A 50,770-nucleotide genomic window follows, 5' to 3' on the forward strand; every position below is an offset into this window, starting at 1 on the left:
ATTGATCTGATTTTAGTCATTTGAAAGCACTACTTATTATTGAATATTTTTGTTGCTGACAAACTTCTGCTCAACAGAAAGCTGTTCATCATGTTGTGTCAACTGCTGCACAATAAAATGTGAATTTTCTGCGCTAAGAGGCGACGGACATGATAGTTTCTGCATTAATTGTTCAAGTATTCATCAAGAATACAATGAAAAAGAGTAAATGTGAAATGTGACAATCCATCCATCAGACCGTACTGTGTGCCACCCTATGCCAACAGTTTGCTGCAGTCATGAGCGCAGTGATGTGCTCATGGTCGAGCACATCACTGCCTTCTAGGTTGATATCACTTCACATCTAAATGAGCTCAATTTAAAACTGCAGAGCCAGAATAATTCGGTTGTTGGTTTGATGACTGCTGTTCGCCCTATCCAGAGGAAGCTGGACATTTTCAAAGAAGATGTTGAAGGAGAGTGACTGCAAAAGGGTGGGAGAGATGTTCCTCCTTCAGCTGACGTGGGCTTCAGCCTTGGACAGTGGCTCCTCCTGCAGGATCCTCTCCTGCTCCTTTCTGGCTCCAGACTGAGAGTGATCCCTGGACCAACCAAAGCAGCACTGCACACCTTGACCGGATCGACAAAACTGTAAGTCAGCATTTTCCACCATCAACATTATCAACAACTTTTTTCAATTGTTTAAAATTATTTAAAAAATTTAAATTTCCCAGTTTGGGATCAATAAAGCATATCTTAACAAGTGTGTTCTTGGCTCAACACCTAATTGTCTGCTTGAGAATGGCACTAAGTCCATTCCAACCAACATGTAACACTAGAACTACCAAGGCAGTCATTCTGACTGCTTTCAAAATGTTCAGTGTTATAACATGGTTTAAAAAACCCTATGTACCAATAAAACTGACTTTTCCTCAATGTGTGTATACTTTATTCTGACATTGTTCCATCTTTAAAATTTCAAAACACAAAAGAGCTGAGTATTTAGTGTCTATTTTAACTATATCAGCCTACTATCACTGTGTATTAACTATATCAGCCTACTATCACTGTGTATTAACTATATCAGCCTACTATCTCAATGTGTATTAAAGATATCAGCCTACTATCAATGTGTATTAACTATATTAGCCTACTATCACTGTGTATTAAATATATTAGCCTACTATCACTGTGTATTAAATATATTAGCCTACTATCACTGTGTATTAACTATATTAGCCTACTATCACTGTGTATTAACTATATTAGCCTACTATCAATGTGTATTAAATGTATTAGCCTACTATCACTGTGTATTAAATATATTAGCCTACTATCAGTGTGTATTAACTATATTAGCCTACTATCAGTGTGTATTAACTATATTAGCCTACTATCACTGTGTATTAACTATATTAGCCTACTATCACTGTGTATTAAATATATTAGCCTACTATCAGAGTGTATTAATTATATTAGCCTACTATCAATGTGTATTAACTATATTAGCCTACTATCAGTATATATTAACTATACTAGCCTACTATCACTGTGTATTAAATATATAGAGAAATACCACAGTTACCAATTGATTACCAAGCATTTTGTCTCCTTCATCAAAGCTGTTTTTGGTGAGTATTAGGATCTAATTATTAGGATTAGGAGTATTAGAATCCCTGGATGATAATGATGATAATCAGGTATTCACTCCTGTTTTTGCCCAAATCATCAGGACATTTGGGAGAAAATAACAGTTGGATTCAGCAGCATTGACTATTTAAAGCACACAAGGTTACAGTGAATTGATCAGGTATCAGTGAAAGCAGCCACAACTTCCTAATAAAATCTACATCAAGACGGAGCTGGAATTGGGGCGTATCCTGCTGTTCCAGCATAAACGTAGCAGGACTTGTTGAAGGGTTCAGTTTGCAAGTTTGAGTTTTAAAAAAAAGAGTAAAATTATATATTATTTTTCTCACCATGTTAAAGCCTGGTAGTCATTTAAAAAATCAGTTTTAGAAATAAAGATCTAACACAGATTTTTTTTTTCACTTTTGCTTTTCACTCAGTAGTTTTCTTTGACTTTAATTCATTTATTCTCCAAGCAGTTATCCAACACCGTCTCTCCACTGGACTCACTGACACCAGGGTTACATTGACCAAACAGACTCAGGTTGAACATGGAGTACTTCCCTTTATTGATCAGGTGAACAGCTGCTGTTAGCTTTACCTGCACTGACATCACTGAGCGATGCTCAAACAGTCCAGCCAATCAGATCAGTCCTAATGGCTCCGTTTCCTTGATGCATGACAGATACAAGTCAACACACAGATTACATGAAGGTTAGTCAAGAAGACATTTGGTGTGAAGCTGGAACATTACCACCTAATATTAGAACAAGTATGATCTGATCTGGGGTCAGTTCACATCCCTGAAAACAGTCAGTTCACCAGACAGGAAGCCAGTCGTCTCCTCGCTGTCATGCTGATGGAGCGTTGTTTGGGTGAACTGTCCTTCAAATCTAGAACGCAGCTTTTAATTATTGCACAGAAACTCCCAGCGTCCAGAAGAGTAAAGAGGAGTGAAGGTCATTCTAATTATTATGGATGAGTTTCAGACTCCAGCTGATAGCTGATCGGCTCTCAGTGGAGGATTCCCTTAAAACACATCCTATTTCTAATTACTAGCTGTTTCTCCCTGAGAAAATAAAACTGTGTGAAAGAAAAGTCCAGCTGGTTTGAGAACAAGGCTTCTGTTTACAGCTGGATCACCATTAATATTTATTCATGCTTTTTTATCAGCACTCGAACAAGAACCCCAGAATGTGGGTCCATGTTTAAAATTTCTCTCTCTATATATATACTGTATACACACACACACACACACACACTTAGTATCAGTGCAGATCACACGTCAAACACAATAGTGACGTCCCTGTAGCACCGTTTGATATGTGTTGGTTCACTAATGACGTCTGATCCACCTGATGAGGTCACATGTTGTCCACATGCTCTAAATCTCCTTCAAACCTTTATCGACACAAACACTCACTAAATAATGAATGAGTCTGACGAGCGGCAGCCGGGTGGACTCGACCCCGGGCCCCCACCTCCCTGTGGCCCCCGGCTGGTGTAGATTACTGCTGTGTAAACCAGCCTTAGATTCAGTATCAGCTGCAGCACCTGAGCCGACTGGAGTCCCTCGTGACTCCGACACATGACGGCGTTCACACAACGTGAATAAACCTCCACGGCAGATCATGTGACCGGCTCTAAGACCGCATACACCCCAAAACGTACAGAAACTCTACCTGCCTACTGAGGTGAGAGGATACAATCACTACCTCTAAGCTCCTCCCCTTCCTGTGTGATGTCATTATGAAGCAGTTTTCTGACGCGACGCTCACACAATAACGAGAAACCCTGAAAGACTGAAGTTTAACTTCCTATATATGTATATGTATATATATATATATATATATATATATATATATATATATATACACATATACACACTGTATATACATATATACACATATTTAATATATATTTTATATGTGTGTATATATACTGTATATATGTATACACACAAAATACACACACACACACACACACACACACACACACACACACACACACACACACACACACGTGAGTAATGATTACTAACAAGAGTGGAAAAATAATCTCCTCTATGGGGGGGGGACTAAACAGGGAATCTTTAATCTTTGCTTTTGTGTAAAGCTAGGCTAGCTGTTTGTAGTATCTATGCTATGCTAAGCTAAGCTAAGCGTGCTTTCCCACCTGAATCCTTTGGTTCAGACTATCAGACTGATCCAAACTAGACCGTGAACTATGGAGCAGGAAATGACTGCTGACTTTAAATCTGTGGAACATTTGGATTCTTTCTGGCGTGAAAACGTGTTGCTAATCAGTCACTCACTGGTGACCCGTCAGCGTTAGTTCTGATATTACTCAGTTCAAAACTGGTTTTACATACTGAAATCTCTCGCTGACTTGCGCTTCAAGATGCCTGGCTTCACTACAACGCGGATTTTTAGTAGGTAGTCATGTGATACCGAACTCGCATGCCATTGGCTGACAGCATCCAGAAGTGTGCTGCATTCTGAGACTCGGAGAACGGAGCGCACTTCCATGAGACACCAAAGTGTTTTAAACAGTCTATCAGAGTGTTTTAAAGGAAATACAGATAGAAGGTGGGTTAATGTCAGTGTGGGGGGGTTCAGAAACGTTTAAATTACCGTAAATAATAAAATAAATAGATCATCACCATATTGTGGAATTTTGTCTTTCACAGGTGGTGCTGGAACGCATTAACCACGAGTAACGGGGATCACTGCTCGGTAAACACAAGCAACAACCTGGATAGGCTGGGCTTTGCTAATGATGTTATTATGAGATGACATTAACTTCAGGTGTGAAAGCACTCTGTTGGGTTTCTGATCTGACACGACTTTCTCCAGCTTCTGGCTGGACCACCGGGGGTTTAGGTAGAATCACGCACACCCTGCTGAGGAGCAGGTCCGGGGTCGGAGCCTTCGTCACATGAGCCTCGCTAACCCTGAACTCATGTCTCCTCCACCACCTTCTTGAGGACGTCCACGATGTCCTCTCCGCTGACCCACGGGACAACGTTTGCCTTGACTTTGGGTGCCTGGGCCTGCAGCAGCCGATGCATGGGGAAATCCCTCCTGGGGAAGGCCGTGTCCCGGGGCCCCAGAGCCAGGGACGGACAAACATCGTTGGCCCCGTCGCCAACGTAGAACACCCTGTGGAAGGGCGCGCCGCCACGCTCCTTCTGCTGGCCCGCCACGTACTCCAGCAGGATCGCCTGTTTGCACATGTTGTCAGGGCAACCGGAGCACGAGTGGGAGTGGAAGGGGAGCAGCACTAGCCGCCCAAAGGCGTCGAAGCTTGCCGGGTTTGTAAAAATCTTCTGGAAGAGGTGACGCACGCCGGCGTGTTCCAACCACGTGTGGATGAAGTACATGTTAGCGTCGGACACCACCACCACCTCGAAGTCCTGCTGGTGGCTCTGCAGGAACTCCAGGAGGTTCAGGAGACCGGGCGCCGGCGGGATCTTCTCCACCGCCGAGCGGATGGAGTCCTCGGACACGCCCTGTTCCGCCATGTAGACCATGACCTTCTGCATGTGCTCGTTGTAGTGCCCCTCCCTGTAGCTGTTCTTCAGCCAATCGGGTAGCCGCTGGCTCGGCAGCGCTCGCACCACGGCGTCGTCGCTGCTCTCGTTGATGATGGTCTCGTCAAAGTCGAACACCACCAGAAAGCGCTGCGTCACTGCAGGGCTCCTTTTTGATGATGTCATGGTTAGTGTGGTGTGATGGTGACTGGTCCCGCTCTAAAAGAAGGGAGGAGAAATGATTACTCTTCATTGTTGATGCTGCGTTTCCATGGGAACGTCATGTGAAACATGAATAAACAAAATAATGTTTTATACCAAACATGTCAAAGTTATTAAATGTGAGAAATGATCAACGCTGTAATGTAGACGAGATTTGGTTGGCTCAGGTCCGTGTCAGGTGTCATCGGGTCCGTCTCAGGTGAGATTGACTCGGTCTCAGGTGAGATCAGGTCCGTCTCAGATGAGATTGGGTCCACAGACCTTGGAGGTGTGTCTGGACACCTTGGAGGTGTGTGTGGACACCTTGGAGGTGTGTGTGGACACCTTGGAGGTGTGTGTGGACACCTTGGAGGTGTGTGTGGACACCTTGGAGGTGTGTGTGGACACCTTGGAGGTGTATCTGGACACCTTGGAGGTGTGTGTGGACACCTTGGAGGTGTGTGTGGACACCTTGGAGGTGTGTGTGGACACCTTGGAGGTGTGTGTGGACACCTTGGAGGTGTATCTGGACACCTTGGAGGTGTGTGTGGACACCTTGGAGGTGTGTGTGGACACCTTGGAGGTGTGTGTGGACACCTTGGAGGTGTATCTGGACACCTTGGAGGTGTGTGTGGACACCTTGGAGGTGTGTGTGGACACCTTGGAGGTGTGTCTGGACACCTTGGAGGTGTATCTGGACACCTTGGAGGTGTGTGTGGACACCTTGGAGGTGTGTGTGGACACCTTGGAGGTGTGTGTGGACACCTTGGAGGTGTGTGTGGACACCTTGGAGGTGTATCTGGACACCTTGGAGGTGTGTGTGGACACCTTGGAGGTGTGTCTGGACACCTTGGAGGTGTGTGTGGACACCTTGGAGGTGTGTGTGGACACCTTGGAGGTGTGTGTGGACACCTTGGAGGTGTGTGTGGACACCTTGGGGGTGTGTCTGGATGTGGTTAATCGTCTCGGGGGAGTCTGAACCATGTTTCCCGACACGGCGTGATACTATCCAGCGACGCTCGCCACCTTTAAAGGCGGTGACGTCTCAGGGGCCGAATTACAACCACCTGAATAACACTCTGAAACCGCTGGACTTCAGATCCCTCCACCTGAGACTCCTATCAGAACCTGTTCACCTGTGGAACGGACCAATCAGGTGATCGTTCATATCTCTACAATCAGAATAAAGAGCAAAGCAGCCGGAGGTGAACGCCACATTTCCTGTCTGTGTTCAGAAGACGTCCTCTTCACCTTCAGGTGATCCCGTGTCACAGCTGGGGGTGTTAGCTGGAGGCAGTGATACCGATCAATCAGTGAACAGAGAGGCGTTTGTGGTCCCGGGACACTTCAGCGCCGCTGGCGTGTCGTCTTTCCTCCTCTTATGGAGAAGGTATGCTAGCAGCCTCCTCAGGTTACCTCATCCGATGACAGCGAGGCCTTTGCTGTCGGCTGAGGGCCAGGAGATCTGGAGGCTTTAAACATCGAGCAGCGTTTTGAAGGAATGAAGGAATGACGTTTGGAAAGGAGCCTGCTCCTGATTGGATCGGGTCCTGTCGCATGAAGGTTCTATAGACCTGCTGGGTAACGCTGGGGCTTTAGATCCGGTCCTGTGTATCACCTGAAATGGATGGATGAGCCGTCTAAAGTCTACAGCTTCATTCACGGCTTCTGAACGGTCTCTCAACCAATCAGAGCTCAACTCTGTTCCATTTAAACCCAGGTGTGTCTCACCTGGAGGAGGAGGAAACAGTCCAGGTTCACGCAGTGAAACAGTCCAGGTTCACGCAGTGAAACAGTCCAGGTTCACGCAGTGAAACAGTCCAGGTTCACGCAGTGAAACAGTCCAGGTTCACGCAGTGAAACAGTCCAGGTTCACGCAGTGAAACAGTCCAGGTTCACGCAGTGAAACAGTCCAGGTTCACGCAGTGAAACAGTCCAGGTTCACACAGTGAAACAGTCCAGGTTCACGCAGTGAAACAGTCCAGGTTCACACAGTGAAACAGTCCAGGTTCACGCAGTGAAACAGTCCAGGTTCACACAGTGAAACAGTCCAGGTTCACGCAGTGAAACAGTCCAGGTCCACGCAGTGAAACAGTCCAGGTTCACACAGTGAAACAGTCCAGGTTCACACAGTGAAACAGTCCAGGTCCACGCAGTGAAACAGTCCAGGTTCACACAGTGAAACAGTCCAGGTTCACACGGTGAAACAGTCCAGGTTCACACAGTGAAACAGTCCAGGTTCACGCAGTGAAACAGTCCAGGTCTACCCCCACATCAGAGCTCTGATTTCTCTCCGTCAGGCTAAGATTCCTCAGGAACTCTGCCAGGAGCTGCAGCATCATAGCTGCTAAAGGGTCTCCAGGAAGAACAAGAGACGCTGTAGGGAACACGTTCTCTTATGTAGGGAACACGTTCTCTTATGTAGGGAACAAGTTCTGTTCTGTAGGGAACACATTTTCTTATGTAGGGAACACGTTCTGTTCTGTGTGGAACATGTTCTCTTATGTAGGGAACACGTTCTGTTCTGTAGGGAACATGTTCTGTTCTGTAGAGAACATGTTCTGTTCTGTAGGGAACACGTTCTCTTATGTAGAGAACATGTTCTGTTCGGTAGAGAACATGTTCTGTTCTGTAGAAAACATGTTCTGTTCTGTAGAGAACATGTTTTGTTCTGTAGGGAACACGTTCTCCTCTGTAGGGAACACGTTCTCCTCTGTAGGGAACACGTTCTCCTCTGTAGGGAACACGTTCTCCTCTGTAGGGAACATGTTCTCCTCTGTAGGGAACCCTACAGAGGAGAACATGTTCTACATGCTGCTGACTTAGAGGTCATTCATTCCAAACATCTCACCTACAGGACGGAAGTGATTCTATGATTTAATTATTGATCGCCTACATTTGACCGGCTCTGATGTATTTCTATTAAATACATCCCATAATGTCGGACGGACCGGCTGAGAGCCGCCGGTCGTCCTGCGGGACTCTGAGCCTCTTTATTATTAATAGGTCACATTCACGCACTAAGCGCTCTAATTTTAACCGAGCAGCTATTCCGGTGTGACTCCACTCTGCGTCCCGGTGGGTCCCGGCTGCACCGACCGGAGCCCGACAACCGCACCAGCGGAGAGAATGAGGAGACCAGGCCTACCGGGGGCGCCTCGCAGGCGGGGACGGTCGGAGAGGTGCCCGGCTCCGGCGACCGCATCCCAGAGACGCCGCAGGATTTGTGAACGGAGACTCCCGGACAGAGGGTATTCCCGTTAAAACCCGCGGGTCAAGCCACACAGCGGCAGCACACAACTTCCGTACAGACCTTTCAAAGTAAAAGCTCCAAGGTAATGCCTTTACATTAGAACTCAGCATCATTGAATGTAATCTATATGTTGTGATCAAAACTTTTCCTGTGGTGGACAGAACATGAACAAAGGTCATGCAATCTGACAGTCAAGGTCATCCTCATCACGGAGAAGCAAAGGTAACTCTAAGCGTGACGTCACCAACGACCCCGAGTCGAAAAACAATTTTTAATTAATTTAATTTTTAATTGTTTTTAATTTTATATACCGTTATAATCCCCGAAGGAAAATTAAGAACGCACACTCTAGTAATTTGAACATCCCGACTAGTAAATGCTCTAATTCTATTCCATTAAACACTTTATTATCGAAACAACTTGACTTAGAGTAACTTCAGAGTCTTTGCTTCCTGAATAATAAAAAGATTTAGTCAAAAGTGGAAGAGAACCTTAAATGATGTTGTTTCCAGCTCGTCAGTGTTTATTGGATCTGAATCCTAGCAGTCAGCTGTCCTGGAACATGTTCTGATCCAGACTGTGTTTACACCTGGAGAACTTCATGTCTGGTCCCTCTGGAGGCCTGAACGCAGCAGCAGTCACATGACCCTGTATGAACATAGTGTATGTCAAAGCTGCTTATCGCATGTACAGATATACAGAATGTGAGAACTGACCTCAGACAACTGTTCTAAAAACACTTGAAGAATTCAGGAAGTGTTAAACTAAAAATAGATGTTTCTGCAGAGTCAGCTGCTCCTCCTATCTGAGGGTGAAGCAGAGGTTCTCCTATCGAGGAGCGGAGCTGCTCTGCTGATAAGACTCAGATCGGCCCCCCAGCTTCAACTAACACCACCCATCTCACTGCAGTCGTATCTGTTGTGATCATGTATATCAATACATGATCTATCTAGAATATATTTATTGTAGTCTCCACCTGTTTGAATGAATCATTAAATTCAATCATTAAATCAAGTCTTATTTAAGCAATTTATAAGTTCATTTAAGACGTATCAAAGTTAAATGGTATAATTTTAGCTGTGAAGTATTTAGTCCCTTAATTATTGATGTGTAGACCTCAATAACTTCAATTGTATTGTATTTTTTGTGAACTTCCGTGTTTTGTAAGACTATTTGTATTGTTCTCTCATTTTGCTGTTGTAGTGACTCTTGTGTCGAGCGCCCTCCAGAAGCCAGTGATATTCACTACAGCAAAGAAATAACCTCGAGTTACTGGTCGATTACAACTGTAATGTTTGTAACTTTCATTCATTCATTTTCTTCAGCCGTTCCCGCCGCAGCGGGAGCTGGAGCCTATCCCAGCTGGCAAAAGGCGTGAGGCGGGGGTAACTCCGGGCACGACGCCAGTGCGGAATGGAGCCACAAACAAACACTACAAAAGCTAAATGAAAGGACAATATAGATATTCTTTATGGAACTTTAAGTGACAACATGGAGAAAGAAAGAAAAAGAAAAAAAATTTAAATTAAAAAAAAATTAAGGGTCAAAATGCTTTACACCTAAAATCACACTGTTTACCTTTGATAAGTCTTAAATCAACTCATAAATCTTTTAAATAAATTGATTTAATGATTTAATTGAATGTTGAACTCCTCAGTAACGTGTTTTCTGTCGAAAATCATTCACTTTTCCAAGTTTAGAAATGCTCGTGTGAAGAAATCCCTCTAGTGGTTAATAACAGTCACTACAACACTTGAATAACAAACGCTCTCTAGTGGTAGTTTACTGTCACTACAACATATAATTAACATTCACCCTCTGTTGGTAAACGACCGTCACTACAACATCTGAATAAGGGAGCCTCTACTGGTCGATGACAGTCACTACAACACTTCAATGACAATCGCCCTCTGGTGGTTGATAGCAGTCACTACAACACTTCAATGACATTCGCCCTCTGGTGGTACATAACCGTCACTACAACACCTGAATGAGAGCCTCTGGTGGTTCTTAACAGTCACTACAAACGCGAAATGAAAGGACAATATCAATCCATTTTCTGCCGCTTTATCCGCCGCAGCGGGTCACGGGGGGCTGGAACCTATCCCAGCTGGCATAGGGCGTGAGACGGGGGACACTCCGGGCACAACGCCTTCAAATGACAACATGGAAAAGGAAAAAAAAGAAGAGAAATGTTAGTTATTGAGATGAACACATTAAAAACTAAGACAAAATGATTTACACCTAAAATCACATTGTTTACCTTTGATAAGCCTTAAATCAACTCATAAATCTTTTAGATAAGAATTGATTTAATGATTTAATTGAATGTTTCATTCAAGGAGATGGAGACTAAAATAAATATATTCTGGATAGATCATGTATCGATATGTGATATGGATCAGAACATACACTGTATATTGAAATCAACATCACACAGAATATAAAGGACCAGACACCAGGTGTTGTAGTGACTGTTATTTACCACCAGAGGGCGAATGTTACTGAAAGTGTTGTAGTGACTATCTAATACCATTAGAGGGCGATTGTTGTTGCAATGTTGTAGTAACTGTCATCGACCAGACGAGGCTCCTTATTTAGGTTTTGTAGTGACAGTAGGAAAAGAGGTGAAGAAGCGTGTCCAGGCAGGATGGAACGGGTGGAGGAAAGTGTCAGGTGTGATGTGTGATAGAAGAGTTTCAGCTAAAATGAAAGGAAAGGTGTACAAAACTGTGGTGAGACCAGCGATGTTGTTTGGTCTAGAGACAGTGTCCCTGAGGAAAAGACAGGAGACAGAGCTGGAGGTAGCAGAGATGAAGATGCTGAGGTTCTCTCTGGGAGTGACCAGGATGGATAGGATCAGGAATGAGTCCATCAGAGGGACAGCACATGTTAGAGGTTCTGGAGATAAAGTCAGAGAGGCCAGACTGAGATGGTTTGGACATGTCCAGAGGAGAGATAGTGAATATATTGGTAGAAGGATGCTGAGTTCTGAACTGCCAGGCAGGAGGCCTAGAGGAAGACCAAAGAGGAGGTTTATGGATGTAGTGAAGGAGGACATGAAGGTAGTTGGTGTGAGAGAAGAGGATGAGAAGACAGGGTTAGATGGAGGACACTGATTGGCTGTGGAGACCCTGAAGGGAAAAGCTGAAAGGAAAAGAAGTCTGTGTAGGTTCTCAGAAGAATGACAGTAAACTACCACCAGAGGGCGTTTATTATTAAAATGTTGCAGTGACTGTCATTAACCACTAGAGGGATTTCTTTACACAAGCATTTCTACACTTAAAAAAGTGAATGATTTTTGACAGAAATCATTTTAATTAGGAGTTTTGGCTCAGAGATGAAATTATAATAGTGATAAAAGGCTGACCATCATAACAAAATAAAGAAATATAAACTATAAAATCAAGCAGTTTAGTCTGGAGAGACAGAAATCTGAAGGAAGAGGAAGCAGAGGGATGAAGGACAAAACAACTGAAAGTTAATGTTAAAAAATGTTTAAAATTAAACAATAAAACTGTCAAAAAGGCCCAGAGCTTCTGGTGGAGCACAGACTGGAGAGACCTCCGATGTGTTTCTTGAATGGAATTCCTCTCACCAGATTGACTAACAGTGAATAAAACAAGAACTACACAAGTCATCTGACTCCTCTGGGATGAATTATTTATTCTGTTTGAATTTTATGCAAAATAAATTTGATTTGAATAAAGTTGTAAAATTATCATTGTTCATTTGAGGCTACATCTGTAGAAGGACATCATCATCATCATTATTATTTTAGACTTTTAGACAAAAAGGAGCAGAAACTTTTCAGTGGATTTGATTTAAAAACAGGATACAAAGTTACAAAAGCCTAGTAATGTAATCTGATTACTTTACTTTCAAACAGACCAGAAGGCAATCAGCAAAATAATTGCATTAAATCTTGTTGCAACATAATAGTAATGAAATTACACTTCAGCTCTCCACGGACTCACAAACTAAACCCAGTTTAGAAGCTAAAAAAAAAAACGTTTCTACTCACAGAAGACGAACGTTTCAGAGTCCAGAGCATCATTCTGCTAAACACCTGAAGAAAACTAGTTTCAAACACCTGAAGAAAACTAGTTTCAAACACCTGAAGAAAACTAGTTTCAAACACCTGAAGAAAACTAGTTTCAAACACCTGAAGAAAACTAGTTTCAAACACCTGAAGAAAACTAGTTTCAAACACCTGAAGGAGAATTAGACTCCTTCAGGTGTTTTAAAGGAGTCTAATTCTCCTTCAGGTGTTTCTCAGAACGCTGCTGGACTGGTGAATCTCATTCTGGTTAACATGTTAACTGGATCTGGTTAACTGGTTCCGTTGACTCACAAACAGTGACTAATACTATGAAGTGTATGACTCATACATAATGGCAGCAATGCATGATGGGAATGATGAGATGAGTGGTCTCCGTCCATCATGGGTCCCAGCCTCAGAACATGTTGATTCAGTTGGAGTCAGATTACATTTGTTTTCTTGTTTACAAACATGTATTTACACAACAACGGTTTCCCGTGACGACCCTGAAGGCATTGCTCCGTCTCACACGTTCCTCTCCTCCGTGGCCTCGTCTTTCTTCTCGCGGGTGTCAGCGTCCTCCTCGTCCATCGGCCCGGGGCCCGACGGCTCGGGGCCCGACGGCTCGGGGCCCGACGGCTCGGGGCCCGACGGCTCGGGGCCCGACGGCTCGGGGCCCGACGGCTCGGGGCCCGACGGCTCGGGGTCCGACGGCTCGGGGCCCGATGGCTTGGGGGCTGGTGGTTCCTCCTTCTTAGCTTCAGGAAGAAGGATGACCTTCCCAACGTTCTGACGTTCGTGCATCCGCCTCATGGCCTCCGCCACCTGAGACAAGACAGAGCATTTAACCCCGCCCTCCATCCATCCATCATCCATCCATCATCCATCCATCATCCATCCATCATCCATCCATCATCCATCCATCATCCATCCATCACTAATGATCACACAACATGCTAACATGTTTAAAACTGAAATGCTATTGATGCTAGGTTATGGCATCACTTCCTGCCTGCATTCAGGTAACCATGACGACCTTCACCTCCTCAAAGTGGTAGCTGCGGTCGAGGCGGGGCCGGATGTGGCCCTGCTGGTACAGGTCCAGCAGCGTGTCCATGGTCCTGCTGATGAGGGGGTGGTCCAGGTAGCCCAGGTGGAAGCCGCAGACCGCCTTGTTGGTGGACATCAGCTTGAGGGCCGAGAGGGACAGCTGGTGGTACCAGGTCCGAGCCACGGCCAGCAGGTTCTTCTTCTGCCCCGTCACACAGTTAGCTGCACCTGGAGCCGTGGGGGGGGGGGGGGGGGCATAGGGTCGTCATTTAAATTATTACAGGTGTGAAGCTTCGTCTCATGGAGGACCAACAAACACCTCCTGAGGGAAGGTCCACGCTAACGGGTTAGCTCTGATGCTACACCTGAAGAAGAACTAGTCTCTTCTTCAGGTGTTTAAACTAGTCTCTACAGGTGTTTAAACTAGTCTCTTCAGGTGTTTTAACTAGTCTCTTCAGGGGTTGTAACTAGTCTCTTCAGGTGTTTAAACTAGTCTCTTCTTCAGGTGTTTAAACTAGTCTCTTCAGGGGTTTTAACTAGTCTCTTCAGGGGTTTTAACTAGTCTCTTCAGGTGTTTAAACTAGTCTCTTCTTCAGGTGTTTAAACTAGTCTCTTCAGGGGTTTTAACTAGTCTCTTCAGGTGTTTAAACTAGTCTCTTCAGGGGTTGTAACTAGTCTCTTCAGGGGTTTTAACTAGTCTCTTCAGGGGTTGTAACTAGTCTCTTCAGGGGTTGTAACTAGTCTCTTCAGGGGTTTTAACTAGTCTCTTCAGGTGTTTAAACTAGTCTCTTCAGGGGTTTTAACTAGTCTCTTCAGGTGTTTAAACTAGTCTCTTCTTCAGGTGTTTAAACTAGTCTCTTCTTCAGGTGTTTAAACTAGTCTCTTCAGGTGTTGTAACTAGTCTCTTCAGGGGTTTTAACTAGTCTCTTCAGGGGTTTTAACTAGTCTCTTCAGGTGTTGTAACTAGTCTCTTCAGGGGTTTTAACTAGTCTCTTCAGGGGTTGTAACTAGTCTCTTCAGGGGTTTTAACTAGTCTCTTCAGGGGTTGTAACTAGTCTCTTCAGGGGTTTTAACTAGTCTCTCCAGGTGTTTAAACTAGTCTCTTCTTCAGGTGTTTAAACTAGTCTCTTCAGGGGTTTTAACTAGTCTCTTCAGGGGTTTTAACTAGTCTCTTCAGGGGTTTTAACTAGTCTCTTCAGGTGTTTAAACTAGTCTCTTCTTCAGGTGTTTAAACTAGTCTCTTCAGGGGTTTTAACTAGTCTCTTCAGGTGTTTAAACTAGTCTCTTCAGGGGTTGTAACTAGTCTCTTCAGGGGTTTTAACTAGTCTCTTCAGGGGTTGTAACTAGTCTCTTCAGGGGTTGTAACTAGTCTCTTCAGGGGTTTTAACTAGTCTCTTCAGGTGTTTAAACTAGTCTCTTCAGGGGTTTTAACTAGTCTCTTCAGGTGTTTAAACTAGTCTCTTCAGGGGTTGTAACTAGTCTCTTCAGGGGTTTTAACTAGTCTCTTCAGGGGTTGTAACTAGTCTCTTCAGGGGTTTTAACTAGTCTCTTACCAAACACAACCAGGGCTCCCAGGGGTCTCAGCAGACCGAACCCCTTCTGCGTGTCGGCCCCGCCCAGCGGGTCGAGGACGATGTCGACTCCTGTGGAGACACACCCCGTTAGCGATGAAGGGGCGTCGCCCGCTGGGTGAGGACGGGTGAGGGTGACTCACCCTCGGGGCTGATCTTGCGGACTTCCTCCACGTAGTCTTTGGTGCGGTAGTCGATGGGGTGGGCGACGCCCACTTCAGCGATGGTCTCGTGTTTGGAGGCGGAGGCGGTGCCAAAAACAGTGACATCACCCACCATGCGGCACAGCTGGGTGGCGGCGATCCCAACGCCACCTGCAGGCGAGACGAACAATCATGTGATGAATCCAGAAAGGTTCTGGTTCTCCAGTCATGTGACCTGAGAGGGGCGGGGCCGACCTGCTGCCATGTGGACCAGGACCTTCTTGCCCGGCCTCAGGTGGGCCAGCTCGAACAGCATCAGGTAGGCGGTCAGGTAGTTGATGGGGAGGGCGGCGCCCTCCTCGAAGCTCATCCCCCCCGGCATCAGGAAGGTGTGGTCAGCTGGGACCACGACCACTTCCTGCCACAGCCCACTGCGACTCAGCACGATGACGCGATCGCCTACCTGGGGGAGCAGACCCGCTGTCAGACCGGACACGCCCCCATCATCCGTCCATCATCCATCCATCTATCATCCATCCATCTATCATCCATCCATCTATCATCCATCCATCTATCATCCATCCATCTATCATCCATCCATCTATCATCCATCCGTCCATCATCCATCCATCTATCATCCATCCATCTATCATCCATCCATCTATCATCCATCCATCTATCATCCATCCATCTATCATCCATCCATCTATCATCCATCCGTCCATCATCCATCCATCTATCATCCATCCATCTATCATCCATCCATCCATCATCCATCCATCTATTATCCATCCATCTATCATCCATCCATCATTAATCATCCATCATCCATCCATCATCCATCAATCATCCATTCGTCATCCATCCATAAAGTTTGTTTTTCCTTCAGTGTCGGTTGTTGTCATGGTTACACAGAACCTTGGGGACAGATTTACTTCCTGTGAAGGCACCAATAGCCTGCTGGTTCAGGTTCAGGCGAAGGGGTGGAGCCAGCTTCCCCCCCTCCTTTAACAGCTGGCTGAAAGCGGAGAAGCAGAAGCAGAAGCTGAAGCTGAAGCTGAAGCTGAAGCTGAAGCAGAAGCTGAAGCTGAAGCTGAAGCAGAAGCTGAAGCTGAAGCAGAAGCAGAAGCGGTGATGTCACACGTGTTGCTGTGAAGCAGGAAGTGACTCAGAGCGCCAGCGTTTGAACAGGAAGTAGTGCAGCGTTCAGTCAGACCAGAGTTCTTTCCTGCGTTTCACAACGACTCTCACGCTGAAGGCGTGGCGCTTCTCTGCAGGACAACACGGGACACACACAGGAACTCCGTTTCCCATCAGCCCCTGTGTCTGAACCAGACCTCAGATACACCTGAGATCTACAAGTCGGTCAAGAAACCAACAAACATCAACAACGATGACGATCATCAGGATAACATAAACATGTAAACATGTTTACAAACATGTTTACAAACATGTTTACAGACATATAAACATGTTTATAAACATGTCGATATCTTTATTAACATGAAAACACGACCCGGTTCTGACTCCTTGAGCCCAGACTTTAATCCTCCACACAGGATTAAAATAATCTGGATGATTTCGTAGACACGCGGACAGTTAAGGGTTAATTTACACTGGAGATTGGATTGGTGACGTCACACCTTCCAGCTGGGACTTGTCGGAGTGACGTCAGACTGGAGCTACTCTACAGGTTTGGAAACATGGAGAACCCAGCAGGAGCAGCGGGGTGTGTGTGTGGGGGGGGGGGGGGTTCCGCCCCGGCACGGGTTCCGGGTTGGGGCGTTGGGGTCGGGGGGGGGGGGCGTCGGTTCTACTCACCCTGCGCTCCTTCACGTCCTCACCGACCGCCTCGATGAGTCCAGAGGCCTCCATCCCCATGACGACCGGCGGGGGGGGCAGCGGGTCGTACAGCCCCTGTCTCCCCAGCAGCTCGGCGAAGTTGAGCCCGCACGCCCGGACCCGCACCAGGACCTGCCCCGCCCCCACCTGCGGGCTGTGCGTCCGCACCTGCAGCTTGACCCGGTCGTAGCCCCCGTGACCCGTGAGCACCAGAGCCCTCCAGGACAGGGGCCCGGGGGGTCCGGGGGCCGCGGGGGGCGGGCCGGGCTGCTCAGGCGGAACCGGTTCTGCAGACATGCTGACGGGGCCTGGTGTTAATCTGGATTACAATCCGGATCGGACGGGTTGAGTCTGACTTTGGATCAAGTCAAAGTTCAAGTTCGAACTGCGCAGTTTCCTCCCAGCGCCTCCAGTGATCCGGAAGGAGGCAGTGTAAACATTTAATCCGGTTTGGCCTTTCACAATAAAACGCAGGAACACGCCCCGCGGGTCGGACTCGTTCAGGGAATCCGGATCCAAATCCGGAGTCTGGACTGAAAATGGTTCTGTTCGTGAGTCACAGCTGACCCCCGGTGGACCCGAACCCGTCCGGTCCGGACCCCAACGGGGGCTCCAAGGGAACCTTCATCACTAAGAGGATGACCTCCGCCACCGGACCCGTTCAGACCGAACCCACCGGCTGCTGCTCACCGGTTCTGACCCAAAAACTTTATTTGAAGTTTCCTTCAGCAAAATCAAGGCGGGTCGTTTTGACCAGCAGGTGGCGCCACAGGACCGGCAGCAGTTCTACTGGTTCTGTACTGGTTCTGACTAGAACCTGCATGAAGTGAGAGCGAGTTATGGATTATAAAACACAATTGATCTGTGATTGATGTGATCAGTTTGCTTTCATCAAGCACAGAAACAACTTATTTATTTACAATTTATCGTATTAAAATGAATTAAATGAATCTGAATCATCTCAATCTTATAAATATTCTAATATCATGTTTAATTACTTTAAACAGCATTCATTTCACGACGTTTCACCGACAGTCACGGCTAGACCGGATGTTCGACTTCAAAGTAAAAGCATAGGAAACAACCGTTCCATCAGCCATCCTTACACGTGTTGTAATCCACAGATTACTTTCTTAATGCCCAGTGGATTGATGGAAACAGTTTTGGATAATCTACGGACAGAGTGAATGAATTTACTTCTCAGTCTGGTTTGAGACCACACCCACTGCTATTGATTAGTATCGGCGCAGACCGGTGGTAATTGATTGAGGGATGATTTGTTTTATCCAACACAATATTAAACATGAAGTTTACACTGAAATATAATTTATTTTTAAGAACTCAAAACCAGTATTTTTTAACATTCAGTGTTTTGTTTTGTGTTTTAACTGGAAGTTGTGATTGTACTTCAAGTGGTGATCAGCGTTGATTAAAATCTGCTTTCCTGATCGATCCGGTTTGATGTGTCGGTGGAGGTCATCCTATAAACTGTAGCTCGTTTCCTTTTCATTTTTGTCCTTTAGCTTTTTTTCATTTAGATTTTTTTTCTCACGGACGCACCGTGCTCTTATTCTGACAGGAACCACAGGAAGCCGGGCTGGAGCGCAGGTGTCGTCCGCCCCGGTCCCGGTCCCGCAGCAGAGCGGCGGCGGGACGCGGAGCGGGAAGCTGAGCTCCATCAGTCTTGACTTTGTGATCACTTCTATCGATCATCGATCAGCGCGCGCTCTAAGTGCCCGGAAGTGATGGACGCTCAGGGACCAATCCGCTGTAAGGTCGTGGTGGTGGGAGACGCGCGGAGCGGAAAGACGGCTCTGCTGCACGTCTTCGCCAAAGACTCGTACCCGGAGGTGAGGCGTGAAGGGCGGCGGAGAGAAGTTGGTCGGACGGTCCGGAAGAACCGGATCCGGTCCGGAAAGATCTGATCAGGTCCTCTGATCCAATCCGGAAGCAAGTTATAGTTTAGTTCTGTTAAAGTAGTTTAATATTGTTAAATGTGTTAAATTCCATATAATTAGTTTAATTCTGTTAAATGAGTTTTATTCCGTTGATTCCTGGTCCAACAGCTGGTGAACAAACGTATTGATTTAGGATTCGTTTACTTTCTATCAGAATCCAGTTTGATTCATTGATCAGACTAAATGATTGATTTACTTTAAACATCATTCAAAGGTTTTGATTCAAATTTGAGCCAATCAGAGACAAGCTCAGATTTTCCTTTATCCTTGAGAACGACATGGGAAGGATGAAGAGCTGATTAATGGGGATGAAGATGAGGATGATGATGATGCTGAGGATGATGATGATGCTGATGAGTATGATGCTGAGGATGAGGATGATGATGCTGAGGATGAGGATGCTGATGATGATGATGCTGAGGATGACGATGATGATGCTGAGGATGAGGATGCTGATGATGATGCTGAGGATGCTGATGATGATGCTGAGGATGACGATGATGATGCTGAGGATGACGATGATGATGCTGAGGATGAAGATGATGATGCTGAGGATGAGGATGATGATGCTGAGGATGAGGATGATGATGCTGAGGATGAGGATGCTGATGATGAGGATGCTGGGGCTGGAGCTGTGCTCTTCATCAGGTCTTCCTCTCCTTCCAGACCTACGTTCCCACGGTGTTTGATCATTACACCGCCAGCTTCCAGATCGACCAGCAGCGGATCGAGCTCAACATGTGGGACACGTCAGGTGAGACGTGATGATGTCATAAGGACTGTGTCCAATGAGAGGAGCCGCTGGAGCAGGTCAAAGGTCACCAGAACAGGAGGGTTCGGCTCCTCACTGGCACTGTTGTGACCCTGCCGTTATGCCGTCGTAACGCCAGTTCAACAGCTGGCCACATGACTGTCATCACATGACCGTCTGTCACATGACCGCCTGTCTCCACAGGTGCGGCCTACTACGACACTGTGCGGCCGCTAGCCTACCCCGACGCCGACGCCGTGCTCATCTGCTTCGACATCAGCCGGCCAGAGACGCTGGACAGCGTCCTGAAGGTCAGTTGAGGTCGTGACCTTTCTGTCCTTTCAGCAGTGGTCAGCCGAGAAGTTGACCTTTGACCTTGAGCTTTGTTTGTGTTCTCTTAAGTGACTTCATCTGAAGGTCATCTTCCTTCTAGCTCCTCCTCCTTTGTGATCAGTCGCTGTTTAGAGGTGGGACTTACTGAAATGCGGGTTACTGGTCCCTGATTGGTCCGTCACCCTGCAGTAGAGGGGCGTGTCTCTCGCTTCCTGCTCCTCACGTGTCCCGTCTGTGTGTCCAGTGGCAGGGGGAGGCGCAGGCGTTCTGTCCCGACGCCAAACGGGTCCTGGTCGGCTGCAAGCTGGACGCCCGGACGGACGCCAGCGTCCTGAGGGAGCTGGCCAATCACAGGCTGGCCCCCGTCAGCCACGAGCAGGTGAGGGTGTCGCCGACCAATCACAACCTCTCCAGGCAGTGATGTCATTAATAAGACCCTGATGTCCTGCTAACGTGTTAGCTGTTAGCAGAAAACATGCTAACGTGAACTGCGACCATTTCCTCCAGACGGGTGTTCTCAGCTGCTGATTGGTCGCTTCTCGCTCCAAAATGATGTAAACACAGGAAGAAACGAGGTCGTAGGTCGTCAGAAGAGGTTGTGACTGAACGGAAACGCTGCTGTTTGAGCGGCGAGGCGTTAAAAGGAGCTTCCTGTTAATATTTAATGAGCCCCGCCTCCACTGAAACCAGGAACAGGAAGAGAGGAACGGTTTTGGCTCCGTAGTGCCCGAGAGGATTTAACTGTGTATAAATGAGATGTTGTAACCATGGCGAGGGTTTGTGTTTCCAGGGCTCCGCCTTGGCGAGGCGGATCGGCGCCGCGGTGTACGCCGAGTGCACCTCCAGGTACTCGGAGAACAGCGTGCGGGACGTTTTCCACGTCACCACCCTGTCGGCGGTGTCCCGCCTCCCCCCCCGGGCCCCACCCCCGCACTCCGGCTCACGCCACGCCCGTAAACGGGTCTCTCAGCCGCCGCCACGGACTGACACACACGAGTGCCCCCCCACCAGCAGGAAGGAGCGCGCCAAAAGCTGCTCGCTCATGTAGGGGGCGGAGCCTCAGCAGACACGTGAGCCCCATTCGTCAATATGAAGATGGAAGCGTGAACATTGGTGTTTGTCCATGGCGTCTTCCGACCAGCAGAGGTCACTGTAGTTTCCTTTGATGGTCACTGGTCAGCCAATGACGCGCCAGGAAGGAAACCAGGATGGAGCGGTCGCTAAGAACGTCACACGAAGCAGCAGTTGATGTTCAAAACGTCTCCCGTCCTGTTAGCATTAACGGTCACTTACGTCCACAAGGGGGCGCCGAATGGCCCAACGAGACCAATGTGGAACCTTCTGACTCTTGCCTGCCCCCTAGTGGACGAGTGGATGCTGCTGAGAGGAGCACCTTTTATTTTTTACACCAGTGACGGTTAATGAACGTTAGCATGAACGTTAAATATTCCGTTGTTTTCCTGTTTGTTTATTAGTGAAGCACAACATGAGGTGAAGTTTAACCACGAGTGCTTTTACTGGTGAGCCGTGGACGGTTACCACGGCGATTCACAAGGACGACTGCGATGAGATGAAATAAAAGTGATCAGCTGATTGTTGGAACGTTTGTTTTTTTATTATTGTGGAACTAAAACCTCCTGAGGGCGTGTCCCGCATCGCGGCGCCGGAGGAGCCCGATTGGATCCTGTACACGATTGATCGATCGACTGATTTGATAACGGTTCTCCTGCTCCTCTGGTTCTCCCAGCGGGACCCCAACCTCCATCTCGTTTGCCCCCCAGGGGACGGTACACAAACCCTTCTGGTGTTCACATCACCCGCTGGATGGGGTGATGTGAACATCTATAGGAAGTTTCTGTTCCCATGGCAACAACTTTCCTCATTCCTCAGAGGGCGGGGTTGGGTTCTGAAACATGCTGACCTGTTTTTATTTGACAGGTCGTTCGTGCTCATGATCGTTGTTGTTCCTCCTGTTTCCATGGTAACAAAAGGGGGCCAGCGTTACGACGGGGGGTCAAACCCACAGGGCGTCACCCCGTCTGTCAGGAGAGATCAGCTGACGGGGGCCTCACAGGAAACACGTTGACTCAGCATCTTAGCTTCACCGCTGCTTTGTGATATCTGCTGTTGTCATGGCGATGGCATTGGATGCAGCATCCACGACAGAACACTATCCATCCATCATGACACGACCTTCATGATGTCATCACACACCTGGTGACCAGAACCAGTTTACTGCTGGTCCATCTGCTGCAGGGGCTTCATGAAACAGATTATTACAGATTATAACAGCTGGTTGAACTTTATTTAATCCCTCCTGTCAGGATTAATAAACTGTACAAAAATGGCGGCCAGCTCAGCAGCGCTCTGATTGGTTCTTGGCTCAGGCGATGTACTTGTTGTAGTTCTGGAGGGTGTAGGTCCCCACGGAGTCCAGCAGCCAACCACGAGAGACCACCGTCGTGTTCCTGGACACACCTGTGGGCAGGAGAACACCTGTCACATTAGCCCCGCCCAGCAGAACTCCTGTCACATTATCCCCACCCAGCAGAACACCTGTCACATTGGCCCCGCCCTCACCTTGAGTCAAATGATGAATTTCAATCAGGAATGTTTTTAAATGTTGGAAAAAAACTTAATAATAATTGTAATTTGTGAGAGGCTTCCTGTTAGCATTAGCATTAGCAGCTAAATGTGTATTTCTTTCTTCCAACATTTCAAAACCACCAAAAACCTTTATTCAAAACTTCCTGTCAGAAACCCACGAGGGGCTGGAACCCGACGCCCACCACAGCACACAGGTGTGTGTGTGTGTGTGTGTGTGTGTGTGTGTGTGTGTGTGTGACTCACTGTATTTGGATCCCGGCTGGACGATGATCAGCTGACGAGACACCTGAAACAGATGTGAACGCCGTCAGGTTCTAACGTTCAACCAGTCTGACAGGAAGTGGAGCCCCGGACAGTAAGTGGAGCCCCGGACAGGAAGTTGGCGTACCTGCTGGCGGTCCAGGTGAAGCGGGTCTTTGATGACGGCGGCCCCACACAGCTCCACCATCCACTCCATCTGATCTGCAGGGACAGGAGACGAGGGTTAGCGTCGGATGCTAATGGACAGTAACGAAGCTCCGTGTGACGCGACCCCTTCAACCGGAGGGACGGATCAATACTTAGGCTCCACCCCAGTCAATACAAGCTCGTCAGCCGACGCCCGTTCACAGGAAGACCAGCCCTCGACTTGTTAGCATGCTAGCTAGCAGCTTCATTGATCAGAAGGAGCACTCAGAGCCTCAGGAGGATCGCTGCTGGATTGGTTCTGAGCCCCCCCCCCCCGAGACCTTTAGCCACGGTGTGTCGGAGGGCGGAGCTAAAAGTCTGGAAGGCGGAGCTGAAAGTCAGGAGGCCATTGTTTAAAACGATTCCTCCAGGAAGGCAAAAAAAAGGCAGAAACATCACAGTCCAGTGAGAACAGCCGGTTCCAGACTGATTAGCGCCCCACTAACGCACCGCTATTGCCCCACTAACGCCCCGCTAAAGCCCCGCCTCAGACGGGCTGCTAATCAGAGTCCTGCAGGACGACGACATCACAGGAAGACGAGGGGGCAGACGAGCCAACAAACACGTCTGTTCTGACAAAACCTCATTAAACCAGAACATCAGAAGGTTCAACATCCTGCAGGAGCCCCTCAAACGGAGTGTGTGTGTGTGGGGGGGGGGGTACCTGTGGTCATGTCGCTGAACTTCCCCTGGAAGCAGATCTGGAAGCCTTTCATGAGGAGCTGCAGAGAAGAAACAAGTCAGGAGGTTCATCGCCACCGCACGCCTGCAGCTAACGCTAGCTAACGCTAAAAGCGGTCATGTGACTCACGTTGTCGTCCCCGGTGTTCCGTGCTCTCATTGGTCCCTGGTGGTTGAATCCATTCACCACGTCACCTCGCACCTCAAACGCGCTCTGTTGGATGAGTGGCGTCAGTGTGTTCGTGTCACCGCGGCACGAAAGTGTGTGTGTGTGTGTGTGTGTGTGTGTGAACAGGCTGAAGCTGATGGACCATCAATAATAGACGAGCCTCAAGGAGGATCATCATCACCTCCATCCAACCAGCAGCAAACGTACCTCCTGTAAGAGCAGCTTCTGCCTCAGGCTCTCCAGGATCCCTGCACACACACACACACACACACACACACACACACACACACACACACACACACAGTCAATCAACTCACTAGAACACACACACAGCACAGGTGAGGTAACCTGGACTCACATTGGAAGCTCACCACCCACTTCCTGCCTGCGATGCCCAGGAAGTACTTCAGGGTCCGCTCACACACCAGCTGTTCATCTGGAATCACACACACACACACACACACACACACACACACACACACACACACACACACACATGAATAATGGATGTCTCCTATACATCTGGACCGGGTTCCCGTTAACCGTTTGTTGCCTGACGTAAACAGAACACAAAGGTCAACGACCTGAGGTGACCTCGAGGACCTCGCCACACGTCTACACCTGCTTCAACACACACCTGAGCAGCCCCGCCCCCACATCATGTGTTTATTGACACATGATGTGGGGGCGGGGCTTCATGGTGAGTCGTCATTAGGGCAGATGAGGGGGGGTCCAGGTGAGCAGACATCTACTGATCCTATCCAGCATGGCCCCCCTCCCTCCTTTCACCGTGACCAGCGGTTGCTTAAAATGGTTACCGTGGAAACAGCTGGGGTTTATTGGATGGAAACGGCTTGAGAGAGAACGGAGGTCTGGAGGAAATTAAAAGTAATCCTTCACAGGAAGTAATCAACTGGCAGGATGGGGGGGTGGAGAGACACGGGGGGGCTGGTGTCCTCACCTGTGTGCATGACAACGTGGGTCACCTCCGCCGTTACCTGGGATACCACACGAGCTCCAACTCGCTTGGCAAACCTTCTCACCATCACCTGTGGATGACATCATCAGATGGATGAGCACAGACTCCGCCCATCCCTGGTGAGGTCATCACATCTGGGCGTGACACAGTTTAGGTCCCGGTCTGGACCGGCTCTGGGGGGCTCACCTGCTCAGAGGGGTCCAGCCCAGATGACACCAGCACCATGCTGGTCTTGCTCCGCCCTCCAGGGGGCGTGTCGTTCTCTTTGTCTCTGCTTCGCCCTCCAGGGGGCGTGTCGTTCTCTTTGTCTCTGCTTCGCCCTCCAGGGGGCGTGTCGTTCTCTTTGTCCTCCTGCCCGTCTGGCGGGGAGCCGCTGCACTCCATCACCTGAGGCTGAGCGACGTCAGGTGGCGTCACGCTGGGCTCTGCTTCCTGTTCTGGACACGACTTCCTGTCGGAGAGATGGACTGGATGACACACGCCTGAACGCACCGCCGGCCAATCAGCTGCGTCGTGTGATCACATGACCATCACTGTGTTCGTGCCCCTCCCCGCCAGGTGAGATGTACGGGGAGAAGACGGACTGCTGAGATGACAACCACCTGCTGTCACACACCCAAACTGACCAATCACACGCCACACCCTCCGGTGGGTGCCCCGCCCACCACCACACCCCAGGTGAAACCTGTCTGAGGACAGAATCATACACTGGCGCTCACAAAATGACACAAACCCTAGGGCCAGGTGGGCGGGGCAGAGCTAAAGGTCACTGATGGGAATCAGGGGGGTTCATGTTGGGGTGTATTTATGGTTAACCACCCCCCACCCCCCAGCAGCTCACATCAGGAGGCAGCGTTCGCCACTCACCAATCACAGCTGGTGTCCTGGTCCAGTGGGCGGGGCCTGTGCGCATCTGGAGACACAAAACATCCCATCAGTACAAACAAACACTGAGGTCACTGAGAGGACACCACGTTCAGGCGTGCTGCTGCCCCCTACTGGCTGTTGCTGGTTCTGCACCTCTCAGACATGACCCTAAGGAACACGAATCATCATCATCATCACCATCACCATCATCACCACTGAAGTCACAGATCTTTACCGCTGGGGGGGCCTCTCTGTGTCATCTGTTTCAAACTATTTTCCTCCTGAGAAACGAGAACAGATTCTGATCCTGATCGTTACCCTCCTCACCGCTGGTCTCTGAGGGACCCTCCTCTTTCTCCTGGAGGACCTCCGACACCAGAGCCATCAGCTTCTCCAGCCTCAGCAGCTCCTTCTGCATCTCCGCCTTCTGCTGGAAGAGGAGAAACGACCACATCAAGGCCATGAAAGAACCTGTCAGTCAGGCCTGAGGGATTAGCTACTGCAGCGCTGAGGGAGAGGAGGAGGAGGAGTGGGTGCTGATGCTGGGGGGCGGACAGGTAACAGATGGATGAGGTGGAGGAGCACAATCGTCTCCAAGGAGACGTTTCCTCCAACATAAATGAAACGCACTTTAAAATCTGCTGAGGGGGCGGTTCTCATCCGGCCAGGCCGTCGGGCGGGGGCAGACCCGTCCGCCGCCGCCGGAGGAGGGAGCTCTGATCTCAGTTACCTGGGTGACGAGGACCTCGCTGGAAAACTGGGACGACTCCACGGAAACGCAGGCGTTGTTCACGGCAACCTCACCTGAGGAGAGACGCCAGGAACAGCAGCTGTTAGCATGTAGCAGCTGTTAGCATGTAGCAGCTGTTAGTACGTAGCAGCTGTTAGCACGTAGCAGCTGTTAGCATGTAGCAGCTGTTAGCACGTAGCAGCTGTTAGCACGTAGCAGCTGTTAGCATGTAGCAGCTGACAAACAAGAAGCAGCTGCCTGTGACTTCCTGCCCCCGACTCACTCTCCTCCGGCGTTCCGAACAGGTCCACTGATGCCTGGCTGGAGGGGAGTGGACTGGGGCAGGTGGGGTGGGTGGAGCTGTCACCCCTGTCAGCCTCTTCGGCCCCCACCCTCTCCTGTTTGGTGCCCCGCCCACGACCCGGGACGCCAAAGATCTCCGTCAGCGAGGGGAGGTCCACCTCGGCGCCATCGGACGAGTCGGACGACGACTCCAGCCTCCGGGCCCTCGTCCTCCTCCGGGACCCCCCCCTGATGGAGGAGGGGGCGCTCAGCTCCTCGCTGCTGGGGCCCCACGCCCCCCTCCCTTCATGGGCTGACTGGGCGAGGCCGTCAGGAGTCATAGAGGAGTCTGTGTAGGCGGGGGTGTGTTTGGGTGCCTCCCCCCTTGAGGTCAGCTGACTCTCTGGAGGGTCACTCCCCTCCTGACCGACGGCCACGAAGCACAGCCCCGCCCCGACCACCTGGGGGGCCACAGAGAGGAGGGAACTCTCTACTTCCTGCTTGGACTCTCTGTTGGGAGGGAGGGGGCTGCTGACGCTCCTGGGGGCCCCGTTGACCCCAGCGCTATCTGGGATGGAGGCTTCCACCATATGATCCGGACCCCCCACAGACGGGCTCCCGGTCAGTCGGGGGGGGTCTGACAGTGAGATAAGGTCACACGAGTTTTCATCGTCTCTCAGCGCCTCCCAGGTGGAGATCTCAGGCGTGGGGGTGGGATTTCTGTCGGGACACTTTTCCTCGTCTTCAGCCGGATCCCCCCCCCCGCCTGAAGTCCGGATCCTCTTCAGCTCCGGAGCCCCCAGGTGGAAAGACTTCCTCTTAGTGGCTTTAAAGCTACGGAGCAGCTGCTCCGTGTCCGGATCAGCGTCCAGCTGGGGGTCCAGCTGGGGGTCCAGCTGGGGGTGCAGCCCGGCGTCCTGCTGGGGGTGCAGCCCGGCGTCCTGCTGGGGGTGCAGCCCGGCGTCCTGCTGGGGGTGCAGCCCGGCGTCCTGCTCGGTCTGGTTCTTGTCGTCTTCATTTCCTCTTTGTTCACATTTCTCCTGGTCAGCTGCTGCTTCCTGTAGAACCGACAAGTCGTCATGGAGAGGTGTCATCGACCGTTCCATTGGACCAGCTCCAGGTGAGGCTCCAGGTGAGGCCCCAGGTGAGGCTCCAGGTGAGGCCCCAGGTGAGGCTCCAGGTGAGGCTCCAGCTGAGGCCCCAGGTGAGGCTCCAGGTGAGGCTCCAGCTGAGGCTCCAGGTGAGGCCCCAGGTGAGGCCCCAGGTGAGGCTCCAGGTGAGGCTCCAGCTGAGGCCCCAGGTGAGGCTCCAGGTGAGGCTCCAGCTGAGGCTCCAGCTGAGGCCCCAGGTGAGGCTCCAGGTGAGGCTCCAGGTGAGGCCCCAGGTGAGGCTCCAGGTGAGGCCCCAGGTGAGGCTCCAGGTGAGGCTCCAGCTGAGGCCCCAGGTGAGGCTCCAGCTGAGGCCCCAGGTGAGGCTCCAGGTGAGGCTCCAGGTGAGGCTCCAGGTGAGGCCCCAGGTGAGGCTCCAGGTGAGGCTCCAGGTGAGGCTCCAGGTGAGGCTCCAGGTGCGTTGGGACCTTCAGGACAGGTTGGCCCCTCCCCTCCTTCTGCTCTGACACACGTCTTCTCCATCTGTTCTATCCCCCCCACATCTTCGTAAACACATCCGTTTCTTTTCTTAGGCGACACCCAACCGTCCAGCCCCCGCCCTGCAGTGTCCTCAGGTGACTTCCTGTCTTCTTCAGGTGTGCTGACCTTCTCGTGACCTCTGTGACTCCTTCGTGTCTTCCTGGTCGGGGGGGGCTCCTGGTCCTCGCTGCTGGGGTAGTTCTCGATGTGGACCTGAGCCTCCTCTGTCCGGGGGCGGAGGTCTGGGCTGGTTCCTCCGTGCTGAACTCCAATCAGAAGGAGGGGCTTGGACGCTCTGACCTTTGACCTTGTGTTCTTCCTCCTGTCAGAGCGTTCCTGACCTCCAGGGAGCAGATCAGAGTCGACCCGCTCAACTCCTCCTGTCCGCTCTGACCTCCTCAGTGGAGTCTGTTTAACCCCCGCTGCCCCGTCAGCCCCTCCGTGTTCTCCATGTGACCCCCCCGGGGCGACCCGACGCCCCCGTTCTTCACAGATGTCCCTGCTGGCGTCTTCCACGTCGTCACCTTCATTCCTCTGCTCCGTTTCCTGGACGCCGTCGGCAGCAGAAACAGTTTGGGGACCGTTTCTTCTGGTTTCCGGGGCGATGACCCTGGTGCCCCTCCGGGCCCGTTTGTAGACGGCACCAAACACCCGCTCCTCCAGCGCTTTGGTTTGCCCCCCCCCCCCGGGACTGGCATCACTCTTGTGCTGCCAGATGTTTATTGTTGAAGCAGACGAGCTGCTGTCAGAGTCGACGGCGTCTTCCCCGGGGGGTTTCTCCAGCTCCACACCTCCTTCACACGGAACCTTCAGGAGCCACTCGGCCACTTTCTCCAGGCTCTTCTTCTGTCTGTGATCCAGGATCTTTTCGTCTTTCCGTTTCTTCCTGGAGGACTTTCTTAACGGCGGACCTTCGGTCTCATTGGGAGTTAACGGGGGCTCCGCTGGAACTCCGTCCAGGTTAGAACTTCTTCTTCTGCTCCTGGTTTTGTGTTTAGACGTGGTCTTCTCCTCCTCCTCTGGTTTTTCTCTTTCCTCTGGTCTGACGTGATCTGCAGCGCTGAGTGTTTTCCTGTCACATGCTAGTGGCGCCCCGCCCAGGCCGCTGTCCAGTCCCTCGTTCTCTGTCGTCAAAGGACTGGTGTCTTCGAGCCCCATCAGCCTGGCGTATTCATTCTGGGCTAAAAAAGGAACGTGAAAAAAATAGAACTGATTAACCTCTGGAAGACAGAATCTGACCGTTATGCTACAGCTAGCCCTAAAACACAGCAAAGACTTGAAGTTGTGATGGCGGTTCAACTCCCTGTGAATGATCACAGTGCTAACTGCACACATGCTAAAGCTAGCTGAACTAACTGTATGAGTTTGGGACCCAACCCTCACAGAAAAGGCCTCAGAATGTTACCCGCTGCGGTGGAGGAGGAGGACTCTGGGAGGTCAACGGGGTCGACGTGTTCCAGGTCACACTCACTGCCAGCAGCACGAGGTTCAGCAGCTTCGACGTCTGCGGCTCTAGACGGATAAAACATGGATGAACAAGCTGACGCCGTGAACCAGCTTCTGTGTGGTTTGAAATAAGTTCCAGGTTTCTTACTCTGATCCTTCTGTCTGCCTGAACGTTCCAGTTAAGTCTGAAAACAAGGAATCACGTTGTTACCGGATGTGATGTAGGTTGACGTTACGGTGTCTGTGAGGCGCTCTTACAGTTTGTACCGGTGTCGCGTTCGTATGCCTGGATCATGTCCTGCAGTCCTGCCACCAGCCTCTGGAAGCCAGGGCTCTCCTGTAAGCTCCTGGAGAACAAACAGACCGTTGTTCAATCGTAAAGAAAACCAGGAACGCCACGCCACCGGCATCTCACCGAGTTCAACCAACCTCCTGGTGATCTTGGTTTTACACACCGGACAGCTGGCGCGGTTCTGTTTGGAACCATCTAAAAGTTTCGTCAAACAAAATCTAAAAGAGAAATGAGAAGTAACAAAAAAACAGGGTGGAATTAAAACAGAAACAAGCATCATAGACGTTTTGAGATCAACTATGACTGACTTGCAGAACTGATGGTCACACTTGGTCGACACCGGCGCCACCATGAGGTCCAAGCTGCAGGAAGCAGAGCGTCACATGTCAAACCTGCACAGAATGCGTGTGAACGCGGTGGGCTTCACTCACCATATGGGACACTGAAGAGTCTCCCACAGGAAGGAAATCCCCTTTCTGACGTCTGTCGCTGTTGGGGTTTCCATGGCGATTTTTAAAAAGCTGCAAACAGAGGCTGAGATCAGCAAACAAATTATACACCAGGTGCAATAAGCTGTCTGAAAGCCACACCACAAAAAGATGAAACCCAGAGCGTTTCTGGTGCGGTTTGAAGGTGGTGGTTTATTATTATTATTATTATTATTATTATGACGGTGGTGGCTGCAGCAGCAGTCCGGGTCAACCCAGGGGTCTGGACCTGCATCCGGTTAGAGCGGGTTAAAGGTCCGGACTGGTCCGCTGTGTCAGTAAGACTTTATAAAACATAAATATTAACATACTGCTATCTGTTGTGTTTTAGTATTTTAAACGTTTTCGTCACCGTTTCCTGATTAAACCGGAGACCGACACTGGTAATCGGTAACCAGACGGTAACGGAGCAGTGGAATGTTTTGCTAGCTGTTATGATTTGCTCGCCTTCAAACACCGACACCATCAGTGACGTCAGACCGAGACGTGACGCAAACAACGAAACCAACGCAGTTCGTGATTGAATCCGTGACGCTACGTGGATAAAGTGTTCGGGTTCCTAACTTTACCTTCTTCTCACACAGCCAGGAGTTTTCAACACACAAACATCCGCTTCACTTTTCCCGCAATTGGGCTCTACTTCTGCGCCGGAAGTAAACCTGCTTCTTTTTCCGGCTTTGCAGCGTCCCCTGTTGGTATGGAGGGGATAAACACACACCGCGCAGTACCTTCCTCTGACTTTAGAACAAATGAAAGAGTCATTAATGCAAAGTCAAAAATTTAAATATATTACAGAAAGTTAAACTGAAGGATAGAAATATAATAAAATGAAGGGAAGTGATAATCTCTGAAGACTGTGAACAATACATGCTGTTAATTTTTGGTAAATTAGATCTTTACACAATGTTAGATACTCGTACGTCTATTATAATTGTGTTGTATAGTCTATGATTCATTATATTAAAGTATATGCTACAGGAAAAACAATAAATTTGGAGTTACGATATTTCACTCACCTTAATATTTTTCAGACCATTTCCGCGATTATCTGACGTCACATCCGACGTAAACAACAATACGGAAGTGGAAAGGAAAGCTCCGTGGTGTGAAATACGGTCACCAGTTTATGCGGTAGAAGCGATTTTTTCCCGGTGATTTTAAGTTCTGTGTAAGTTTCTGTTGTTATTATGATTTTAATTCATTTCATGTCTTTAAAATGTTTAATCAACCGCGGTGTTGTCCGGTAGGTTATTTAAATTACCAGTTAGCTGCGAAGCTAATGATATTAGCCATCTTTCTAGCGATGTAGCTTAACGTCTATCATGCTAACAAGTGTACTGCAGTGTTGTGAAAACTGATCCCTCGAACAATTTTACATTTTTGTATATTTAATTGTCGATGCTCTTTTTTGTGTAGCTGGCGATGGAGGGCTCCAAGTCGTCGAGCACGACCATGCAGGTCAGCTTCGTGTGTCAGCGGTGCTGCCAGCCGCTCAAACTGGACACATCCTTCAATGTGCTGGACCGGGTCACGATCCACGAACTGATCGGTGTGTAACTCTGTTAGGGCTGTGTGATGGGTGTGTAACTCTGTTAGGGCTGTGTGATGGGTGTGTAACTCTGTTAGGGCTGTGTGATGGGTGTGTAACTCTGTTAGGGGTGTGTGATGGGTGTGTAACTCTGTTAGGGGTGTGTGATGGATGTGTAACTCTGTTAGGGGTGTGTGATGGGTGTGTACCTCTGTTAGGGGTGTGTGATGGGTGTGTAACTCTGTTAGGGGTGTGTGATGGATGTGTAACTCTGTTAGGGGTGTGTGATGGATGTGTAACTCTGTTAGGGGTGTGTGATGGATGTGTAACTCTGTTAGGGGTGTGTGATGGGTGTGTAACTCTGTTAGGGCTGTGTGATGGGTGTGTAACTCTGTTAGGGGTGTGTGATGGGTGTGTAACTCTGTTAGGGGTGTGTGATGGGTACAGGAGGTGTCGGTTCTCATCTCCCATCTCTCCCTCTGTTCTCAGCTCCGTTGGTCACAGTGACGCCCAGCAAACAGAACGACGGCTCCGAAGACCCCGCAGCCGAGGTTGGTCCACCGTCCCCCCGTCCCCCCGTGTTGATGCTACTGTAGACACCGTGACTTATTACTCATCAATAGGTCCTCTGCATCCTGTCAGTTTCATCGTATGACAGCAAATCACAGACTGATGGGATGAAACAAGTAGGATGACCTCATTAGAAACCACATTCCACTGAATACAGCATTTCTAATTCCCCTGACTCAACTCAGTAAGAACGGTTTATTGAGGCAGTTAGAAAAAACAACATAATCAACTTGTTTTTAGAATAGTTAAGTTTTTCTTGTCATTTTGGATCTGACTGTAAAAGTTCTGATATAACCAATAAGGATGGGCGAAGAAAAAACTTTTTTTTACTCCAGTTTTGTATGAAAGTATTTCAACAACAGGTTTGTTTGGCTGCTGAGATCAGATTGTTCAGGAGGTTCAAATCAGGCCTAAACTGAATTTCATTTACAGGAGACATTTGCAGAAAACAAGCAAGATGGAGTGTCAAGAAAATACATCCCTCCTGCTCGGTGAGTAAGACAGTTGATCATGTCTTACATCCCTCTGTCACATGACACATGAGCACTTCCTGTTTGTCCCACCAGAATGATGTCCACAGAGAGCGCCAACAGCTTCACGCTGATCGGAGAAGCATCCGACGGCGGCACCATGGAGAACCTCAGTCGGAGGCTGAAGGTAAAGCCTGATCAAACTCTGATCTGTTTAAAGATCCTCGCGGACCTGAACTCACAACCACTCTGTTCCCATCCAGGTGACCTCTGACCTGTTTGACATCATGTCGGGTCAGACAGACGTGGACCACCCGTTGTGTGAGGAGTGCACCGACACCCTGCTGGACCACCTGGACACGCAGCTCAACATCACCGAGAACGAGTGCCAGAATTACAAGTGAGCCAAACGGTCTTGAGTCCTCAGACATCAGAACCTCCTCGTCTGGATCTTCACAGCACAGCAGCGTGCTGTTGGTTTAGGAGTGCAGACATTATTCCGTGTTGTCAAATTAAAATATGAATGTTCATTCCAGGCGGTTGTGTTTGGGTTTAAAGCCTCATCTGATCGTCATACGACCCTGATCTGAGACCATGGACCCAGTCCTGGTTCTGTGTTTCTGCACTGACGTGCTTCTCATCTGCAGGCAGTGTCTGGAGCTGCTGTCACACCTGCAGGTGGAGGAGGAGGAGACGCTGCTGGTGGAGCTGCAGCAGCTGAAGGAGGAGGAGGAGGCTCTGGTCCAGGACCTGGAGGCCGTGGAGGAGCAGAGGGCCGCCGTGGCTCTGGACCTGACCCAGAGCAGGGTCCAGTCTCAGCAGCTGGACACAGAAGAGCTTCAGTGAGTGCGCTCAGGGAGGGGAGGGGCGGGGTGGGGCGGGCGGCGCTAGTTGATGCTAACAGCTGGGCGTGTCCTCAGGTACCAGAAGGAGTACAGCGAGTTCAAACGGCAGCAGCTGGAGCTGGACGACGAGCTGAAGAGCGTCGACAACCAGATGCGTTACTGTCAGATCCAGCTGGACCGGCTGAAGAAGACCAACGTGTTCAACGCCACCTTTCACATATGGTGCTCACACACACACACACACACACACACACACACACACACACACACACACACCAGGGCCTCTTTGTGAACGTGGGTGTTTCTGTTCAGGCACAGCGGTCAGTTTGGGACCATCAACAACTTCCGGCTGGGGCGACTCCCCAGCGTCCCGGTGGAGTGGAACGAGATCAACGCGGCGTGGGGGCAAACGGTGCTGCTGCTGCACGCTCTGGCCAATAAGATGGGGCTACGCTTTCAGAGGTACTTCCTGTTTGTACGTTTGGACCAGATGGGGAAGAACCGAAGCGTCTGGTGCTGATGAAGCTCTCCCCCTCAGGTATCGGCTCGTCCCCTACGGAAACCACTCCTACTTGGAGTCTCTGACAGACAAGTCAAAGGTAATACACCCCCCAGCTCTCCCATCACGATGTGAACCCCAGACTCCAGCTGCTACTTCCTGTCTCCGTCCAGGAACTTCCTCTCTACTGCTCCGGCGGCCTCCGCTTCTTCTGGGACAACAAGTTCGACCACGCCATGGTGGCCTTCCTGGACTGCGTGCAGCAGTTCAAGGAGGAGGTGGAGAAAGGAGACACCGGCTTCTGTCTTCCCTACAGGTGGGACCGTCACGAGCCAGAGGACGGTAAGGTTCCTCCGGCAGCATCTGATTGTTTCTGTTCGTCAGGATGGACGTGGAGAAGGGGAAGATCGAGGACACGGGGGGCAGCGGGGGCTCCTACTCCATCAAGACCCAGTTCAACTCGGAGGAGCAGTGGACCAAGGCGCTCAAGTTCATGCTGACCAACCTGAAGTGGGGCCTGGCCTGGGTCACCTCCCAGTTCTACAACAGATGAGGGGGCGGGACGCCGGCGTCACATGACCTTCTGATGAAGTCACGTGGATTCCGTTTGGATATGAAGGAGGAGGAGCCAGAGATCCGTTCTGCTGCTCCAGACGGACGATACAGAACTGTTCTAGTTTAAACCTCAGCTGACATCACGGTCATTTACCTCCAGAACACACCTTCACCAATCTGGTCACATGTGAGAGAGACTCAAAATCTGATTGGAGGAGATCAGATTGTCTGTTTATATACTGGGTCGACCTAAAACCCACACGGAACAAAGACTGAGAATAAACCCACCACCTAAACCATGTGACTCGTTTATTTTAAGGAAAATGAGGAAGAAACTTTTCAGGAAACATTTTGGCGCAGCCCATGATCATCATCATCGTCATCATCATCATCACGACTGACTCTTACTCCCTTCAGCCCCACAAAGATCCACAAACAGAAGGAAAAGAGGTGTCACTCATGGTTTAACGTGTTCTTCTTCTATCCAGTCGCGTGTGTTTGTTCTTGAATTAATGGAGATATTTTAGATCAAAACAGGACGTTTACAACCGGACAGGGAGGCAGGGGCTTCTGCAGGAAGTTCCAAATATGGTCAAATAAACACGACTGTCACCACCGAGGAATGCATGATCAATAAAGACGAGTCACAGAACTGTCCGTCAGCGTGGCGTCGCCGTCCATCCTTTCTACATATTTACACAGACGAGCTGTTGCCTGGCGACAGTAGAGGCTGCACGTGATTGGCTGCTGTCAGTGTCAGTCTCTTCCTCTGTACGTGATGTTGGTGAAGGTGGACGTGGCTCCTTTGTACAGAGGGTTGTGTCCCTGCAAACACACACACACACACACACCGTTCGTAAAGACATCAAAGCTGCTGACTCAGCATCTGAGCGTCATGCCGCTGCTCCAGCAGGGCCTCTAAATACACTGGGTCTCTGTGGTTTGGGGTTTGAGGCTCCACACGGGCTCGTTAGCACTGAAGGCTAATTAGCACGGGCTAATTTAAAGGCAGCTGTTCTGACTGCAGTAGCAGCACCACAGGAAACAGTAAAAGAGCATCAGGAAACGAGCGCGTCGGCGTGTGTGGCCTTCTGCCTCCATCATCTTCATCCACCCCATCGCCGTTAGCCTCATGCTAACCCCACTCACCTTTAGCCTCGTGCTAACGCCACTCACCGTTAGCCTCGTACTAACGCCACTCACCGTGTCCCACTTGGCAAGGGCGCGCTCCTCCTCGAACCGGGCGAACTCCCGCCGGTCGTGGATGGTGACCAGCAGCTTCCAGATGAGCAGCGCCGCCAAGCCCAGGAAGAGGATGGCCCCCGCCACCGACAGGAGGACCACCAGCACATCTGGACCCTGGGGGCAGTCTGGGGGCAAACAAAAGTACATGAAAAATAAACAGTAAAGGGGTGGAGTCACGATTTTAATTAACCGATGAAGCAGAATCTGACCTGCTGATAAAACTATTGATCTGTTAGATCACGTGTCAAACTTAAGGCCCGGGGGCCAAATGTGGCCCTCCACATCATTGCATGTGGCCAGCGAGAGCATAAAAGGTCAGAGTGTCTAAGTAGGTCAAAAGTGTGCTTTGACCAAAAACTACATTTCCCACAATCCATTACTTCAGCCCATTTTAACTCTGACTAAACGTAGTGAACAAAGTTAATGTCCTAACTTGTGTCTGATGTTATTTTTCTTTATTGATTGATAGTTTGATCCTTGATTGATGGAGTTCTGTGGGTTTAATAACCTGACAGATTAAAAGGATTTATGTTAGAACAGAGAAACAAACAAACATGTTTTTTCTGTCTAACTGTAATGTTTGGAACTAGAATCAGTCAGAAATTCAGTTATTTAACATTAAGGAGTAGTTACATTTAGTTACATTACAATGAGTTACATTTAGTTACATTTATTAGTTACATTAAGGAGTAGTTACATTTAGTTACATTACACTGAGTTACATTTAGTTACATTTATTAGTTACATTAAGGAGTAGTTACATTTAGTTACATTACACTGAGTTACATTTAGTTACATTTATTAGTTACATTAAGGAGTAGTTACATTTAGTTACATTACACTGAGTTACATTTAGTTACATTTATTAGTTACATTGAGGAGTAGTTACATTTAGTTACATTACACTGAGTTACATTTAGTTACATTTATTAGTTACATTAAGGAGTAGTTACATTTAGTTACATTACACTGAGTTACATTTAGTTACATTTATTAGTTACATTAAGGAGTAGTTACATTTAGTTACATTACACTGAGTTACATTTAGTTACATTTATTAGTTACATTAAGGAGTAGTTACATTTAGTTACATTACACTGAGTTACATTTACTAGTTACATCTGGCCCTTTGAGGACAGCGTTATACTGATGTGGCCCCCAGTGAAGATTAGTTTGACCCCCCCGGTTTAGATGATAAACCAGAACTGATCCACAAAGACTTTGAGGTCTTTTCTGTTCCTGGTGAAGAACAAACTGAACGCTGTGTCTGCTAACGTTGGATTACAGTGCCCTCTATGGGCCGGAGGTCATCATCAGGTGACCTTTGACATCAGACATCAGAGCGTCCTGCCCTTCATGTCAGGAGGACCATCACCCTCTTCTCTTCCTTCACCTCTCTTTCTAAATGTTCTCCATCCCTCTCTCGTCATGCCAGCTTCCTCTCCAGGTCCTGCTGAGTCAGCAGGAACCGGGGGGGGGACGCAGTTTACGGCGCCCCGAAGCGACGGGGCGCCGGGCGCTAGAGTAGCTGAGCTCAGCCTAAATCAAACACACATTCATTAGACGCGGACGGGGGTTCTCTGGGGGCATCAGTGCTCATTGAAGTGGTTTTACCCCCCCCCCCTTTAACGAGCACATGAAGGGGCGTGCTGCCGGGGAGCGACGGCTCGCTCTGGGGGGAAGGAAACACGTGGGAATGCTGTTTCTAATGGGGAACATGCCTGTGTGCTCCTCAGGACGCCTGCTAGAGGCGGGGCTAGTGGCTAGCTGCTGATTGGCTGACGTGGTCAGGTGCTCCTTGTTCCTCTCACCTGGCTCCTTGACCACGAACAGGATGGCCCTGCCGCTGGCGTCCTCGTAGTACTGGAAGCGCTCCACGCAGTCGTCCTGGTCCTTGTAGGAGCAGTTCACCGCGTTGGTGTGGTGCAGCACTGCAGAGGAGACACACGAGGGGGGGTCAGGTCACATGGTGACACCTCCCTCCCCCACGTGGGACGCCTGGGACCGATATCCGGCCAGAGCATCTGGCTTTAGTTTCACTGGGGGAGACGTCACGTTCAGAGCAAAGCAACGCAGGAGAACCAGTTTAACCAGGAGGGGGCCTCAGGTCCCCCCAGCTGGTGACCCCACCCCCACCCCACCTAATGACCCCAACCCTACCTGGTGACCCCAACCCCACCCTCACCTACTGACCCCAACTCTACCTAATGACCCCAACCCTACCTGTGACCCCAACCCCACCCCACCTACTGACCCCAACCCCATCCCACCTACTGACCCAACCCCCCACCCTCACCTAATGACCCCAACCCTACCTGTGACCCCAACCCCACCCCACCTACTGACCCCAACCCCATCCCACCTACTGACCCCACCCTCACCTAATGACCCCAACCCTACCTGTGACCCCAACCCCACCCCACCTACTTACCCCAACCCCATCACACCCGGTGACCCCCCCCACCTGTAAGGTGGAGTAAAACTTAGTGAATTAATGAAAATAAAGAGAGATTTGAAAGTTGGCTTAAATGAACACGAAGACGTTTGGACACGCCCACATGTAGAAGTGGGCGTCGGCCAGAAGCATTTAAATGTAGAGTAGCTCTACCAGCGTCCAGCCGGTGACGGCGTGACGTTCTCTCACCGATCTCGTCCACCAGCAGGATGTCGTCCTTGCAGATCTGGGAGCAGGTCCCGTCCTGGAACAGCGCCCCCCTCTGGAAGTGTTTGCACTCCACACACTCCCTGCAACAGGAAGCAGCGTCAGCGGTTCCCCCGGACAGCCCCCGGCTCACAGCGCCACCACTCACTTCTTCATGGTGCAGGCGTCGGGGCAGGTGGGGCACTTGTCACAGGTGGCGCCGTAGGCCCCCGGCTGCGTGCACTCGCAGGCCCCGCACACGCACTGGCCCCGCCCACTGCACAGCAGCCCCAGGTGCGACATGCAGGTGTCGGTGCGTCGGGAGCAGTTACAGTTGTCGCCCTGCCAGTCCGGGTCGCACTGACAGAAGCCACAGTTACAGACGCCGTGTCCTGGGGGCGGGACAAAACCTGTCAGTCAGACACGCCCCTTTTTACCTTTTAAGGACATCACTTTGTGTTTGGAAGCAGATTGACTCAAAGCGCTGACAGTTTCTGGTGGGAGGAGCTGCACCTGCAGTCCTCCCACCAGCAGAGGGCGTCAGGCTCCATTACAGGTTGTTTAGAAAACAAGGAGTCGGTCCGTGTCCCGTCTAGTTTTTCGGGCGTGACCCTTTCCACACGTGTGTTCCTGATGTGGGGGCTGACTTTGATATTCCAGGAAGTAGAATTTTAAATAAAGTTGGGTGACTCTGAGCGGTCTGGTGGGGTGGGGCGTGTCATTACTGGTCACCAGCAGGCGACCACAGACCAGTGTCATTCTCCTCTGAGCGTCAGTCGCCATCAACCCCCCCGGCGGCATGCTTGGACCCTGGAGCGGAGAGGGCGGGGCGCGTTCCGGTAACGTGGCGAGCCGTTTCATGCTGGTTTGGTTTTCTGACTGTGTGGTCACCTGATCAACACGGAGGCGGTCCAGACCGACCCACATCTGTCCCGACCGCGGGCCCCCGCCACGGGAAACAACAGCAGATACCAACATCAGAGTTTCACACAGAACCGCTCCATTGCCGACCCCACGGACGCTATTTTTAGCCCCATGACGCCACAGCGGCCAATGAGCAAAGCCTTGAGGTATGTTCATGTTGATCCACGGGCTCTGGGGACACCAGGCCTCAAGGCCGGAGAACGTACAGACACGTCCGACGCCCAAAAAACCGTCAGGTCGGCGTCTCCACCGATCACCTGCAGCTTCAAACGTGAAGGTCAATAAAATGATGTCATCCAGAGAGCAGCTGCCCCCCCCCCTTGTGAGGAAGAGGAGGAAGGAGCGGTGCTCTGAAGGGTTCACCACCAGCGGGCGTTCTGGAGGACAGCCTCCAGAGATCCTGCTCTGATGTTTCTGGGATCAGTGGAGGATCTGAGGAGGTCAGAGGTCACCGGGTTCGATTCATCTGCTTTTGTTTACTCAAACTGGTCGGATTACCCAGAAGGCCATTGGGTCTGAGCGTCGGTGCTGTCTACATGTTTCCTCTGTGGGAATGGAGGGCAGATGCATCGACCGGGAATCGTATTCCGCGCCCCCCCGCGTGGCAGGACAGAATCCTACCACCAATGCTGACCAATCACAGCCCAGCGTCCCCGACCAGATCAGACCGGTTCAGACATCATGAAAGAGGCTGACATCATGGGTGTGTGTGGGGCCACGCCCGCTCAGCTAATCCTCAGGTAGAAAAACATCCTGGAGTGTGTGTGTGTGTGTGTGTGTGTGTGTGTGTGTGTGTGTGTGTGTGTGTGTGTGTGACACACTGTCTGTTCAACACGACACACACACTTTCATTCCCCTCTGATGATGACAAACACAACAACCTGAGCTCTGACCATGTGTTTATAGTGAAGGAGGAAGCGGGGGGTGTGGGGGGTTGTTTTGTTGGAGCTGTAATTCCTCCCAGATGAGGAGGTTCAGTCAGTGGTGAAGACGAGCAGCTTCATCACCGCAGACAAGGGCAGCGACCTCATCACTGTAACCTCAGCGGCCCTTTAAACCTGTTTCACTGTGTGAACCTGGACTGTTTCACTGCGTGAACCTGGACTGTTTCACTGCGTGAACCTGGACTGTTTCACTGTGTGAACCTGGACTGTTTCACTGCGTGAACCTGGACTGTTTCACTGCGTGAACCTGGACCGTTTCACTGTGTGAACCTGGACCGTTTCACTGTGTGAACCTGGACTGTTTCACTGCGTGAACCTGGACTGTTTCACTGCGTGAACCTGGACTGTTTCACTGCGTGAACCTGGACTGTTTCACTGCGTGAACCTGGACTGTTTCACTGCGTGAACCTGGACTGTTTCACTGCGTGAACCTGGACTGTTTCACTGCGTGAACCTGGACTGTTTCACTGTGTGCACCTGGACTCACCTGAGCACAGCTCTCCTTTGTAGCGCAGACAGTTGAAGTCGTCACACTCACACAGCTTCCCCCACACCTGGCCGAAGTCGCTGCTGTGACACACACACTGTCCACACACACAGTCCCCGCGGCCGCTGCACACGGCGCCCCCCCCGGGCCCGCTGCAGCGGTCCTGCTCCGTGGGGTTGTAGTCGCCCTCGGCGCACTCGCAGTGCGGCCCCAGCCGCCCCGGGTGGCACAGGCAGATCCCGCACTCGTAGGTGCCGTTGCCGTGGTGACAGCGGGGGCTGTCGGGCTGCGCTCTGGCCTGACACCTGCAGTCGCACTCGAAGGTGACGCTGACGGTGAGCGCGTCCTTGAAGCCCACCGGCTTGATGACGAAGGTCTTCTTCTTCTGCTCCGGACAGCCTCGCGCCCGTGCCTCCACGCTGAACGACACCTGAGGGCGGAAGCAGAGTCATCACGCTGGCTCCACGTGCAGCGAGTCAGAGCGCTCACGCAGCATCTGGACCTGGTCCCGGTCCAGCAGTCAGCAGCTCCAGCATCTGGAGCCACGGCCATATAAGGGAAAGACAAAGAGCCGAGCAGAGGAGGAAACGTGTGGAGCCAAGATATGTCACCTGGAGCGAGGAAAGAGACGGAAACGAGCCAAAGGGGAAGAAACGCAAAGTAAAGAAGAAACATAAGTAAAGAAGAAACGTAAAGAAGAAACGCAAATAAAAAAGAAACGTAAAATAAAGGACAAACGCAAAGTAAAGAAACGTAAAGAAGAAACGCAAAGTAAAAAAAAACATAAAATAAGATTTTTTAAAATCATTTATAAAGAGGAAACGTAAAATAAAGAAGAAACGTAAAATAAAGAAGAAACGTAAAGAAGAAACGCAAAGTAAAGAAGAAACATAAAATTCAGAGGAAACATAAAATAAGATTTTTTAAAATCACATTTATAAAGAAGAAACGTAAAATAAAGGAGAAACGCAAAATTAAACAAGAGACACAAAGTAAAGAAGAAACGTAAAATAAAGAAGAAACATAAAGAAGAAGCGCAAAGTAAAAAGGAAACGTAAAATAAAGAAGAAACGCAAAGTAAAGAAGAAACGTAAAATAAAAAAGAAACGTAAAGAAGAAACGCAAAGTAAAGAAGAAACATAAAATTCAGAAGAAACATAAAATAAAGATTTTTTAAAATCACATTTATAAAGAAGAAACGTAAAATAAAGGAGAAACGCAAAATTAAATAAGAAACGCAAAGTAAAGAAGAAACGTAAAATAAAGAAGAAACGCAAAATAAAGAAGAAACGCAAAATAAAGAAGACATGTAAAGAAGGAACGCAAAGTAAAGAAGAACGCAAAGTAAAGAAAAAACATAAAATAATAAAGAAATGTAAAATAAAGAAATGCAAAGTAAAGAAGAAACGTAAAGTAAAGAAGAAACGTAAAATAAAGAAGAAACGCAAAGTAAAGAAGAAACGCAAAATAAAGAAGAAACGTAAAGTAAAGAAGAAACGCAAAATAAAGAAGAAACGTAAAGTAAAGAAGAAACGCAAAATAAAGAAGAAACGCAAAGTAAAGAAGAAACGCAAAATAAAGAAGAAACGTAAAGAAGAAACACAAAGTAAAGAAGAAACGTAAAGTAAAGAAGAAACGTAAAATAAAGAAGAAACGCAAAGTAAAGGAGAAACGTAAAATAAAGAAACAAAGAAGAAACGCAAAGTAAAGAAACATAAAATAAAGAAGAAATGTAAAGTAAAGACGAAACGCAAAGTAAAGAAGAAACATAAATTAATAAAGAAATGTAAAATAAAGAAACACAAAGTAAAGAAAAAAATGCAAAGTAAAGGAGAAACGTAAAATAGAGGAAGCAGCAGGAGGTGCGGGGCAGAAGGAGTCAGGGAGGAGAGGTTTTTTCCACGTCTGCTGCTGGACGTGACTTCCTGCTTTAGACGCAGCGTAAAGGGAAACAGGAAGCGGAAGGCGAGCGGTCACGTGTTCCGACCGTGTCTCCGATCTTCAGCCCAGAGCAGGACCTCAGGCCCGGGATGGGGTCGCCCTTCAGACAGGTGGCGTTGAAGGACAGGGACAGCTCCTCCGGGACGTCCTGCAGCTCCAGCTCCACCTTGGACCGGATCCTCTGGCAGCGGGAAGGGAGGAGATGGAGTCAGGTTCCCATGGCGACCGAGGGGGAGGACAATCTCTGGACTCATCGTTCCATCAGGACTCGTGGGTTTGAATCCCAAAAATAACCTACGGGTTATTTTCAGCTCTCTAATAATAAACATGATCCAGACCTGTGTGTGTGTGTGTGTGTGTGTGTGTGTGTGTGTGTGTGTGTGTGTGTGTGTGTGTGTGTGTGTGTGTGTGTGTGTGTGTGTGTGTGTGTGTGTGTGTGTGTGTGTGTGTGTGTGTGTGTGTGTGTGTGTGTGTGTGTGTGTGTGTGCTCACAGCGTAGGCCTTCAGGATCAGCTGGATGACGTTCCCGGAGTCGTTGGACAGCGTTCCCACAGTGGTGCCAGGGATCAGCTCGCTGTAGTTCTACCAGCAGGAAGAGAACGTTAACTAGTCCTTAACTAGTGCCTAACTAGACTTTTAAGTGACTAGTTGGTGACTAGTTGGTGACTAGTTGGTGTGCTGACGTCGGGTGTCCTGACCTGGTAGAGGCGGACCACGGGGTTGGTGACGGCGAAGATGAGGTTGATGTTGTTCTCAGACATCTTCTCGGTGATCAGAGCCAGAGACGGGTAGTCCTGAGGACACATGGGGGGGCGGGGTCAGACGCCAGCGGCCCCCACCACCAGACCGCTGGTGGGCACTCACCATGGTGGTGGACATGCTGTACACGTTGTCGGCGTCCAGGTGACACCTCCCGTCGTTGGGCTGCACGATGCCGGCCAGGCGTCCGTCCAGCGCCACGTGGGTCTTAGCGTCCGACGTGAAGATCAGGAGGTGGGACGCCCCCGGGCGCCAGCCGATCCGCTCCTGGCCCAGAACACCATCAGCGTGTGTGTAGACGTGTGTGTGTGTGTGTGTATACGTGTGTGTGCGCTCCACCTTGCACACGGCGGCCTGGATGATGGCGTCGAACCCCCCCTCGGGGGCGTCCCGGTTCCTGGACACCATCTGCTTCTTCACCTCCTCGGTGAAGCGGCCCACCTCCCCCGTCAGCGACAGCACATGTTTGTAGCCGAACTGGGGCAGGCAGGTGGTGTTGATGCTGTCGACCACACGCAGGTCAGCTGACCGGGGTCACCGGGGTCATGACCGCCCACCGGGCTCATTCAACGCTACGTCATTTTGAAATTTTATCAAACACGGAAAAAGGACAGCAGTGACCTGACAGACATCCAATCATCTCATCACCTGCTGACAGGAAGTGATGTCACCGAGATCTGATCACATGTTAAACTCATGATCAATATCCAGACTGATCATCAGAGCAGCTGTTAGCCTGGTGAACGCCAGACTCTCCTACTGTCAGTGAACGCAGCGCTTTGTAGAACCCCCCCACACCCTCCGTCCTCATCTGCTTTCTGAACATCACTGATCTGGATCTGGGCCTGGATCTCAATCTGGTTCTGGATCTGGTTCTGGATCTAAATCTGGGTCTGGATCTGGTTCTGGATCTGAGTCTAAATCTGGTTCTGCATCTGGGTCTGGATCTGGATCTGGTTCTGGATCTGGACCCCCAGAGACCTGACTTGACCTCCTGGGTGAGACTCTAGCCAACCTGACCCAGACCAGCTGACCCAGACCAGCTGACCCAGACCAGCTGACCCAGCAACCACTAACAAGCACCGTCAGCGCGGCTAACGGAATGTCTACTGGTGTCGTCATGACGACACATGCATTTAAAACCATCAACAACACAAACAACCAATAGAAACACAGAACAGACGCTTTTAACCTGTTTACCTGCTTTCTCCTCATTTTGAAAGACCTAAAAACACATTTTGTTCTTCTACATCGTCTCTTTAAGCTACCCGACTTCATCTCAAGCTAACGCCTCTTTAGGTTCTTCCTGTCAGGCAACATCTCTTCACTTTAAGATAAATATCTCCTGACATGAAGCTAAAATCTCCTTGTTTGACAATAAAAGTCTCTTTAATTTAAGATAAAGTCTCTTTATTTTAAGATAAAGTCTCTTTATTTTAAGATAAAGTCTCTTTATTTTAAGATAAAGTCTCTTTATTTTAAGATAAAGTTTCTTTATTTTAAGATAAAGTTTCTTTATTTTAAGATAAAGTCTCTTTATTTTAAGATAAAGTCTCTTTATTTTAAGATAAAGTCTCTTTAATTTAAGATAAAGTCTCTTTATTTTAAGATAAAGTTTCTTTATTTTAAGATAAAGTCTCTTTATTTTAAGATAAAGTCTCTTTATTTTAAGATAAAGTTTCTTTATTTTAAGATAAAGTTTCTTTATTTTAAGATAAAGTCTCTTTATTTTAAGATAAAGTCTCTTTATTTTAAGATAAAGTCTCTTTAATTTAAGATAAAGTCTCTTTAATTTAAGATAAAGTCTCTTTATTTTAAGATAAAGTCTCTTTATTTTAAATAAAACAAACTTCAGCCTCAAGTCAGGAGATATTTACCTTAAACTTCTTTTGTCATCATTTAACCACTTCCTGTCTGTCTGGAGGACTAATTGGCGTCTCCTGACTTCTTGTCACCTGGTGGGGGCGGGGGGTAAGGGACAGAAGGGGGCGTGGCTACTGGCCTACCTGTGGCAGGGGTTGGTCACCGCCTCCTGGGGGGACACGTACATGTAGGGCGACAGCGGCTTGTCCACGAAGGCGCCGAAGCCCATGCGCAGGTTGCTGGTGGTGCGGTTCATGGCGTCGGCTAAGCCCCGCCCCAGCGTGCGCAGGCGGAACAGGTCGTCGTTCATGGAGTAGGACAGGTCCATCAGGTAGTACAGGTCCACGGGGTAGTCCTCCACCTGCCGCACCCGCACCGTGAAGCGCTGGGCGTCGTCTGGGGACAGGGGGGGGTTAGCTCCTCACCTGTGTGGGCGTGTCCCACCGGAGGCGGAGCCTACCTGGTCTGAGGGTGAGGTGGAGCCTCTGGGGTTTGATCTGCGTCACATCCTGCGTGGCTCCCGCCGCCTTGTTGCTGAGGGGGCGGTCCTCCAGCACCTGCAGTCTGCTGATTGGCGACTCCAGAGAGGGCGGGGCACAGCCCGCCGCCAGCAGGTTGGCCTTCAGGTCGCAGCGGGACGACGAGGCCACGCCCTGTCCGAAGTCCTGACGGGAGAGGGAGGGGCTTTACTGGTACAAACCAGTGTATACCTGTTTACACTGTCAATGCTACGCTAAGCTAACTGATTAACTCCATTAAAGAAACAAAGCAGGGCGACGCCTACTGGGCGGCGGTCTGTGACATCATCGAATAAATAAACTCCACCCTCTTCTTCTCTCAGCTGTTTCTGCTCTGGTTGGTCGGTGCAGCTACCGCCCCCTGTGGCTGGCGGTGGTACTGTTCAGAGTATGAGGCGTGAGTGGAGCTGAAACCGGAGGTGGAGGTGTGACCGGGACCCACCTGCTGGAAGCACCAGGAGCAGCTGGGGTGGACCGCCAGACACTGCTGACAGGTGCTGGCCCCCCGGGAGGTGCACACGTTCGAACCTGGAACCACAGGAGAACCGTGACGTCACTGTCTGCCCGAGCGGTGGGTGTGACGTCATCACATCACTGCTTATCCGTTCCGGAGGAAGGTGAAGATAAACCGACCGGAGCTCTAGTAAACCACTGTGGTCACAGCTCCTCAGTCCAAACTCCCGGTTACCGACACACACCGGGACCCGGACGGGCCCCCCGGGGAAGAGCAGACGCGTCACCCTAAACGCGGGACCGTGAACTCACCACAGACTCCGGTGATCCCGGTAAACAGGAGAATCCACACAGACCCCATCCTGCTGGAGGACCTGAACACTTTCTTCCTCTAGAACCGACTCCTCCGTCTGCAGCCGCCTCCCCCCGGAGCCTCATTAGCATACCGGTGATGGAGGGGGGGGGGTGATGGGGGCGGGAGGTGCAGCATCCGAACCGGTGGACACACCCGTGACAACCGGACCACCGCAGCGGTTCTACCGGACGTCCACCGGGATCATAACGGTGTTTCATACCGACGCAGCTTAAATGAGAGTAAAAGCGGATCAGTGGCGGACGCGGGAATTAACGGCTGTTAGCGTTTATTAAACTTTACCTAAAACATCATCAAACAAAAACGAATGCCTGTACGTTACACACAAAACAAGAACGTCACAACTTCACCGGTATCTCATCATAAACGCTTTGTTATACGTATTATTAGGTTTTATCGTTGTTTCGGAGCCCTATATAACTAAATTAATTCTGTATTGTGTCTATAAAGTTAAAAATAATTCAAACACCAAACCTTAACGGTGTTATAAGCAGGAACACTTCATTTTCCGTCTCGCAGTGTTTTCAGGTTTGCGTTGTGTTCCAGCGCCCCCCAGTGGACAGATGCTCCAATGACGACTACCGACACCCACGTGACGTCTCCCACTCCCGCGTGACGTCAGCTTCAACCTCCGGATGTGCGTCTGGGAACTGGTTCCCGCGGGTTGTCATGACGCTCACATGTGATGCTGTGAGTCTGGTTTGATGACGTCACCGGATGTTGTCATGGAAACCATCAGGTAAAGGAAGCGGAGACGCTTTAACCCTTTACGCCCCACAGAAACCACCTGTTTCTGATTAAACATGTTTTCCACGACGAGGGTCCGACTAATAGCTGGAACACGACCGTCCTGTGAAGGTCATGTGACAGGAAACAGGAACTTCTTCTTTTCCTTTCGGCTTTTCCCTTCAGGGGTCGCCACAGCGAATCAATTTCCTCCATCTAGCCCTGTCCTTTGAATCCTCTTCTCTCACACCAACTACCTTCATGTCCTCTTTCACTACATCCATAAACCTCCTCTTTGGTCTTCCTCTAGGCCTCCTGCCTGGTAGTTCAAAACTCAGCATCCTTCTACCAATATATTCCCTATCTCTCCTCTGGACATGTCCAAACCATCTCAGTCTGGCCTCTCTGACTTTATCTCCAGAACCTCTAACATGTGCTGTCCCTCTAATGTACTCATTCCTGATCCTATCCTTCCTGGTCACTCCCAGAGAGAACCTCAGCATCTTCATCTCTGCTACCTCCAGCTCTGTCTCCTGTCTTTTCCTCAGGGACACTGTCTCTAGACCAAACAACATCGCTGGTCTCACCACAGTTTTGTACACCTTTCCTTTCATTTTAGCTGAAACTCTTCTATCACACATCACACCTGACACTTTCCTCCACCCGTTCCATCCTGCCTGGACACGCTTCTTCACCTCTTTTCCACACTCTCCATTGCTCTGGACTGTTGAGCCTAAGTACTTAAAATCCTCCACCTTCTTGATCTCTTCTCCCTCTAACCTCACTATTCCACTTGGGTCCCTCTCATTCACACACATGTACTCTGTCTTACTGCGGCTAACCTTCATTCCTCTCCTTTCCAGGACAAACCTCCACCTCTCTAGCTTCTCCTCCACCTGTTCCCTGCTCTCACTGCAGATCACAATGTCATCTGCAAACATCATAGTCCATGGAGATTCCTGTCTAACCTGGTCTGTCAGCCTGTCCATCACCATAGCAACAAGAAGGGGCTCAGAGCTGATCCCTGATGCAGTCCCACCTCCACCTTGAACTCCTCTGTCACGCCTACAGCACACCTCACCACTGTCTTACAGTCCTCATACATGTCCTGCACCGTTCTAACATACTTCTCTGCCACTCCAGACTTCCTCATACAATACCACAGTTCCTCTCTGGGCACCCTGTCATAAGCTTTCTCCAGATCTACAAAAACACAATGCAGCTCCCTCTGGCCTTCTCTGTACTTCTCTATCAACATCCTCAAAGCAAATACTGCATCTGTAGTACTCTGTTTTGGCATGAAACCATACTGCTGCTCACAAATGTTCACTTCTGCCCTTAGTCTAGCTTCCACTACTCTCTCCCATAACTTCATTGTATGGCTCATCAGCTTTATTCCTCTGTAGTTGCCACAACTCTGCACATCTCCCTTGTTCTTAAAAATGGGCACCAGCACACTTCTCCTCCATTCCTCAGGCATCTTCTCACTATCTAAGATCCTGTTGAACAACCCAGTCAGAAACTCTACCGCCACCTCTCCTAGACACTTCCATACCTCTACAGGTATATCATCAGGACCGACTGCCTTTCCACTCTTCATCCTCTTCAATGCCCTCCTCACTTCATCCTGACTAATCTTTGCTACTTCCTGGTCCACAACAGTCACCTCTTCTAGTCTTTATTCTCTCTCATTTTCCACGTTCATCAACTCTTCAAAGTACTCTTTCCATCTTCCCATCACACTACTGGCACCTGTCAATAGACTTCCATCCCTATCCTTAATCACCCTAACCTGCTGCACGTCCTTCCCATCTCTGTCTCTCTGTCTTGCCAACCTGTATAGATCAGTCTCTCCCTCCTTACTGTCCAACCTAGCATACAAGTCATCATAAGCTTCTTGTTTGGCCTTTGCTACCTCTACCTTCACCTTACGCTGCATCTCCCTGTACTCCTGTCTACTCTCCTCAGTCCTCTCAGTGTCCCACTTCCTCTTGGCTAACCTCTTTCTCTGTATACACTCCTGTACCTCCTCATTCCACCACCAAGTCTCCTTATCTACTTTCCTTCCAGATGACACACCAAGTACTCTCCTACCTGTCTCCCTGATCACATTAGCTGTAGTTGTCCAGTCATCTGGAAGCACCTCCTTGCCACCCAGAGCCTGTCTTAACTCCTTCCTAAAAGTCATGCAACACTCTTCCTTTTTCAGCTTCCACCATTTCGTCTTCTGCTCTGCCTTTGCCCTCTTCATCTTCCTCACCACCAGAGTCATCCTACACACCACCATCCTATGCTGTTTGGCTACACTCTCACCTACCACTACTTTGCAGTCACTGATCTCTTTCAGGTTACACCGTCTACACAAGATGTAGTCTACCTGTGTGCTCCTACCGCCACTCTTATAAGTCACTCTATGTTCCTGCCTCTTCTGGAAGAAAGTATTCACTACAGCCATTTCCATCCTTTTTGCAAAGTCAACTACCATCTGTCCTTCTGCGTTCCTCTCCTGGATACCAAACCTGCCCATCA

The 50,770-nt window shown here is 49.6% G+C and overlaps 6 protein-coding genes and 1 long non-coding RNA gene across 16 annotated transcripts; 3 read left to right on the top strand and 4 right to left on the bottom strand.

Moving 5' to 3' along the window:
* Positions 1-3,580: 3,580 nt before the first annotated feature.
* On the bottom strand, positions 3,581-9,463 carry LOC137588706 (probable phosphatase phospho1). 2 transcript variants are annotated; one of them, XM_068305939.1, is made up of 3 exons: positions 9,311-9,463; positions 9,086-9,242; positions 3,581-5,359 (listed from the first exon to the last, which is right to left on the bottom strand). In XM_068305939.1, the coding sequence occupies exon 3, from the start codon at positions 5,324-5,326 to the stop codon at positions 4,568-4,570; it is 759 nt and encodes a 252-aa protein (XP_068162040.1). In that variant the 5' UTR covers positions 5,327-5,359; positions 9,086-9,242; positions 9,311-9,463; the 3' UTR covers positions 3,581-4,567. The 2 variants fall into 2 exon arrangements, with proteins under 2 accessions (XP_068162040.1, XP_068162039.1); XM_068305938.1 differs by lacking the exons at positions 9,086-9,242; positions 9,311-9,463 and adding an exon at positions 8,490-8,670.
* Positions 8,423-10,256, top strand: LOC137588708 (uncharacterized). The gene is made up of 3 exons (XR_011034087.1): positions 8,423-8,676; positions 8,756-8,816; positions 9,920-10,256. It is a non-coding gene; the product is annotated as an uncharacterized lncRNA (long non-coding RNA).
* Positions 10,257-12,243: 1,987 nt separating this feature from the next.
* LOC137588705 (synaptic vesicle membrane protein VAT-1 homolog) lies at positions 12,244-17,685 on the bottom strand. Its single transcript, XM_068305937.1, has 6 exons — positions 17,222-17,685; positions 15,656-15,863; positions 15,401-15,571; positions 15,240-15,329; positions 13,679-13,914; positions 12,244-13,461 (listed from the first exon to the last, which is right to left on the bottom strand). Exons 1-6 carry the CDS (start codon positions 17,537-17,539, stop codon positions 13,162-13,164), a joined length of 1,323 nt encoding a protein of 440 aa, XP_068162038.1. The 5' UTR covers positions 17,540-17,685; the 3' UTR covers positions 12,244-13,161.
* A 195-nt stretch (positions 17,686-17,880) lies between these two features.
* Positions 17,881-22,417, top strand: LOC137588707 (rho-related GTP-binding protein RhoN-like). The gene is made up of 6 exons (XM_068305940.1): positions 17,881-18,068; positions 18,822-19,092; positions 19,867-19,954; positions 20,156-20,262; positions 20,529-20,663; positions 21,075-22,417. The coding sequence occupies exons 2-6, from the start codon at positions 18,988-18,990 to the stop codon at positions 21,330-21,332; spliced, it is 693 nt and encodes a 230-aa protein (XP_068162041.1). The 5' UTR covers positions 17,881-18,068; positions 18,822-18,987; the 3' UTR covers positions 21,333-22,417.
* Positions 22,418-22,568: 151 nt separating this feature from the next.
* Positions 22,569-31,635, bottom strand: LOC137588704 (breast cancer type 1 susceptibility protein homolog). Of its 8 annotated transcripts, none has more exons than XM_068305936.1 (20): positions 31,470-31,635; positions 30,844-30,933; positions 30,721-30,774; positions 30,550-30,630; positions 30,379-30,467; positions 30,269-30,305; positions 30,080-30,186; positions 27,048-29,855; positions 26,765-26,838; positions 26,353-26,464; positions 26,035-26,080; positions 25,354-25,618; positions 25,150-25,237; positions 24,547-24,624; positions 24,396-24,436; positions 24,150-24,233; positions 24,003-24,060; positions 23,280-23,353; positions 23,135-23,177; positions 22,569-22,762 (listed from the first exon to the last, which is right to left on the bottom strand). In XM_068305936.1, exons 2-20 carry the CDS (start codon positions 30,915-30,917, stop codon positions 22,668-22,670), a joined length of 4,308 nt encoding a protein of 1,435 aa, XP_068162037.1. In that variant the 5' UTR covers positions 30,918-30,933; positions 31,470-31,635; the 3' UTR covers positions 22,569-22,667. The 8 variants fall into 8 exon arrangements, 7 of the variants coding, with proteins under 7 accessions (XP_068162037.1, XP_068162032.1, XP_068162033.1 ...); XM_068305931.1 differs by having other exon boundaries at positions 30,388-30,467; positions 31,470-31,622; XM_068305932.1 differs by having other exon boundaries at positions 26,362-26,461; positions 31,470-31,622.
* A 330-nt stretch (positions 31,636-31,965) lies between these two features.
* Positions 31,966-36,024, top strand: becn1 (beclin 1, autophagy related). Of its 2 annotated transcripts, XM_068305098.1 has the most exons (12): positions 31,966-32,068; positions 32,317-32,449; positions 32,918-32,979; positions 33,431-33,489; positions 33,565-33,655; positions 33,732-33,868; positions 34,116-34,310; positions 34,389-34,535; positions 34,626-34,775; positions 34,852-34,912; positions 34,986-35,128; positions 35,197-36,024. In XM_068305098.1, exons 2-12 carry the CDS (start codon positions 32,323-32,325, stop codon positions 35,363-35,365), a joined length of 1,341 nt encoding a protein of 446 aa, XP_068161199.1. In that variant the 5' UTR covers positions 31,966-32,068; positions 32,317-32,322; the 3' UTR covers positions 35,366-36,024. The 2 variants fall into 2 exon arrangements, with proteins under 2 accessions (XP_068161199.1, XP_068161198.1); XM_068305097.1 differs by having other exon boundaries at positions 34,986-36,024.
* LOC137588187 (integrin beta-3-like) lies at positions 35,662-47,568 on the bottom strand. Its single transcript, XM_068305096.1, has 15 exons — positions 47,455-47,568; positions 47,132-47,217; positions 46,632-46,836; positions 46,315-46,567; positions 44,648-44,810; positions 44,414-44,575; positions 44,248-44,343; positions 44,042-44,131; positions 43,596-43,730; positions 41,609-42,038; positions 39,423-39,645; positions 39,257-39,357; positions 38,424-38,543; positions 36,571-36,737; positions 35,662-36,192 (listed from the first exon to the last, which is right to left on the bottom strand). The coding sequence occupies exons 1-15, from the start codon at positions 47,501-47,503 to the stop codon at positions 36,124-36,126; spliced, it is 2,349 nt and encodes a 782-aa protein (XP_068161197.1). The 5' UTR covers positions 47,504-47,568; the 3' UTR covers positions 35,662-36,123.
* Between the last annotated feature and the right edge of the window lie 3,202 nt (positions 47,569-50,770).

The sequence above is a fragment of the Antennarius striatus genome, chromosome 21 (assembly GCF_040054535.1).
Source record: "Antennarius striatus isolate MH-2024 chromosome 21, ASM4005453v1, whole genome shotgun sequence".
In the NCBI taxonomy this organism is placed as follows: domain Eukaryota; kingdom Metazoa; phylum Chordata; class Actinopteri; order Lophiiformes; family Antennariidae; genus Antennarius; species Antennarius striatus.

Bases quoted from the DNA above. Each gene is read 5' to 3' on its own strand.
- LOC137588707 (XM_068305940.1), top strand. From the start codon at position 18,988: ATGGACGCTCAGGGACCAATCCGCTGTAAGGTCGTGGTGGTGGGAGAC. The intron at 19,955-20,155 runs GTGAGACGTGAT...CTGTCTCCACAG, and splicing joins CAACATGTGGGACACGTCAG to GTGCGGCCTACTACGACACT. The intron at 20,664-21,074 runs GTGAGGGTGTCG...TTGTGTTTCCAG, and splicing joins CCCCCGTCAGCCACGAGCAG to GGCTCCGCCTTGGCGAGGCG.
- LOC137588705 (XM_068305937.1), bottom strand. From the start codon at position 17,539: ATGTCTGCAGAACCGGTTCCGCCTGAGCAGCCCGGCCCGCCCCCCGCG. The intron at 15,330-15,400 runs GTGAGTCACCCT...GTGTCTCCACAG, and splicing joins CCGCAAGATCAGCCCCGAGG to GAGTCGACATCGTCCTCGAC. The intron at 13,915-15,239 runs GTAAGAGACTAG...CCACGGCTCCAG, and splicing joins GGGAGCCCTGGTTGTGTTTG to GTGCAGCTAACTGTGTGACG.
- becn1 (XM_068305097.1), top strand. From the start codon at position 32,323: ATGGAGGGCTCCAAGTCGTCGAGCACGACCATGCAGGTCAGCTTCGTG. The intron at 32,450-32,917 runs GTGTGTAACTCT...CTCTGTTCTCAG, and splicing joins CACGATCCACGAACTGATCG to CTCCGTTGGTCACAGTGACG. The intron at 34,536-34,625 runs GTGCTCACACAC...GTTTCTGTTCAG, and splicing joins AACGCCACCTTTCACATATG to GCACAGCGGTCAGTTTGGGA.
- LOC137588706 (XM_068305938.1), bottom strand. From the start codon at position 8,546: ATGCGGTCGCCGGAGCCGGGCACCTCTCCGACCGTCCCCGCCTGCGAG. The intron at 5,360-8,489 runs GTAGGCCTGGTC...CCCTTCTTTTAG, and splicing joins CCGCCTGCGAGGCGCCCCCG to AGCGGGACCAGTCACCATCA.
- LOC137588704 (XM_068305936.1), bottom strand. From the start codon at position 30,917: ATGGAAACCCCAACAGCGACAGACGTCAGAAAGGGGATTTCCTTCCTG. The intron at 26,081-26,352 runs GTAACGATCAGG...TTGTGTCTCCAG, and splicing joins AGAGACCAGCGGTGAGGAGG to ATGCGCACAGGCCCCGCCCA. The intron at 22,763-23,134 runs GTGAGTCACACA...TCCTGCCCACAG, and splicing joins CCAGCCGGGATCCAAATACA to GTGTGTCCAGGAACACGACG.
- LOC137588187 (XM_068305096.1), bottom strand. From the start codon at position 47,503: ATGGGGTCTGTGTGGATTCTCCTGTTTACCGGGATCACCGGAGTCTGT. The intron at 46,837-47,131 runs GTGGGTCCCGGT...CTCTCCCGTCAG, and splicing joins GCTCCTGGTGCTTCCAGCAG to GACTTCGGACAGGGCGTGGC. The intron at 42,039-43,595 runs GTCGGAACACGT...TTCCGCCCTCAG, and splicing joins GGCTGAAGATCGGAGACACG to GTGTCGTTCAGCGTGGAGGC.